This window comes from Homo sapiens, chromosome 18 (genome assembly GCF_000001405.40).
Source record: "Homo sapiens chromosome 18, GRCh38.p14 Primary Assembly".
Taxonomy (NCBI): domain Eukaryota; kingdom Metazoa; phylum Chordata; class Mammalia; order Primates; family Hominidae; genus Homo; species Homo sapiens.
In genome coordinates, this window is record NC_000018.10 from 19,271,124 (window position 1) to 19,343,212 (window position 72,089).

The window sequence follows — 72,089 nt, forward strand, 5'->3', positions numbered from 1 at the left end:
ACTCCTTTTGTAGTATCTGGAAGTGGACATTTGGAGCGCTTTCAGGCCTATGTTGGAAAAGGAAATATCTTCCCATAACAACTAGACAGAAGCATTCTCAGAAACTTGTTTGTGATGTGTGCCCTCTACTGACAGAGTTGAACCTTTCTTTTCATAGAGCAGTTTTGAAACACTCTTTTTGTAGAATCTGCAAGAGGATATTTGCATAGCTTTGAGGATTTCGTGGGAAACGGGATTGTCTTCAGGTAAAATCTAGACAGAAGCATTCTCAGAAACTTCTTTGGGATGTTTGCATTCAAGTCACAGAGTAGAACATTCCCTTTGGTAGAGCAGGTTTGAAACCCTCTTTTTGTAGTATCTGGAAGTGGACATTTGGAGCGCTTTCAGGCCCATGTTGGAAAGGGAAATATCTTCCCGTAACAACTAGGCAGAAGCATTCTCAGAAACTTATTTGAGATGTGTGTACTCAACTAAGAGAATTGAACCACCGTTTTGAAGGAGCAGTTTTGAAACCCTCTTTTTCTGGAATCTGCAAGAGTATATTTGCCTAGCCTTGAGGATTTCGTTGGAAACGGGATTGTCTTCAGATAAAATCTAGATAGAAGCATTCTCAGAAACTTCTTTGGGATGTTTGCATTCAAGTCACAGAGTAGAACATTCCCTTTGGTAGAGCAGGTTTGAAACACTCTTTTTTTAGTATATGGAAGTGGACATTTGGAGCGCTTTCAGGCCTACGTTGGAAAAGGAAATATCTTCCCATAACAACTAGACAGAAGCATTCTCAGAAACTAGTTTCTGATGTGTGTCCTCAACTAACACAGTTGTACATTTCTTTAGACAGAACAGTTTTGAAACACTCTTTTTGTGGAATCTGCAAGTGGATATTGGGCTAGATTTGAGGATTTCGTTGGAAACGGGATTACATATAAAAAGCAGTCAGCAGCATTCTCAGAAAGTTCTTTGTGATGATTGCATTCAAGTCACAGAATTGAACATTCCCTTTCATAGAGCAGGTTTGAAACACTCTTTTTGTAGTGTGTGTAAGTGGACATTTGGAGCGCTTTCCGGCCTAAGGTGAAAAAGGACATATCTTCCCATAATAACTAGACAGAAGCATTCTCAGAAACTTACTCGTGATGTGTGTCCTCAACTAAAGGAGTAGAACCTTTCTATTCATAGAGAAGTTTTGAAACGCTCTTTTTGTGGAATCTCCAAGTGGATATTTGGTTAGTTTTGAGGATTTCGTTGGAAGCGGGAATTCATACAAATTGCAGACTGCAGCGTTCTGAGAAACATCTTTGTGATGTTTGTATTCAGGACACAGAGTTGAACGTTCCCTATCATAGAGCAGGTTTGAATCACTCCTTTTGTAGTATCTGGAAGTGGACATTTGGAGCGCTTTCCGGCCTCAGGTGAAAAAGGAAATATCTTCCCATAAAAACTAGACAGAAGCATTCTCAGAAACTTACTCGTGATGTGTGTCCTCAACTAAAGGGGTAGAACCTTTCTTTTGATAGAGCAGTTTTGAAACACTCTTTTTGTAGAATCTGCAAGTGGATATTTCGATAGCTTTGTGGATTTCGTTGGAAACGGGAATATCTTCATATAAAATCTAGAGAGAAGCGTTCTGAGAAACATCGTTGTGATGTTTGTATTCAGGACACAGAGTTGAACATTCCCTATCATAGAGCAGGTTTGAATCACTCCTTTTGTAGTATCTGGAAGTGGACATTTGGAGCGCTTTCAGGCCTATGTTGGAAAAGGAAATATCTTCCCATAACAACTAGACAGAAGCATTCTCAGAAACTTATTTGAGATGTGTGTACTCAACTAAGAGAATTGAACCACCGTTTTGAAGGAGCAGTTTTGAAACACTCTTTTTCTGGAATCTGCAAGTGGATATTTGGCTAGCTTTGGGTATTTCGCTGGAAGCGGGAATACATATAAAAAGCACACAGCAGCGTTCTGAGAAACTGCTTTCTGATGTTTGCATTCAAGTCAAAAGTTGAACACTCCCTTTCATAGAGCAGTCTTGAAACACCCCTTTTGTAGTATCTGGAACTGGACATTTGGAGCGCTTTCAGGGCTAAGGTGAAAAAGGAAATATCTTCCCATAAAAACTGGACAGAAGCATTCTCAGAAACTTGTTTATGCTGTATCTACTCAACTAACAAAGTTGAACCTTTCTTTTGATAGAGCAGTTTTGAAATGCTCTTTTTGTGGAATCTGCAAGTGGATATTTGGCTAGGTTTGAGGATTTCGTTGGAAGCGGGAATTCATACAAATTGCAGACTGCAGCGTTCTGAGAAACATCTTTGTGATGTTTGTATTCAGGACACAGAGATGAACATTCCCTATCATAGAGCAGGTTGGAATCACTCCTTTTGTAGTATCTGGAAGTGGACATTTGGAGCGCTTTCAGGCCTATGTTGAAAAAGGAAATATCTTCCCATAACAACTAGACACAAGCATTCTCAGAAACTTGTTTGTGATGTGTGCCCTCTACTGACAGAGTTGAACCTTTCTTTTCATAGAGCAGTTTTGAAACACTCTTTTTGTAGAATCTGCAAGAGGATATTTGCATAGCTTTGAGGATTTCGTGGGAAACGGGATTGTCTTCAGGTAAAATCTAGACAGAAGCATTCTCAGAAACTTCTTTGGGATGTTTGCATTCAAGTCACAGAGTAGAACATTCCCTTTGGTAGAGCAGGTTTGAAACACTCTTTTTGTAGTATCTGGAAGTGGACATTTGGAGCGCTTTCAGGCCCATGTTGGAAAGGGAAATATCTTCCCGTAACAACTAGGCAGAAGCATTCTCAGAAACTTATTTGAGATGTGTGTACTCAACTAAGAGAATTGAACCACCGTTTTGAAGGACCAGTTTTGAAACACTCTTTTTCTGGAATCTGCAAGAGTATATTTGCCTAGCCTTGATGATTTCGTTGGAAACGGGATTGTCTTCAGATAAAATCTAGACAGAAGCATTCTCAGAAACTTCTTTGGGATGTTTGCATTCAAGTCACAGAGTAGAACATTCCCTTTGGTAGAGCAGGTTTGAAACACTCTTTTTTTAGTATATGGAAGTGGACATTTGGAGCGCTTTCAGGCCTACGTTGGAAAAGGAAATATCTTCCCATAACAACTAGACAGAAGCATTCTCAGAAACTAGTTTCTGATGTGTGTCCTCAACTAACACAGTTGCACATTTCTTTAGACAGAACAGTTTTGAAACACTCTTTTTGTGGAATCTGCAAGTGGCTATTTGGCTAGATTTGAGGATTTCGTTGGAAACGGGATTACATATAAAAAGCAGACAGCAGCATTCTCAGAAAGTTCTTTGTGATGATTGCATTCAAGTCACAGAATTGAACATTCCCTTTCACAGAGCAGGTTTGAAACACTCTTTTTGTAGTGTGTGTAAGTGGACATTTGGAGCACTTTCCGGCCTAAGGTGAAAAAGGAAATATCTTCCCATAAAAACTAGACAGAAGCACTCTCAGAAACTTACTCGTGATGTGTGTCCTCAACTAAAGGAGTAGAACCTTTCTTTTCATAGAGAAGTTTTGAAACGCTCTTTTTGTGGAATCTGCAAGTGGATATTTGGCTAGTTTTGAGGATTTCGTTGGAAGCGGGAATTCATACAAATTGCAGACTGCAGCGTTCTGAGAAACATCTTTGTGATGTTTGTATTCAGGACACAGAGTTGAACATTCCCTATCATAGAGCAGGTTTGAATCACTCCTTTTGTAGTATCTGGAAGTGGACATTTGGAGCGCTTTCAGGCCTATGTTGGAAAAGGAAATATCTTCCCATAACAACTAGACAGAAGCATTCTCAGAAACTTATTTGAGATGTGTGTACTCAACTAAGAGAATTGAACCACCGTTTTGAAGGAGCAGTTTTGAAACACTCTTTTTCTGGAATCTGCAAGTGGATATTTGGCTAGCTTTGGGGATTTCGCTGGAAGCGGGAATACATATAAAAAGCACACAGCAGCGTTCTGAGAAACTGCTTTCTGATGTTTGCATTCAAGTCAAAAGTTGAACACTCCCTTTCATAGAGCAGTCTTGAAACACCCCTTTTGTAGTATCTGGAAGTGGACATTTGGAGCGCTTTCAGGGCTAAGGTGAAAAAGGAAATATCTTCCCATAAAAACTGGACAGAAGCATTCTCAGAAACTTGTTTATGCTGTATCTACTCTACTAACAAAGTTGAACCTTTCTTTTGATAGAGCAGTTTTGAAATGCTCTTTTTGTGGAATCTGCAAGTGGATATTTGGCTAGTTTTGAGGATTTCGTTGGAAGCTGGAATTCATACAAATTGCAGACTGCAGCGTTCTGAGAAACATCTTTGTGATGTTTGTATTCAGGACACAGAGTTGAACATTCCCTATCATAGAGCAGGTTGGAATCACTCCTTTTGCAGTATCTGGAAGTGGACATTTGGAGCACTTTCAGGCCTATTTTGGAAAGGGAAATATCTTCCCGTAACAACTAGGCAGAAGCATTCTCTGAAACTTATTTGAGATGTGTGTACTCAACTAAGAGAATTGAACCACCGTTTTGAAGGAGCAGTTTTGAAACACTCTTTTTCTGGAATCTGCTAGAGGATATTTGCCTAGCTTTGAGGATTTCGTTGGAAACGGGATTGTCTTCAGATCAAATCTAGACAGAAGCATTCTCAGAAACTTCTTTGGGATGTTTGTATTCAAGTCACAGAGTAGAACATTCCCTTTGGTAGAGCAGGTTTGAAACACTCTTTTTTTAGTATATGGAAGTGGACATTTGGAGCGCTTTCAGGCCTACGTTGGAAAAGGAAATATCTTCCCATAACAACTAGACAGAAGCATTCTCAGAAACTAGTTTCTGATGTGTGTCCTCAACTAACACAGTTGAACTTTTCTTTAGACAGAAGAGTTTTGAAACACTCTTTTTGTGGAATCTGCAAGTGGATATTTGGCTAGATTTGAGGATCTCGTTGGAAACGGGATTACATATAAAAAGCAGTCAGCAGCATTCTCAGAAAGTTCTTTGTGATGATTGCATTCAAGTCACAGAATTGAACATTCCCTTTCACAGAGCAGGTTTGAAACACTCTTTTTGTAGTGTGTGTAAGTGGACATTTGGAGCGCTTTCTGGCCTAAGGTGAACAAGGAAATATCTTCCCATAAAAACTAGACAGAAGCATCCTCAGAAACTTACTCGTGATGTGTGTCCTCAACTAAAGGAGTAGAACCTTTCTATTCATAGAGAAGTTTTGAAATGCTCTTTTTGTGGAATCTCCAAGTGGATATTTGGCTAGTTTTGAGGATTTCGTTGGAAGCAGGAATTCATACAAATTGCAGACTGCAGCGTTCTGAGAAACATCTTTGTGATGTTTGTATTCAAGACACAGAGATGAACATTCCCTATCATAGAGCATGTTGGAATCACTCCTTTTGTAGTATCTGGAAGTGGACATTTGGAGCGCTTTCAGGCCTATGTTGAGAAAGGAAATATCTTCCCATAACAACTAGACACAAGCATTCTCAGAAACTTATTTGAGATGTGTCTACTCAACTAAGAGAATTGAACCACCGTTTTGAAGGAGCAGTTTTGAAACACTCTTTTTCTGGAATCTGCAAGTGGATATTTGGCTAGCTTTGGGGATTTCGCTGGAAGCGGGAATACATATAAAAAGCACAAAGCAGCGTTCTGAGAAACTGCTTTCTGATGTTTGCATTCAAGTCAAAAGTTGAACACTCCCTTTCATAGAGCAGTCTTGAAACACCCCTTTTGTAGTATCTGGAACTGGACTTTTGGAGCGATTTTAGGGCTAAGGTGAAAAAGGAAATATCTTCCCATAAAAACTGGACAGAAGCATTCTCAGAAACTTGTTTATGCTGTATCTACTCAACTAACAAAGTTGAACCTTTCTTTTGATAGAGCAGTTTTGAAATGGTCTTTTTGTGGAATCTGCAAGTGGATATTTGGCTAGTTTTGAGGATTTCGTTGGAAGCGGGAATTCATACAAATTGCAGACTGCAGCGTTCTGAGAAACATCTTTGTGATGTTTGTATTCAGGACACAGAGATGAACATTCCCTATCATGGAGCAGGTTGGAATCACTCCTTTTGTAGTATCTGGAAGTGGACATTTGGAGCGCTTTCAGGCCTATGTTGAAAAAGGAAATATCTTCCCATAACAACTAGACACAAGCATTCTCAGAAACTTGTTTGTGATGTGTGCCCTCTACTGACAGAGTTGAACCTTTCTTTTCATAGAGCAGTTTTGAAACACTCTTTTTGTAGAATCCGCAAGAGGATATTTGCATAGCTTTGAGGATTTCGTGGGAAACGGGATTGTCTTCAGGTAAAATCTAGACAGAAGCATTCTCAGAAACTTCTTTGGGATGTTTGCATTCAAGTCACAGAGTAGAACATTCCCTTTGGTAGAGCAGGTTTGAAACACTCTTTTTGTAGTATCTGGAAGTGGACATTTGGAGCGCTTTCAGGCCCATGTTGGAAAGGGAAATATCTTCCCGTAACAACTAGGCAGAAGCATTCTCAGAAACTTATTTGAGATGTGTGTACTCAACTAAGAGAATTGAACCACCGTTTTGAAGGAGCAGTTTTGAAACACTCTTTTTCTGGAATCTGCAAGAGTATATTTGCCTAGCCTTGAGGATTTCGTTGGAAACGGGATTGTCTTCAGAGAAAATCTAGACAGAAGCATTCTCAGAAACTTCTTTGGGATGCTTGCATTCAAGTCACAGAGTAGAACATTCCCTTTGGTAGAGCAGGTTTGAAACACTCTTTTTGTAGTATCTGGAAGTGGACATTTGGAGCGCTTTCAGGCCTACGTTGGAAAAGGAAATATCTTCCCATAACAACTAGACAGAAGCATTCTCAGAAACTAGTTTCTGATGTGTGTCCTCAACTAACACAGTTGAACATTTCTTTAGACAGAACAGTTTTGAAACACTCTTTTTGTGGAATCTGCAAGTGGCTATTTGGCTAGATTTGAGGATTTCGTTGGAAACGGGATTACATATAAAAAGCAGTCAGCAGCATTCTCAGAAAGTTCTTTGTGATGATTGCATTCAAGTCACAGTAATTGAACATTCCCTTTCACAGAGCAGGTTTGAAACACTCTTTTTGTAGTGTGTGTAAGTGGACATTTGGAGCACTTACCGGCCTAAGGTGAAAAAGGAAATAATCTTCCCATAAAAACTAGACAGAAGCATTCTCAGAAACTTACTCGTGATGTGTGTCCTCAACTAAAGGAGTAGAACCTTTCTTTTCATAGAGAAGTTTTGAAACGCTCTTTTTGTGGAATCTGCAAGTGGATATTTGGCTAGTTTTGAGGATTTCGTTGGAAGCGGGAATTCATACAAATTGCAGACTGCAGCATTCTCAGAAACTTCTTTGTGATGATTGCATTCCAGTCACAGAATTGAACATTCCCTTTCATAGACCAGGTTTGAAACACTCTTTTTGTAGTGTCTGTAAGTGGACATTTGGAGCGCTTTCCGGCCTCAGGTGAAAAAGGAAATATCTTCCCATAAAAACTAGACAGAAGCATTCTCAGAAACTTACTCGTGATGTGTGTCCTCAACTAAAGGGGTAGAACCTTTCTTTTGATAGAGCAGTTTTGAAACACTCTTTTTGTAGAATCTGCAAGTGGATATTTTGATAGCTTTGTGGATTTCGTTGGAAACGGGAATATCTTCATATAAAATCTAGAGAGAAGCGTTCTGAGAAACTGCTTTCTGATGTTTGCATTCAAGTCAAAAGTTGAACACTCCCTTTCATAGAGCAGTCCTGAAACACTCCTTTTGTAGTATCTGGAACTGGACTTTTGGATCGCTTTCAGGGCTAAGGTGAAAAAGGAAATATCTTCCCATAAAAACTGGACAGAAGCATTCTCAGAAACTTGTTTATGCTGTATCTACTCAACTAACAAAGTTGAACCTTTCTTTTGATAGAGCAGTTTTGAAATGCTCTTTTTGTGGAATCTGCAAGTGGATATTTGGCTAGTTTTGAGGATTTCGTTGGAAGCGGGAATTCATACAAATTGCAGACTGCAGCGTTCTGAGAAACATCTTTGTGATGTTTTTATTCAGGACAGAGAGTTGAACATTCCCTATCATAGAGCAGGTTGGAATCACTCCTTTTGTAGTATCTGGAAGTGGACATTTGGAGCGCTTTCAGGCCTATGTTGAAAAAGGAAATATCTTCCCATAACAACTAGACACAAGCATTCTCAGAAACTTGTTTGTGATGTGTGCCCTCTACTGACAGAGTTGAACCTTTCTTTTCATAGAGCAGTTTTGAAACACTCTTTTTGTAGAATCTGCAAGAGGATATTTGCATAGCTTTGAGGATTTCGTGGGAAACGGGATTGTCTTCAGGTAAAATCTAGACAGAAGCATTCTCAGAAACTTCTTTGGGATGTTTGCATTCAAGTCACAGAGCAGAACATTCCCTTTGGTAGAGCAGGTTTGAAACACTCTTTTTGTAGTATCTGGAAGTGGACATTTGGAGCGCTTTCAGGCCTATGTTGGAAAGGGAAATATCTTCCCGTAACAACTAGGCAGAAGCATTCTCATAAACTTATTTGAGATGTGTGTACTCAACTAAGAGAATTGAACCACCGTTTTGAAGGAGCAGTTTTGAAACACTCTTTTTCTGGAATCTGCAAGAGGATATTTGCCTAGCCTTGAGGATTTCGTTGGAAACGGGATTGTCTTCAGATCAAATCTAGACAGAAGCATTCTCAGAAACTTCTTTGGGATGTTTGCATTCAAGTCACAGAGTAGAACATTCCCTTTGGTAGAGCAGGTTTGAAACACTCTTTTTTTAGTATATGGAAGTGGACATTTGGAGCGCTTTCAGGCCTACGTTGGAAAAGGAAATATCTTCCCATAACAACTAGACAGAAGCATTCTCAGAAACTAGTTTCTGATGTGTGTCCTCAACTAACACAGTTGTACATTTCTTTAGACAGAACAGTTTTGAAACACTCTTTTTGTGGAATCTGCAAGTGGATATTGGGCTAGATTTGAGGATTTCGTTGGAAACGGGATTACATATAAAAAGCAGACAGCAGCATTCTCAGAAAGTTCTTTGTGATGATTGCATTCAAGTCACAGAATTGAACATTCCCTTTCACAGAGCAGGTTTGAAACACTCTTTTTGTAGTGTGTGTAAGTGGACATTTGGAGCACTTACCGGCCTAAGGTGAAAAAGGAAATATCTTCCCATAAAAACTAGACAGAAGCATTCTCAGAAACTTACTCGTGATGTGTGTCCTCAACTAAAGGAGTAGAACCTTTCTTTTCATAGAGAAGTTTTGAAACGCTCTTTTTGTGGAATCTGCAAGTGGATATTTGGCTAGTTTTGAGGATTTCGTTGGAAGCGGGAATTCATACAAATTGCAGACTGCAAGCGTTCTGACAAACATCTTTGTGATGTTTGTATTCAGGACACAGAGTTGAACATTCCCTATCATAGAGCAGGTTTGAATCACTCCTTTTGTAGTATCTGGAAGTGGAGATTTGGAGCGCTTTCAGGCCTATGTTGAAAAAGGAAATATCTTCCCATAACAACTAGACAGAAGCATTCTCAGAAACTTATTTGAGATGTGTGTACTCAACTAAGAGAATTGAACCACCGTTTTGAAGGAGCAGTTTTGAAACACTCTTTTTCTGGAATCTGCAAGTGGATATTTGGCTAGCTTTGGGGATTTCGCTGGAAGCGGGAATACATATAAAAAGCACAGAGCAGCGTTCTGAGAAACTGCTTTCTGATGTTTGCATTCAAGTCAAAAGTTGAACACTCCCTTTCATAGAGCAGTCTTGAAACACCCCTTTTGTAGTATCTGGAACTGGACTTTTGGAGCGATTTCAGGGCTAAGGTGAAAAAGGAAATATCTTCCCATAAAAACTGGACAGAAGCATTCTCAGAAACTTGTTTATGCTGTATCTACTCAACTAACAAAGTTGAACCTTTCTTTTGATAGAGCAGTTTTGAAATGGTCTTTTTGTGGAATCTGCAAGTGGATATTTGGCTAGTTTTGAGGATTTCGTTGGAAGCGGGAATTCATACAAATTGCAGACTGCAGCGTTCTGAGAAACATCTTTGTGATGTTTGTATTCAAGACACAGAGATGAACATTCCCTATCATAGAGCAGGTTGGAATCACTCCTTTTGTAGTATCTGGAAGTGGACATTTGGAGCGCTTTCAGGCCTATGTTGAAAAAGGAAATATCTTCCCATAACAACTAGACACAAGCATTCTCAGAAACTTGTTTGTGATGTGTGCCCTCTACTGACAGAGTTGAACCTTTCTTTTCATAGAGCAGTTTTGAAACACTCTTTTTGTAGAATCTGCAAGAGGATATTTGCATAGCTTTGAGGATTTCGTGGGAAACGGGATTGTCTTCAGGTAAAATCTAGACAGAAGCATTCTCAGAAACATCTTTGGGATGTTTGCATTCAAGTCACAGAGTAGAACATTCCCTTTGGTAGAGCAGGTTTGAAACCCTCTTTTTGTGGTATCTGGAAGTGGACTTTTGGAGCGCTATCAGGCCCATGTTGGAAAGGGAAATATCTTCCCGTAACAACTAGGCAGAAGCATTCTCAGAAACTTATTTGAGATGTGTGTACTCAACTAAGAGAATTGAACCACCGTTTTGAAGGAGCAGTTTTGAAACACTCTTTTTCTGGAATCTGCAAGAGTATATTTGCCTAGCCTTGAGGATTTCGTTGGAAACGGGATTGTCTTCAGATCAAATCTAGACAGAAGCATTCTCAGAAACTTCTTTGGGATGTTTGCATTCAAGTCACAGAGTAGAACATTCCCTTTGGTAGAGCAGGTTTGAAACACTCTTTTTTTAGTATATGGAAGTGGACATTTGGAGCGCTTTCAGGCCTACGTTGGAAAAGGAAATATCTTCCCATAACAACTAGACAGAAGCATTCTCAGAAACTAGTTTCTGATGTGTGTCCTCAACTAACACAGTTGAACTTTTCTTTAGACAGAACAGTTTTGAAACACTCTTTTTGTGGAATCTGCAAGTGGATATTGGGCTAGATTTGAGGATTTCGTTGGAAACGGGATTACATATAAAAAACAGTCAGCAGCATTCTCAGAAAGTTCTTTGTGATGATTGCATTCAAGTCACAGAATTGAACATTCCCTTTCACAGAGCAGGTTTGAAACACTCTTTTTGTAGTGTGTGTAATTGGACATTTGGAGCGCTTTCCGGCCTAAGGTGAAAAAGGAAATATCTTCCCATAAAAACTAGACAGAAGCATTCTCAGAAACTTACTCGTGATGTGTGTCCTCAACTAAAGGAGTAGAACCTTTGTTTTCATAGAGAAGTTTTGAAACGCTCTTTTTGTGGAATCTGCAAGTGGATATTTGGCTAGTTTGGAGGATTTCGTTGGAAGCGGGAATTCATACAAATTGCAGACTGCAAGCGTTCTGAGAAACATCTTTGTGATGTTTGTATTCAGGACACAGAGTTGAACATTCCCTATCATAGAGCAGGTTTGAATCACTCCTTTTGTAGTATCTGGAAGTGGACATTTGGAGCGCTTTCAGGCCTATGTTGGAAAAGGAAATATCTTCCCATAACAACTAGACAGAAGCATTCTCAGAAACTTATTTGAGATGTGTGTACTCAACTAAGAGAATTGAACCACCGTTTTGAAGGAGCAGTTTTGAAACACTCTTTTTCTGGAATCTGCAAGTGGATATTTGGCTAGCTTTGGGGATTTCGCTGGAAGCGGGAATACATATAAAAAGCACACAGCAGCGTTCTGAGAAACTGCTTTCTGATGTTTGCATTCAAGTCAAAAGTTGAACACTCCCTTTCATAGAGCAGTCTTGAAACACCCCTTTTGTAGTATCGGGAACTGGACATTTGGAGCGCTTTCAGGGCTAAGGTGAAAAAGGAAATATCTTCCCATAAAAACTGGACAGAAGCATTCTCAGAAACTTGTTTATGCTGTATCTACTCAACTAACAAAGTTGAACCTTTCTTTTGATAGAGCAGTTTTGAAATGCTCTTTTTGTGGAATCTGCAAGTGGATATTTGGCTAGTTTTGAGGATTTTCGTTGGAAGCCGGAATTCATACAAATTGCAGACTGCAGCATTCTCAGAAACTTATTTGAGATGTGTGTACTCAACTAAGAGAATTGAACCACCGTTTTGAAGGAGCAGTTTTGAAACTCTCTTTTTCTGGAATCTGCAAGTGGATATTTGGCTAGCTTTGGGGATTTCGCTGGAAGCGGGAATACATATAAAAAGCACACAGCAGCGTTCTGAGAAACTGCTTTCTGATGTTTGCATTCAAGTCAAAAGTTGAACACTCCCTTTCATAGAGCAGTCTTGAAACACCCCTTTTGTAGTATCTGGAACTGGACTTTTGGAGCGATTTCAGGGCTAAGGTGAAAAAGGAAATATCTTCCCATAAAAACTGGACAGAAGCATTCTCAGAAACTTGTTTATGCTGTATCTACTCAACTAACAAAGTTGAACCTTTCTTTTGATAGAGCAGTTTTGAAATGGTCTTTTTGTGGAATCTGCAAGTGGATATTTGGCTAGTTTTGAGGATTTCGTTGGAAGCGGGAATTCATACAAATTGCAGACTGCAGCGTTCTGAGAAACATCTTTGTGATGTTTGTATTCAAGACACAGAGATGAACATTCCCTATCATAGAGCATGTTGGAATCACTCCTTTTGTAGTATCTGGAAGTGGACATTTGGAGCGCTTTCAGGCCTATGTTGAAAAAGGAAATATCTTCCCATAACAACTAGACACAAGCATTCTCAGAAACTTGTCTGTGATGTGTGCCCTCTACTGACAGAGTTGAACCTTTCTTTTCATAGAGCAGTTTTGAAACACTCTTTTTGTAGGATCTGCAAGAGGATATTTGCATAGCTTTGAGGATTTCGTGGGAAACGGGATTGTCTTCAGGTAAAATCTAGACAGAAGCATTCTCAGAAACTTCTTTGGGATGTTTGCATTCAAGTCACAGAGTAGAACATTCCCTTTGGTAGAGCAGGTTTGAAACACTCTTTTTGTAGTATCTGGAAGTGGACATTTGGAGCGCTTTCAGGTCCATGTTGGAAAGGGAAATATCTTCCCGTAACAACTAGGCAGAAGCATTCTCAGAAACTTATTTGAGATGTGTGTACTCAACTAAGAGAATTGAACCACCGTTTTGAAGGAGCAGTTTCGAAACACTCTTTTTCTGGAATCTGCAAGAGTATATTTGCCTAGCCTTGAGGATTTCGTTGGAAACGGGATTGTCTTCAGAGAAAATCTAGACAGAAGCATTCTCAGAAACTTCTTTGGGATGCTTGCATTCAAGTCACAGAGTAGAACATTCCCTTTGGTAGAGCAGGTTTGAAACACTCTTTTTGTAGTATCTGGAAGTGGACATTTGGAGCGCTTTCAGGCCTACGTTGGAAAAGGAAATATCTTCCCATAACAACTAGACAGAAGCATTCTCAGAAACTAGTTTCTGATGTGTGTCCTCAACTAACACAGTTGAACATTTCTTTAGACAGAACAGTTTTGAAACACTCTTTTTGTGGAATCTGCAAGTGGCTATTTTGCTAGATTTGAGGATTTCGTTGGAAACGGGATTACATATAAAAAGCAGCCAGCAGCATTCTCAGAAAGTTCTTTGTGATGATTGCATTCAAGTCACAGAATTGAACATTCCCTTTCACAGAGCAGGTTTGAAACACTCTTTTTGTAGTGTGTGTAAGTGGACATTTGGAGCACTTACCGGCCTAAGGTGAAAAAGGAAATAATCTTCCCATAAAAACTAGACAGAAGCATTCACAGAAACTTACTCGTGATGTGTGTCCTCAACTAAAGGAGTAGAACCGTTCTTTTCATAGAGAAGTTTTGAAACGCTCTTTTTGTGGAATCTGCAAGTGGATATTTGGCTAGTGTTGAGGATTTCGTTGGAATGGGGAATTCATACAAATTGCAGACTGCAGCCTTCTGAGAAACATCTTTGTGATGTTTGTATTCAGGACACAGAGTTGAACATTCCCTATCATAGAGCAGGTTGGAATCACTGCTTTTGTCGTATCTGGAAGTGGACATTTGTAGCGCTTTCAGGCCTATGTTGGAAAAGGAAATATCTTCCCATAACAGCTAGACAGAAGCATTCTCAGAAACCTATTTGAGATGTGTGTACTCAACTAAGAGAATTGAACCACCGTTTTGAAGGAGCAGTTTTGAAACACTCTTTTTCTGGAATCTACAAGTGGATATTTGGCTAGCTTTGGGGATTTCGCTGGAAACGGGAATACATATAAAAAGCACACAGCAGCATTCTCAGAAACTTATTTGAGATGTGTGTACTCAACTAAGAGAATTGAACCACCGTTTTGAAGGAGCAGTTTTGAAACTCTCTTTTTCTGGAATCTGCAAGTGGATATTTGGCTAGCTTTGGGGATTTCGCTGGAAGCGGGAATACATATAAAAAGCACACAGCAGCGTTCTGAGAAACTGCTTTCTGATGTTTGCATTCAAGTCAAAAGTTGAACACTCCCTTTCATAGAGCAGTCCTGAAACACCCCTTTTGTAGTATCTGGAACTGGACTTTTGGAGCGATTTCAGGGCTAAGGTGAAAAAGGAAATATCTTCCCATAAAAACTGGACAGAAGCATTCTCAGAAACTTGTTTATGCTGTATCTACTCAACTAACAAAGTTGAACCTTTCTTTTGATAGAGCAGTTTTGAAATGGTCTTTTTGTGGAATCTGCAAGTGGATATTTGGCTAGTTTTGAGGATTTCGTTGGAAGCGGGAATTCATACAAATTGCAGACTGCAGCGTTCTGAGAAACATCTTTGTGATGTTTGTATTCAGGACACAGAGTTGAACATTCCCTATCACAGAGCAGGTTGGAATCACTCCTTTTGTACTATCTGGAAGTGGACATTTGGAGCGCTTTCAGGCCTATGTTGAAAAAGGAAATATCTTCCCATAACAACTAGACAGAAGCATTCTCAGAAACTTGTTTGTGATGTGTGCCCTCTACTGACACAGTTGAACCTTTCTTTTCATAGAGCAGTTTCGAAACACTCTTTTTGTAGAATCTGCAAGAGGATATTTGCATAGCTTTGAGGATTTCGTGGGAAACGGGATTGTCTTCAGGTAAAATCTAGACAGAAGCATTCTCAGAAACTTCTTTGGGATGTTTGCATTCAAGTCACAGAGTAGAACATTCCCTTTGGTAGAGCAGGTTTGAAACACTCTTTTAGTAGTGTGTGTAAGTGGACATTTGGAGCGCTTTCAGGCCTACGTTGGAAAAGGAAATATCTTCCCATAACAACTAGACAGAAGCATTCTCAGAAACTAGTTTCTGATGTGTGTCCTCAACTAACACAGTTGAACATTTCTTTAGACAGAACAGTTTTGAAACACTCTTTTTGTGGAATCTGCAAGTGGATATTTGGCTAGATTTGAGGATTTCGTTGGAAACGGGATTACATATAAAAAGCAGACAGCAGCATTCTCAGAAACTTCTTTGTGATGATTGCATTCAAGTCACAGAATTGAACATTCCCTTTCACAGAGCAGGTTTGAAACACTCTTTTTGTAGTGTGTGTAAGTGGACATTTGGAGCACTTTCCGGCCTAAGGTGAAAAAGGAAATATCTTCCCATAAAAACTAGACAGAAGCATTCTCAGAAACTTACTCGTGATGTGTGTCCTCAACTAAAGGAGTAGAACCTTTCTTTTCATAGAGAAGTTTTGAAACGCTCTTTTTGTGGAATCTGCAAGTGGATATTTGGCTAGTTTTGAGGATTTCGTTGGAAGCGGGAATTCATACAAATTGCAGACTGCAGCGTTCTGAGAAACATCTTTGTGATGTTTGTATTCAGGACACAGAGATGAACATTCCCTATCATAGAGCAGGTTGGAATCACTCCTTTTGTAGTATCTGGAAGTGGACATTTGGAGCGCTTTCAGGCCTATGTTGAAAAAGGAAATATCTTCCCATAACAACTAGACACAAGCATTCTCAGAAACTTATTTGAGATGTGTGTACTCAACTAAGAGAATTGAACCACCGTTTTGAAGGAGCAGTTTTGAAACACTCTTTTTCTGGAATCTGCAAGTGGATATTTGGCTAGCTTTGGGGATTTCGCTGGAAGCGGGAATACATATAAAAAGCACACAGCAGCGTTCTGAGAAACTGCTTTCTGATGTTTGCATTCAAGTCAAAAGTTGAACACTCCCTTTCATAGAGCAGTCTTGAAACACCCCTTTTGTAGTATCTGGAACTGGAAATTTGGAGCGCTTTCAGGGCTAAGGTGAAAAAGGAAATATCTTCCCATAAAAACTGGACAGAAGCATTCTCAGAAACTTGTTTATGCTGTATCTACTCAACTAACAAAGTTGAACCTTTCTTTTGATAGAGCAGTTTTGAAATGGTCTTTTTGTGGAATCTGCAAGTGGATATTTGGCTAGTTTTGAGGATTTCGTTGGAAGCGGGAATTCATACAAATTGCAGACTGCAGCGTTCTGAGAAACATCTTTGTGATGTTTGTATTCAGGACACAGAGTTGAACATTCCCTATCATAGAGCAGGTTGGAATCACTCCTTTTGTAGTATCTGGAAGTGGACATTTGGAGCGCTTTCAGGCCTATTTTGGAAAGGGAAATATCTTCCCGTAACAACTATGCAGAAGCATTCTCAGAAACTTGTTTGTGATGTGTGCCCTCTACTGACAGAGTTGAACCTTTCTTTTCATAGAGCAGTTTTGAAACACTCTTTTTGTAGAATCTGCAAGAGGATATTTGCATAGCTTTGAGGATTACGTGGGAAACGGGATAGTCTTCAGGTAAAATCTAGACAGAAGCATTCTCAGAAACTTCTTTGGGATGTTTGCATTCAAGTCACAGAGTAGAACATTCCCTTTGGTAGAGCAGGTTTGAAACACTCTTTTTGTAGTATCTGGAAGTGGACATTTGGAGCGCTTTCAGGCCCATGTTGGAAAGGGAAATATCTTCCCGTAACAACTAGGCAGAAGCATTCTCAGAAACTTATTTGAGATGTGTGTACTCAACTAAGAGAATTGAACCACCGTTTTGAAGGAGAAGTTTTGAAACACTCTTTTTCTGGAATCTGAAAGAGTATATTTGCCTAGCCTTGAGGATTTCGTTGGAAACGGGATTGTCTTCAGATAAAATCTAGACAGAAGCATTCTCAGAAACTTCTTTGGGATGTTTGCATTCAAGTCACAGAGTAGAACATTCCCTTTGGTAGAGCAGGTTTGAAACACTCTTTTTGTAGTGTGTGTAAGTGGACATTTGGAGCGCTTTCCGGCCTAAGGTGAAAAAGGAAATATCTTCCCATAAAAACTAGACAGAAGCATTCTCAGAAACTAGTTTCTGATGTGTGTCCTCAACTAACACAGTTGAACTTTTCTTTAGACAGAACAGTTTTGAAACACTCTTTTTGTGGAATCTGCAAGTGGATATTTGGCTAGATTTGAGGATTTCGTTGGAAACGGGATTACATATAAAAAGCAGACAGCAGCATTCTCAGAAAGTTCTTTGTGATGATTGCATTCAAATCACAGAATTGAACATTCCCTTTCACAGAGCAGGTTTGAAACCCTCTTTTTGTAGTGTGTGTAAGTGGACATTTGGAGCGCTTTCCGGCCTAAGGTGAAAAACGAAATATCTTCCCATAAAAACTAGACAGAAGCATTCTCAGAAACTTACTCGTGATGTGTGTCCTCAACTAAAGGAGTAGAACCTTTCTTTTCATAGAGAAGTTTTGAAACGCTCTTTTTGTGGAATCTGCAAGTGGATATTTGGCTAGTTTGGAGGATTTCGTTGGAAGCGGGAATTCATACAAATTGCAGACTGCAGCGTTCTGAGAAACATCTTTGTGATGTTTGTATTCAGGACACAGAGTTGAACATTCCCTATCATAGAGCAGGTTGGAATCACTCCTTTTGTACTATCTGGAAGTGGACATTTGGAGCGCTTTCAGGCCTATGTTGAAAAAGGAAATATCTTCCCATAACAACTAGACAGAAGCATTCTCAGAAACTTGTTTGTGATGTGTGCCCTCTACTGACACAGTTGAACCTTTCTTTTCATAGAGCAGTTTCGAAACACTCTTTTTGTAGAATCTGCAAGAGGATATTTGCATAGCTTTGAGGATTTCGTGGGAAACGGGATTGTCTTCAGGTAAAATCTAGACAGAAGCATTCTCAGAAAATTCTTCGGGATGTTTGCATTCAAGTCACAGAGTAGAACATTCCCTTTGGTAGAGCAGGTTTGAAACACTCTTTTTGTAGTATCTGGAAGTGGACATTTGGAGCGCTTTCAGGCCTATGTTGGAAAGGGAAATATCTTCCCGTAACAACTAGGCAGAAGCATTCTCAGAAACTTATTTGAGATGTGTGTACTGAACTAAGAGAATTGAACCACCGTTTTGAAGGAGCAGGTTTGAAACACTCTTTTTGTAGTATCTGGAAGTGGACATTTGGAGCGCTTTCAGGCCTATGTTGGAAAGGGAAATATCTTCCCGTAACAACTAGGCAGAAGCATTCTCAGAAACTTATTTGAGATGTGTGTACTCAACTAAGAGAATTGAACCACCGTTTTGAAGGAGCAGTTTTGAAACACTCTTTTTCTGGAATCTGCAAGAGTATATTTGCCTAGCCTTGAGGATTTCGTTGGAAACGGGATTGTCTTCAGAGAAAATCTAGACAGAAGCATTCTCAGAAACTTCTTTGGGATGCTTGCATTCAAGTCACAGAGTAGAACATTCCCTTTGGTAGAGCAGGTTTGAAACACTCTTTTTGTAGTATCTGGAAGTGGACATTTGGAGCGCTTTCAGGCCTACGTTGGAAAAGGAAATATCTTCCCATAACAACTAGACAGAAGCATTCTCAGAAACTAGTTTCTGATGTGTGTCCTCAACTAACACAGTTGAACATTTCTTTAGACAGAACAGTTTTGAAACACTCTTTTTGTGGAATCTGCAAGTGGCTATTTGGCTAGATTTGAGGATTTCGTTGGAAACGGGATTACATATAAAAAGCAGTCAGCAGCATTCTCAGAAAGTTCTTTGTGATGATTGCATTCAAGTCACAGAATTGAACATTCCCTTTCACAGAGCAGGTTTGAAACACTCTTTTTGTAGTGTGTGTAAGTGGACATTTGGAGCACTTACCGGCCTAAGGTGAAAAAGGAAATATCTTCCCATAAAAACTAGACAGAAGCATTCTCAGAAACTTACTCGTGATGTGTGTCCTCAACTAAAGGAGTAGAACCTTTCTTTTCATAGAGAAGTTTTGAAACGCTCTTTTTGTGGAATCTGCAAGTGGATATTTGGCTAGTTTGGAGGATTTCGTTGGAAGCGGGAATTCATACAAATTGCAGACTGCAGCGTTCTGAGAAACATCTTTGTGATGTTTGTATTCAAGACACAGAGTTGAACATTCCCTATCATAGAGCAGGTTGGAATCACTCCTTTTGTAGTATCTGGAAGTGGACATTTGGAGTGCTTTCAGGCCTATGTTGGAAAAGGAAATATCTTCCCATAACAACTAGACAGAAGCATTCTCAGAAACTTATTTGAGATGTGTGTACTCAACTAAGAGAATTGAACCACCGTTTTGAAGGAGCAGTTTTGAAACACTCTTTTTCTGGAATCTGCAAGTGGATATTTGGCTAGCTTTGGGGATTTCGCTGGAGGCGGGAATACAAATAAAAAGCACACAGCAGCGTTCTGAGAAACTGCTTTCTGATGTTTGCATTCAAGTCAAAAGTTGAACACTCCCTTTCATAGAGCAGTCCTGAAACACTCCTTTTGTAGTATCTGGAACTGGACTTTTGGAGCGCTTTCAGGGCTAAGGTGAAAAAGGAAATATCTTCCCATAAAAACTGGACAGAAGCATTCTCAGAAACTTGTTTATGCTGTATCTACTCAACTAACAAAGTTGAACCTTTCTTTTGATAGAGCAGTTTTGAAATGCTCTTTTTGTGGAATCTGCAAGTGGATATTTGGCTAGTTTTGAGGATTTCGTTGGAAGCGGGAATTCATACAAATTGCAGACTGCAGCGTTCTGAGAAACATCTTTGTGATGTTTGTATTCAGGACAGAGAGTTGAACATTCCCTATCATAGAGCAGGTTGGAATCACTCCTTTTGTAGTATCTGGAAGTGGACATTTGGAGCGCTTTCTGGCCTATGTTGAAAAAGGAAATATCTTCCCATAACAACTAGACACAAGCATTCTCAGAAACTTGTTTGTGATGTGTGCCCTCTACTGACAGAGTTGAACCTTTCTTTTCATAGAGCAGTTTTGAAACACTCTTTTTGTAGAATCTGCAAGAGGATATTTGCATAGCTTTGAGGATTTCGTGGGAAACGGGATTGTCTTCAGGTAAAATCTAGACAGAAGCATTCTCAGAAACTTCTTTGGGATGTTTGCATTCAAGTCACAGAGTAGAACATTCCCTTTGGTAGAGTAGGTTTGAAACACTCTTTTTGTAGTATTTGGAAGTGGACATTTGGAGCGCTTTCAGGCCCATGTTGGAAAGGGAAATATCTTCCCGTAACAACTAGGCAGAAAGCATTCTCAGAAACTTATTTGAGATGTGTGTACTCAACTAAGAGAATTGAACCACCGTTTTGAAGGAGCAGTTTTGAAACACTCTTTTTCTGGAATCTGCAAGAGGATATTTGCCTAGCCTTGAGGATTTCGTTGGAAACGGGATTGTCTTCAGATCAAATCTAGACAGAAGCATTCTCAGAAACTTCTTTGGGATGTTTGCATTCAAGTCACAGAGTAGAACATTCCCTTTGGTAGAGCAGGTTTGAAACACTCTTTTTTTAGTATATGGAAGTGGACATTTGGAGCGCTTTCAGGCCTACGTTGGAAAAGGAAATATCTTCCCATAACAACTAGACAGAAAGCATTCTCAGAAACTAGTTTCTGATGTGTGTCCTCAACTAACACAGTTGAACTTTTCTTTAGACAGAACAGTTTTGAAACACTCTTTTTGTGGAATCTGCAAGTGCATATTGGGCTAGATTTGAGGATTTCGTTGGAAACGGGATTACATATAAAAAGCAGACAGCAGCATTCTCAGAAAGTTCTTTGTGATGATTGCATTCAAGTCACAGAATTGAACATTCCCTTTCACAGAGCAGGTTTGAAACACTCTTTTTGTAGTGTGTGTAAGTGGACATTTGGAGCGCTTTCCGGCCTAAGGTGAAAAAGGACATATCTTCCCATAAAAACTAGACAGAAGCATTCTCAGAAACTTACTCGTGATGTGTGTCCTCAACTAAAGGAGTAGAACCTTTCTATTCATAGAGAAGTTTTGAAACGCTCTTTTTGTGGAATCTCCAAGTGGATATTTGGTTAATTTTGAGGATTTCGTTGGAAGCGGGAATTCATACAAATTGCAGACTGCAGCGTTCTGAGAAACATCTTTGTGATGTTTGTATTCAAGACACAGAGATGAACATTCCCTATCATAGAGCATGTTGGAATCACTCCTTTTGTAGTATCTGGAAGTGGACATTTGGAGCGCTTTCAGGCCTATGTTGAAAAAGGAAATATCTTCCCATATCAACTAGACACAAGCGTTCTCAGAAACTTGTTTGTGATGTGTGCCCTCTACTGACAGAGTTGAACCTTTCTTTTCATAGAGCAGTTTTGAAACACTCTTTTTGTAGAATCTGCAAGAGGATATTTGCATAGCTTTGAGGATTTCGTGGGAAACGGGATTGTCTTCAGGTAAAATCTAGAGAGAAGCATTCTCAGAAACTTCTTTGGGATGTTTGCCTTCAAGTCACAGAGTAGAACATTCCCTTTGGTAGAGCAGGTTTGAAACACTCTTTTTGTAGTATCTGGAAGTGGACATTTGGAGCGCTTTCAGGCCCATGTTGGAAAGGGTAATATCTTCCCGTAACAACTAGGCAGAAGCATTCTCAGAAACTTATTTGAGATGTGTGTACTCAACTAAGAGAATTGAACCACCGTTTTGAAGGAGCAGTTTTGAAACACTCTTTTTCTGGAATCTGCAAGAGGATATTTGCCTAGCCTTGAGGATTTCTTTGGAAACGGGATTGTCTTCAGATCAAATCTAGACAGAAGCATTCTCAGAAACTTCTTTGGGATGTTTGCATTCAAGTCACAGAGTAGAACATTCCCTTTGGTAGAGCAGGTTTGAAACACTCTTTTTTTAGTATATGGAAGTGGACATTTGGAGCGCTTTCAGGCCTACGTTGGAAAAGGAAATATCTTCCCATAACAACTAGACAGAAGCATTCTCAGAAACTAGTTTCTGATGTGTGTCCTCAACTAACACAGTTGAACATTTCTTTAGACAGAACAGTTTTGAAACACTCTTTTTGTGGAATCTACAAGTGGATATTTGGCTAGATTTGAGGATTTCGTTGGAAACGGGATTACATATAAAAAGCAGACAGCAGCATTCTCAGAAAGTTCTTTGTGATGATTGCATTCAAATCACAGAATTGAACATTCCCTTTCACAGAGGAGGTTTGAAACACTCTTTTTGTAGTGTGTGTAAGTGGACATTTGGAGCACTTTCCGGCCTAAGGTGAAAAAGGAAATATCTTCCCATAAAAACTAGACAGAAGCATTCTCAGAAACTTACTCGTGATGTGTGTCCTCAACTAAAGGAGTAGAACCTTTGTTTTCATAGATAAGTTTTGAAACGCTCTTTTTGTGGAATCTGCAAGTGGATATTTGGCTAGTTTGGAGGATTTCGTTGGAAGCGGGAATTCATACAAATTGCAGACTGCAGCGTTCTGAGAAACATCTTTGTGATGTTTGTATTCAGGACACAGAGATGAACATTCCCTATCATAGAGCAGGTTGGAATCACTCCTTTTGTAGTATCTGGGACATTTGGAGCGCTTTCAGGCCTATGTTGAAAAAGGAAATATCTTCCCATAACAACTAGACACAAGCATTCTCAGAAACTTGTTTGTGATGTGTGCCCTCTACTGACAGAGTTGAACCTTTCTTTTCATAGAGCAGTTTTGAAACACTCTTTTTGTAGAATCTGCAAGAGGATATTTGCATAGCTTTGAGGATTTCGTGGGAAACGGGATTGTCTTCAGGTAAAATCTAGACAGAAGCATTCTCAGAAACTTCTTTGGGATGTTTGCATTCAAGTCACAGAGTAGAACATTCCCTTTGGTAGAGCAGGTTTGAAACACTCTTTTTGTAGTATCTGGAAGTGGACATTTGGAGCGCTTTCAGGCCTATGTTGGAAAGGGAAATATCTTCCCGTAACAACTAGGCAGAAGCATTCTCAGAAACTTATTTGAGATGTGTGTACTCAACTAAGAGAATTGAACCACCGTTTTGAAGGAGCAGTTTTGAAACACTCTTTTTCTGGAATCTGCAAGAGGATATTTGCCTAGCCTTGAGGATTTCGTTGGAAACGGGATTGTCTTCAGATCAAATCTGGACAGAAGCATTCTCAGAAACTTCTTTGGGATGTTTGCATTCAAGTCACAGAGTAGAACATTCCCTTTGGTAGAGCAGGTTTGAAACACTCTTTTTTTAGTATATGGAAGTGGACATTTGGAGCGCTTTCAGGCCTACGTTGGAAAAGGAAATATCTTCCCATAACAACTAGACAGAAGGATTCTCAGAAACTAGTTTCTGATGTGTGTCCTCAACTAACACAGTTGTACATTTCTTTATACAGAACAGTTTTGAAACACTCTTTTTGTGGAATCTGCAAGTGGATATTGGGCTAGATTTGAGGATTTCGTTGGAAACGGGATTACATATAAAAAGCAGACAGCAGCATTCTCAGAAAGTTCTTTGTGATGATTGCATTCAAGTCACAGAATTGAACATTCCCTTTCACAGAGCAGGTTTGAAACACTCTTTTTGTAGTGTGTGTAATTGGACATTTGGAGCGCTTTCCGGCCTAAGGTGAAAAAGGAAATATCTTCCCATAAAAACTAGACAGAAGCATTCTCAGAAACTTACTCGTGATGTGTGTCCTCAACTAAAGGAGTAGAACCTTTCTTTTCATAGAGAAGTTTTGAAACGCTCTTTTTGTGGAATCTGCAAGTGGATATTTGGCTAGTTTTGAGGATTTCGTTGGAAGCGGGAATTCATACAAATTGCAGACTGCAGCGTTCTGAGAAACATCTTTGTGATGTTTGTATTCACGACACAGAGTTGAACATTCCCTATCATAGAGCAGGTTGGAATCACTCCTTTTGTAGTATCTGGAAGTGGACATTTGGAGCGCTTTCAGGCCTATGTTGGAAAAGGAAATATCTTCCCATAACAACTAGACAGAAGCATTCTCAGAAACTTATTTGAGATGTGTGTACTCAACTAAGAGAATTGAACCACCGTTTTGAAGGAGCAGTTTTGAAACACTCTTTTTCTGGAATCTGCAAGTGGATATTTGGCTAGCTTTGGGGATTTCGCTGGAAGCGGGAATACATATAAAAAGCACACAGCAGCGTTCTGAGAAACTGCTTTCTGATGTTTGCATTCAAGTCAAAAGTTGAACACTCCATTTCATAGAGCAGTCCTGAAACACTCCTTTTGTAGTATCTGGAACTGGGCTTTTGGAGCGCTTTCAGGGCTAAGGTGAAAAAGGAAATATCTTCCCATAAAAACTGGACAGAAGCATTCTCAGAAACTTGTTTATGCTGTATCTACTCAACTAACAAAGTTGAACCTTTCTTTTGATAGAGCAGTTTTGAAATGCTCTTTTTGTGGAATCTGCAAGTGGATATTTGGCTAGTTTTGAGGATTTCGTTGGAAGCGGGAATTCATACAAATTGCAGACTGCAGCGTTCTGAGAAACATCTTTGTGATGTTTGTATTCAGGACAGAGAATTGAACATTCCCTATCATAGAGCAGGTTGGAATCACTCCTTTTGTAGTATCTGGAAGTGGACATTTGGAGCGCTTTCAGGCCTATGTTGAAAAAGGAAATATCTTCCCATAACAACTAGACACAAGCATTCTCAGAAACTTGTTTGTGATGTGTGCCCTCTACTGACAGAGTTGAACCTTTCTTTTCATAGAGCAGTTTTGAAACACTCTTTTTGTAGAATCTGCAAGAGGATATTTGCATAGCTTTGAGGATTTCGTGGGAAACGGGATTGTCTTCAGGTAAAATCTAGACAGAAGCATTCTCAGAAACTTTTTTGGGATGTTTGCATTCAAGTCACAGAGTAGAACATTCCCTTTGGTAGAGCAGGTTTGAAACACTCTTTTTGTAGTATCTGGAAGTGGACATTTGGAGCACTTTCAGGCCCATGTTGGAAAGGGAAATATCTTCCCGTAACAACTAGGCAGAAGCATTCTCAGAAACTTATTTGAGATGTGTGTACTCAACTAAGAGAATTGAACCACCGTTTTGAAGGAGCAGTTTTGAAACACTCTTTTTCTGGAATCTGCAAGAGTATATTTGCCTAGCCTTGAGGATTTCGTTGGAAACGGGATTGTCTTCAGAGAAAATCTAGACAGAAGCATTCTCAGAAACTTCTTTGGGATGTTTGCATTCAAGTCACAGAGTAGAACATTCCCTTTGGTAGAGCAGGTTTGAAACACTCTTTTTTTAGTATATGGAAGTGGACATTTGGAGCGCTTTCAGGCCTACGTTGGAAAAGGAAATATCTTCCCATAACAACTAGACAGAAAGCATTCTCAGAAACTAGTTTCTGATGTGTGTCCTCAACTAACACAGTTGAACATTTCTTTAGACAGAACAGTTTTGAAACACTCTTTTTGTGGAATCTGCAAGTGGCTATTTGGCTAGATTTGAGGATTTCGTTGGAAACGGGATTACATATAAAAAGCAGACAGCAGCATTCTCAGAAAGTTCTTTGTGATGATTGCATTCAAGTCACAGAATTGAACATTCCCTTTCACAGAGCAGGTTTGAAACACTCTTTTTGTAGGGTGTGTAAGTGGACATTTGGAGCACTTTCCGGCCTAAGGTGAAAAAGGAAATATCTTCCCATAAAAACTAGACAGAAGCATTCTCAGAAACTTACTCGTGATGTGTGTCCTCAACTAAAGGAGTAGAACCTTTCTTTTCATAGAGAAGTTTTGAAACGCTCTTTTTGTGGAATCTGCAAGTGGATATTTGGCTAGTTTTGAGGATTTCGTTGGAAGCGGGAATTCATACAAATTGCAGACTGCAGCTTTCTGAGAAACATCTTTGTGATGTTTGTATTCAGGACACAGAGTTGAACATTCCCTATCATAGAGCAGGTTTGAATCACTCCTTTTGTAGTATCTGGAAGTGGACATTTGGAGCGCTTTCAAGCCTATGTTGGAAAAGGAAATATCTTCCCATAACAACTAGACAGAAGCATTCTCAGAAACTTATTTGAGATGTGTGTACTCAACTAAGAGAATTGAACCACCGTTTTGAAGGAGCAGTTTTGAAACACTCTTTTTCTGGAATCTGCAAGTGGATATTTGGCTAGCTTTGGGGATTTCGCTGGAAGCGGGAATACATATAAAAAGCCCACAGCAGCGTTCTGAGAAACTGCTTTCTGATGTTTGCATTCAAGTCAAAAGTTGAACACTCCCTTTCATAGTGCAGTCCTGAAACACTCCTTTTGTAGTATCTGGAACTGGACTTTTGGAGCGCTTTCAGGGCTAAGGTGAAAAAGGAAATATCTTCCCATAAAAACTGGACAGAAGCATTCTCAGAAACTTGTTTATGCTGTATCTACTCAACTAACAAAGTTGAACCTTTCTTTTGATAGAGCAGTTTTGAAATGCTCTTTTTGTGGAATCTGCAAGTGGATATTTGGCTAGTTTTGAGGATTTCGTTGGAAGCGGGAATTCATACAAATTGCAGACTGCAGCGTTCTGAGAAACATCTTTGTGATGTTTGTATTCAGGACAGAGAGTTGAACATTCCCTATCATAGAGCAGGTTGGAATCACTCCTTTTGTAGTATCTGGAAGTGGACATTTGGAGCGCTTTCAGGCCTATGTTGAAAAAGGAAATATCTTCCCATAACAACTAGACACAAGCATTCTCAGAAACTTGTTTGTGATGTGTGCCCTCTACTGACAGAGTTGAACCTTTCTTTTCATAGAGCAGTTTTGAAACACTCTTTTTGTAGAATCTGCAAGAGGATATTTGCATAGCTTTGAGGATTTCGTGGGAAACGGGATTGTCTTCAGGTAAAATCTAGACAGAAGCATTCTCAGAAACTTCTTTGGGATGTTTGCATTCAAGTCACAGAGTAGAACATTCCCTTTGGTAGAGCTGGTTTCAAACACTCTTTTTGTAGTATCTGGAAGTGGACATTTGGAGCGCTTTCAGGCCCATGTTGGAAAGGGAAATATCTTCCCTTAACAACTAGGCAGAAGCATTCTCAGAAACTTATTTGAGATGTGTGTACTCAACTAAGAGAATTGAACCACCGTTTTGAAGGAGCAGTTTTGAAACACTCTTTTTCTGGAATCTGCAAGAGTATATTTGCCTAGCCTTGAGGATTTCGTTGGAAACGGGATTGTCTTCAGAGAAAATCTAGACAGAAGCATTCTCAGAAACTTCTTTGGGATGTTTGCACTCAAGTCACAGAGTAGAACATTCCCTTTGGTAGAGCAGGTTTGAAACACTCTTTTTTTAGTATATGGAAGTGGACAATTGGAGCGCTTTCAGGCCTAGGTTTGAAAAGGAAATATCTTCCCATAACAACTTGACAGAAGCATTCTCAGAAACTAGTTTCTGATGTGTGTCCTCAACTAACACAGTTGTACATTTCTTTAGACAGAACAGTTTTGAAACACTCTTTTTGTGGAATCTGCAAGTGGATATTGGGCTAGATTTGAGGATTTCGTTGGAAACGGGATTACATATAAAAAGCAGTCAGCAGCATTCTCAGAAAGTTCTTTGTGATGATTACATTCAAGTCACAGAATTGAACATTCCCTTTCACAGAGCAGGTTTGAAACACTCTTTTTGTAGTGTGTGTAAGTGGACATTTGGAGCGCTTTCCGGCCTAAGGTGAAAAAGGACATATCTTCCCATAAAAACTAGACAGAAGCATTCTCAGAAACTTACTCGTGATGTGTGTCCTCAACTAAAGGAGTAGAACCTTTCTATTCATAGAGAAGTTTTCAAACGCTCTTTTTGTGGAATCTCCAAGTGGATATTTGGCTAGTTTTGAGGATTTCGTTGGAAGCGGGAATTCATACAAATTGCAGACTGCAGCGTTATGAGAAACATCTTTGTGATGTTTGTATTCAGGACACAGAGATGAACATTCCCTATCAGAGCAGGTTGGAATCACTCCTTTTGTAGTATCTGGAAGTGGACATTTGGAGCGCTTTCAGGCCTATGTTGAAAAAGGAAATATCTTCCCATAACAACTAGACACAAGCATTCTCAGAAACTTGTTTGTGATGTGTACCCTGTACTGACAGAGTTGAACCTTTCTTTTCATAGAGCAGTTTTGAAACACTCTTTTTGTAGAATCTGCAAGAGGATATTTGCATAGCTTTGAGGATTTCGTGGGAAACGGGATTGTCTTCAGGTAAAATCTAGACAGAAGCATTCTCAGAAACTTCTTTGGGATGTTTGCATTCAAGTCACAGAGTAGAACATTCCCTTTGGTAGAGCAGGTTTGAAACACTCTTTTTGTAGTATCTGGAAGTGGACATTTGGAGCGCTTTCAGGCCCATGTTGGAAAGGGAAATATCTTCCCGTAACAACTAGGCAGAAGCATTCTCAGAAACTTATTTGAGATGTGTGTACTCAACTAAGAGAATTGAACCACCGTTTTGAAGGAGCAGTTTTGAAACCCTCTTTTTCTGGAATCTGCTAGAGTATATTTGCCTAGCCTTGAGGATTTCGTTGGAAACGGGATTGTCTTCAGATAAAATCTAGACAGAAGCATTCTCAGAAACTTCTTTGGGATGTTTGCATTCAAGTCACAGAGTAGAACATTCCCTTTGGTAGAGCAGGTTTGAAACACTCTTTTTTTAGTATATGGAAGGACATTTGGAGCGCTTTCAGGCCTACGTTGGAAAAGGAAATATCTTCCCATAGCAACTAGACAGAAGCATTCTCAGAAACTAGTTTCTGATGTGTGTCCTCAACTAACACAGTTGAACTTTTCTTTAGACAGAACAGTTTTGAAACACTCTTTTTGTGGAATCTGCAAGTGGATATTGGGCTAGATTTGTGGATTTCGTTGGAAACGGGATTACATATAAAAAGCAGTCAGCAGCATTCTCAGAAAGTTCTTTGTGATGATTGCATTCAAGTCACAGAATTGAACATTCCCTTTCACAGAGCAGGTTTGAAACACCCTTTTTGTAGTGTGTGTAAGTGGACATTTGGAGCGCTTTCCGGCCTAAGGTGAAAAAGGACATATCTTCCCATAAAAACTAGACAGAAGCATTCTCAGAAACTTACTAGTGATGTGTGTCCTCAACTAAAGGAGTAGAACCTTTCTATTCATAGAGAAGTTTTGAAACGCTCTTTTTGTGGAATCTCCAAGTGGATATTTGGCTAGTTTTGAGGATTTCGTTGGAAGCGGGAATTCATACAAATTGCAGACTGCAGCGTTCTGAGAAACATCTTTGTGATGTTTGTATTCAGGACACAGAGTTGAACATTCCCTATCATAGAGCAGGTTTGAATCACTCCTTTTGTAGTATCTGGAAGTGGACATTTGGAGCGCTTTCAGGCCTATGTTGGAAAAGGAAATATCTTCCCATAACAAGTAGACAGAAGCATTCTCAGAAACTTATTTGAGATGTGTGTACTCAACTAAGAGAATTGAACCACCGTTTTAAAGGAGCAGTTTTGAAACACTCTTTTTCTGGAATCTGCAAGTGGCTATTTGGCTAGCTTTGGGGATTTCGCTGGAAGCGGGAATACATATAAAAAGCACACAGCAGCGTTCTGAGAAACTGCTTTCTGATGTTTGCATTCAAGTCAAAAGTTGAACACTCCCTTTCATAGAGCAGTCTTGAAACACCCCTTTTGTAGTATCTGGAACTGGACTTTTGGAGCGATTTCAGGGCTAAGGTGAAAAAGGAAATATCTTCCCATAAAAACTGGACAGAAGCATTCTCAGAAACTTGTTTATGCTGTATCTACTCAACTAACAAAGTTGAACCTTTCTTTTGATAGAGCAGTTTTGAAATGGTCTTTTTGTGGAATCTGCAAGTGGATATTTGGCTAGTTTTGAGGATTTCGTTGGAAGCGGGAATTCATACAAATTGCAGACTGCAGCGTTCTGAGAAACATCTTTGTGATGTTTGTATTCAGGACACAGAGATGAACATTCCCTATCATAGAGCAGGTTGGAATCACTCCTTTTGTAGTATCTGGAAGTGGACATTTGGAGCGCTTTCAGGCCTATGTTGAAAAAGGAAATATCTTCCCATAACAACTAGACACAAGCATTCTCAGAAACTTGTTTGTGATGTGTGCCCTCTACTGACAGAGTTGAACCTTTCTTTTCATAGAGCAGTTTTGAAACACTCTTTTTGTAGAATCTGCAAGAGGATATTTGCATAGCTTTGAGGATTTCGTGGGAAACGGGATTGTCTTCAGGTAAAATCTAGACAGAAGCATTCTCAGAAACTTCTTTGGGATGTTTGCATTCAAGTCACAGAGTAGAATATTCCCTTTGGTAGAGCAGGTTTGAAACACTCTTTTTATAGTATCTGGAAGTGGACATTTGGAGCGCTTTCAGGCCTATGTTGGAAAGGGAAATATCTTCCCGTAACAACTAGGCAGAAGCATTCTCAGAAACTTATTTGAGATGTGTGTACTCAACTAAGAGAATTGAACCACCGTTTTGAAGGAGCAGTTTTGAAACACTCTTTTTCTGGAATCTGCAAGAGGATATTTGCCTAGCTTTGAGGATTTCGTTGGAAACGGGATTGTCTTCAGATCAAATCTAGACAGAAGCATTCTCAGAAACTTCTTTGGGATGTTTGCATTCAAATCACAGAGTAGAACATTCCCTTTGGTAGAGCAGGTTTGAAACACTCTTTTTTTAGTATATGGAAGTGGACATTTGGAGCGCTTTCAGGCCTACGTTGGAAAAGGAAATATCTTCCCATAACAATTAGACAGAAGCATTCTCAGAAACTAGTTTCTGATGTGTGTCCTCAACTAACACAGTTGAACATTTCTTTAGACAGAACAGTTTTGAAACACTCTTTTTGTGGAATCTGCAAGTGGCTATTTGGCTAGATTTGAGGATTTCGTTGGAAACGGGATTACATATAAAAAGCAGACAGCAGCATTCTCAGAAAGTTCTTTGTGATGATTGCATTCAAGTCACAGAATTGAACATTCCCTTTCACAGAGCAGGTTTGAAACACTCTTTTTGTAGTGTGTGTAAGTGGACATTTGGAGCGCTTTCCGGCCTAAGGTGAAAAAGGACATATCTTCCCATAAAAACTAGACAGAAGCATTCTCAGAAACTTACTCGTGATGTGTGTCCTCAACTAAAGGAGTAGAACCTTTCTTTTCATAGAGAAGTTTTGAAACGCTCTTTTTGTGGAATCTGCAAGTGGATATTTGGCTAGTTTGGAGGATTTCGTTGGAAGCGGGAATTCATACAAATTGCAGACTGCAGCGTTCTGAGAAACATCTTTGTGATGTTTGTATTCAGGACACAGAGTTGAACATTCCCTATCATAGAGCAGGTTGGAATCACTCCTTTTGTAGTATCTGGAATTGGACATTTGGAGCGCTTTCAGGCCTATGTTGGAAAAGGAAATATCTTCCCATAACAACTAGACAGAAGCATTCTCAGAAACTTATTTGAGATGTGTGTACTCAACTAAGAGAATTGAACCACCGTTTTGAAGGAGCAGTTTTGAAACACTCTTTTTCTGGAATCTGCAAGTGGATATTTGGCTAGCTTTGGGGATTTCGCTGGAGGCGGGAATACATATAAAAAGCACACAGCAGCGTTCTGAGAAACTGCTTTCTGATGTTTGCATTCAAGTCAAAAGTTGAACACTCCCTTTCATAGAGCAGTCCTGAAACACTCCTTTTGTAGTATCTGGAACTGGACTTTTGGAGCGCTTTCAGGGCTAAGGTGAAAAAGGAAATATCTTCCCATAAAAACTGGACAGAAGCATTCTCAGAAACTTGTTTATGCTGTATCTACTCAACTAACAAAGTTGAACCTTTCTTTTGATAGAGCAGTTTTGAAATGCTCTTTTTGTGGAATCTGCAAGTGGATATTTGGCTAGTTTTGAGGATTTCGTTGGAAGCGGGAATTCATACAAATTGCAGACTGCAGGATTCTGAGAAACATCTTTGTGATGTTTGTATTCAGGACAGAGAGTTGAACATTCCCTATCATAGAGCAGGTTGGAATCACTCCTTTTGTAGTATCTGGAAGTGGACATTTGGAGCGCTTTCAGGCCTATGTTGAAAAAGGAAATATCTTCCCATAACAACTAGACACAAGCATTCTCAGAAACTTGTTTGTGATGTGTGCCCTCTACTGACAGAGTTGAACCTTTCTTTTCATAGAGCAGTTTTGAAACACTCTTTTTGTAGAATCTGCAAGAGGATATTTGCATAGCTTTGAGGATTTCGTGGGAAACGGGATTGTCTTCAGGTAAAATCTAGACAGAAGCGTTCTGAGAAACATCTTTGTGATGTTTGTATTCAGGACACAGAGTTGAACATTCCCTATCATAGAGCAGGTGGGAATCACTCCTTTTGTAGTATCTGGAAGTGGACATTTGGAGCGCTTTCAGGCCTATGTTGGAAAAGGAAATATCTTCCCATAACAAATAGACAGAAGCATTCTCAGAAACTTATTTGAGATGTGTGTACTCAACTAAGAGAATTGAACCACCGTTTTGAAGGAGCAGTTTTGAAACACTCTTTTTCTGGAATCTGCAATTGGATATTTGGCTAGCATTGGGGATTTCGCTGGAAGCGGGAATACATATAAAAAGCACACAGCAGCATTCTCAGAAAGTTACTCGTGATGTGTGTCCTCAACTAAAGGAGTAGAAACTTTCTTTTCATAGAGAAGTTTTGAAACGCTCTTTTTGTGGAATCTGCAAGTGGATATTTGGCTAGTTTTGAGGATTTCGTTGGAAGCGGGAATTCATACAAATTGCAGACTGCTAAGCATTCTCAGAAACTTGTTTATGCTGTATCTACTCAACTAACAAAGTTGAACCTTTCTTTTGATAGAGCAGTTTTGAAATGCTCTTTTTGTGGAATCTGCAAGTGGATATTTGGCTAGTTTTGAGGATTTCATTGGAAGCGGGAATTCATACAAATTGCAGACTGCAGCGTTCTGAGAAACATCTTTGTGATGTTTGTATTCAGGACACAGAGTTGAACATTCCCTATCATAGAGCAGGTTGGAATCACTCCTTTTGTAGTATCTGGAAGTGGACATTTGGAGCGCTTTCAGGCCTATGTTGAAAAAGGAAATATCTTCCCATAACAAGTAGACACAAGCATTCTCAGAAACTTGTTTGTGATGTGTGCCCTCTACTGACAGAGTTGAACCTTTCTTTTCATAGAGCAGTTTCGAAACACTCTTTTTGTAGAATCTGCAAGAGGATATTTGCATAGCTTTGAGGATTTCGTGGGAAACGGGATTGTCTTCAGGTAAAATCTAGACAGAAGCATTCTCAGAAAATTCTTCGGGATGTTTGCATTCAAGTCACAGAGTAGAACATTCCCTTTGGTAGAGCAGGTTTGAAACACTCTTTTTGTAGTATCTGGAAGTGGACATTTGGAGCGCTTTCAGGCCTATGTTGGAAAGGGAAATATCTTCCCGTAACAACTAGGCAAAAGCATTCTCAGAAACTTATTTGAGATGTGTGTACTGAACTAAGAGAATTGAACCACCGTTTTGAAGGAGCAGGTTTGAAACACTCTTTTTGTAGTATCTGGAAGTGGACATTTGGAGCGCTTTCAGGCCTATGTTGGAAAGGGAAATATCTTCCCGTAACAACTAGGCAGAAGCATTCTCAGAAACTTATTTGAGATGTGTGTACTCAACTAAGAGAATTGAACCACCGTTTTGAAGGAGCAGTTTTGAAACACTCTTTTTCTGGAATCTGCAAGAGGATATTTGCATAGATTTGAGGATTTCGTTGGAAACGGGATTGTCTTCAGATCCAATCTAGACAGAAGCATTCTCAGAAACTTCTTTGGGATGTTTGCATTCAAGTCACAGAGTAGAACATTCCCTTTGGTAGAGCAGGTTTGAAACACTCTTTTTTTAGTATATGGAAGTGGACATTTGGAGCGCTTTCAGGCCTACGTTGGAAAAGGAAATATCTTCCCATAACAACTAGACAGAAGCATTCTCAGAAACTAGTTTCTGATGTGTGTCCTCAATTAACACAGTTGAACTTTTCTTTAGACAGAACAGTTTTGAAACACTCTTTTTGTGGAATCTGCAAGTGGATATTGGGCTAGATTTGAGGATTTCGTTGGAAACGGGATTACATATAAAAAGCAGACAGCAGCATTCTCAGAAAGTTCTTTGTGATGATTGCATTCAAGTCACAGAATTGAACATTCCCTTTCACAGAGCAGGGTTGAAACACGCTTTTTGTAGTGTGTGTAAGTGGACATTTGGAGTGCTTTCCGGCCTAAGGTGAAAAAGGAAATATCTTCCCATAAAAACTAGACAGAAGCATTCTCAGAAACTTACTCGTGATGTGTGTCCTCAACTAAAGGAGTAGAACCTTTCTATTCATAGAGAAGTTTTGAAACGCTCTTTTTGTGGAATCTCCAAGTGGATATTTGGCTAGTGTTGAGGATTTCGTTGGAAGCGGGAATTCATACAAATTGCAGACTGCAGCGTTCTGAGAAACATCTTTGTGATGTTTGTATTCAGGACACAGAGATGAACATTCCCTATCATAGAGCACGTTGGAATCACTCCTTTTGTAGTATCTGGAAGTGGACATTTGGAGCGCTTTCAGGCCTATGTTGAAAAAGGAAATATCTTCCCATAACAACTAGACACAAGCATTCTCAGAAACTTATTTGAGATGTGTGTACTCAACTAAGAGAATTGAACCACCGTTTTGAAGGAGCAGTTTTGAAACTCTCTTTTTCTGGAATCTGCAAGTGGATATTTGGCTAGCTTTGGGGATTTCGCTGGAAGCGGGAATACATATAAAAAGCACACAGCAGCGTTCTGAGAAACTGCTTTCTGATGTTTGCATTCAAGTCAAAAGTTGAACACTCCCTTTCATAGAGCAGTCTTGAAACACCCCTTTTGTAGTATCTGGAACTGGACTTTTGGAGCGATTTCAGGGCTAAGGTGAAAAAGGAAATATCTTCCCATAAAAACTGGACAGAAGCATTCTCAGAAACTTGTTTATGCTGTATCTACTCAACTAACAAAGTTGAACCTTTCTTTTGATAGAGCAGTTTTGAAATGGTCTTTTTGTGGAATCTGCAAGTGGATATTTGGCTAGTTTTGAGGATTTCGTTGGAAGCGGGAATTCATACAAATTGCAGACTGCAGCGTTCTGAGAAACATCTTTGTGATGTTTGTATTCAGGACACAGAGTTGAACATTCCCTATCATAGAGCAGGTTGGAATCACTCCTTTTGTAGTATCTGGAAGTGGACATTTGGAGCGCTTTCAGGCCTATGTTGAAAAAGGAAATATCTTCCCATAACAAGTAGACACAAGTATTCTCAGAAACTTGTTTGTGATGTGTGCCCTCTACTGACAGAGTTGAACCTTTCTTTTCATAGAGCAGTTTTGAAACACTCTTTTTGTAGAATCTGCAAGAGGATATTTGCATAGCTTTGAGGATTTCGTGGGAAACGGGATTGTCTTCAGGTAAAATCTAGACAGAAGCATTCTCAGAAACTTCTTTGGGATGTTTGCATTCAAGTCACAGAGTAGAACATTCCCTTTGGTAGAGCAGGTTTGAAACACTCTTTTTGTAGTATCTGAAAGTGGACATTTGGAGCGCTTTCAGGCCCATGTTGGAAAGGGAAATATCTTCCCGTAACAACTAGGCAGAAGCATTCTCAGAAACTTATTTGAGATGTGTGTACTCAACTAAGAGAATTGAACCACCGTTTTGAAGGAGCAGTTTTGAAACACTCTTTTTCTGGAATCTGCAAGAGTATATTTGCCTAGCCTTGAGGATTTCGTTGGAAACGGGATTGTCTTCAGATAAAATCTAGACAGAAGCACTCTCAGAAACTTCTTTGGGATGTTTGCATTCAAGTCACAGAGTAGAACATTCCCTTTGGTAGAGCAGGTTTGAAACACTCTTTTTTTAGTATATGGAAGGACATTTGGAGCGCTTTCAGGCCTACGTTGGAAAAGGAAATATCTTCCCATAACAACTAGACAGAAGCATTCTCAGAAACTAGTTTCTGATGTGTGTCCTCAACTAACACAGTTGAACTTTTCTTTAGACAGAACAGTTTTGAAACACTCTTTTTGTGGAATCTGCAAGTGGATATTTGGCTAGATTTGAGGATTTCGTTGGAAACGGGATTACATATAAAAAGCAGACAGCAGCATTCTCAGAAAGTTCTTTGTGATGATTGCATTCAAGTCACAGAATTGAACATTCCCTTTCACAGAGCAGGTTTGAAACACTCTTTTTGTAGTGTGTGTAAGTGGACATTTGGAGCGCTTTCCGGCCTAAGGTGAAAAAGGACATATCTTCCCATAAAAACTAGACAGAAGCATTCTCAGAAACTTACTCGTGATGTGTGTCCTCAACTAAAGGAGTGGAACCTTTCTATTCATGGAGAAGTTTTGAAACGCTCTTTTTGTGGAATCTCCAAGTGGATATTTGGCTAGTTTTGAGGATTTCGTTGGAAGCGGGAATTCATACAAATTGCAGACTGCAGCGTTCTGAGAAACATCTTTGTGATGTTTGTATTCAAGACACAGAGATGAACATTCCCTATCATAGAGCATGTTGGAATCACTCCTTTTGTAGTATCTGGAAGTGGACATTTGGAGCGCTTTCAGGCCTATGTTGAAAAAGGAAATATCTTCCCATAACAACTAGACACAAGCATTCTCAGAAACTTATTTGAGATGTGTGTACTCAACTAAGAGAATTGAACCACCGTTTTGAAGGAGCAGTTTTGAAACTCTCTTTTTCTGGAATCTGCAAGTGGATATTTGGCTAGCTTTGGGGATTTCGCTGGAAGCGGGAATACATATAAAAAGCACACAGCAGCGTTCTGAGAAACTGCTTTCTGATGTTTGCATTCAAGTCAAAAGTTGAACACTCCCTTTCATAGGGCAGTCCTGAAACACCCCTTTTGTAGTATCTGGAACTGGACTTTTGGAGCGATTTCAGGGCTAAGGTGAAAAAGGAAATATCTTCCCATAAAAACTGGACAGAAGCATTCTCAGAAACTTGTTTATGCTGTATCTACTCAACTAACAAAGTTGAACCTTTCTTTTGATAGAGCAGTTTTGAAATGGTCTTTTTGTGGAATCTGCAAGTGGATATTTGGCTAGTTTTGAGGATTTCGTTGGAAGCGGGAATTCATACAAATTGCAGACTGCAGCGTTCTGAGAAACATCTTTGTGATGTTTGTATTCAGGACACAGAGATGAACATTCCCTATCATAGAGCAGGTTGGAATCACTCCTTTTGTAGTATCTGGAAGTGGACATTTGGAGCGCTTTCAGGGCTATGTTGAAAAAGGAAATATCTTCCCATAACAACTAGACACAAGCATTCTCAGAAACTTGTTTGTGATGTGTGCCCTCTACTGACAGAGTTGAACCTTTCTTTTCATAGAGCAGTTTTGAAACACTCTTTTTGTAGAATCCACAAGAGGATATTTGCATCGCTTTGGGGATTTCGTGGGAAACGAGATTGTCTTCAGGTAAAATCTAGACAGAAGCATTCTCAGAAACTTCTTTGGGATGTTTGCATTCAAGTCACAGAGTAGAACATTCCCTTTGGTAGAGCAGGTTTGAAACACTCTTTTTGTAGTATCTGGAAGTGGACATTTGGAGCGCTTTCAGGCCTATGTTGGAAAGGGAAATATCTTCCCGTAACAACTAGGCAGAAGCATTCTCAGAAACTTATTTGAGATGTGTGTACTCAACTAAGAGAATTGAACCACCGTTTTGAAGGAGCAGTTTTGAAACACTCCTTTTCTGGAATCTGCAAGAGGATATTTGCCTAGCCTTGAGGATTTCGTTGGAAACGGGATTGTCTTCAGATCAAATCTAGACAGAAGCATTCTCAGAAACTTCTTTGGGATGTTTGCATTCAAGTCACAGAGTAGAACATTCCCTTTGGTAGAGCAGGTTTGAAACACTCTTTTTTTAGTATATGGAAGTGGACATTTGGAGCGCTTTCAGGCCTACGTTGGAAAAGGAAATATCTTCCCATAACAACTAGACAGAAGCATTCTCAGAAACTAGTTTCTGATGTGTGTCCTCAACTAACAGAGTTGAACTTTTCTTTAGACAGAACAGTTTTGAAACACTCTTTTTGTGGAATCTGCAAGTGGATATTGGGCTAGATTTGAGGATTTCGTTGGAAACGGGATTACATATAAAAAGCAGACAGCAGCATTCTCAGAAAGTTCTTTGTGATGATTGCATTCAAGTCACAGAATTGAACATTCCCTTTCACAGAGCACGTTTGAAACACTCTTTTTGTAGTGTGTGTAAGTGGACATTTGGAGCGCTTTCCGGCCTAAGGTGAAAAAGGACATATCTTCCCATAAGAACTAGACAGAAGCATTCTCAGAAACTTACTCGTGATGTGTGTCCTCAACTAAAGGAGTAGAACCTTTCTTTTCATAGAGAAGTTTTGAAACGCTCTTTTTGTGGAATCTGCAAGTGGATATTTGGCTAGTTTTGAGGATTTCGTTGGAAGCGGGAATTCATACAAATTGCAGACTGCAGCGTTCTGAGAAACATCTTTGTGATGTTTGTATTCAGGACACAGAGTTGAACATTCCCTATCATAGAGCAGGTTTGAATCACTCCTTTTGTAGTATCTGGAAGTGGACATTTGGAGCGCTTTCAGGCCTATGTTGGAAAAGGAAATATCTTCCCATAACAACCAGACAGAAGCATTCTCAGAAACTTATTTGAGATGTGTGTACTCAACTAAGAGAATTGAACCACCGTTTTGAAGGAGCAGTTTTGAAACTCTCTTTTTCTGGAATCTGCAAGTGGATATTTGGCTAGCTTTGGGGATTTCGCTGGAAGCGGGAATACATATAAAAAGCACACAGCAGCGTTCTGAGAAACTGCTTTCTGATGTTTGCATTCAAGTCAAAAGTTGAACACTCCCTTTCATAGAGCAGTCCTGAAACACCCCTTTTGTAGTATCTGGAACTGGACTTTTGGAGCGATTTCAGGGCTAAGGTGAAAAAGGAAATATCTTCCCATAAAAACTGGACAGAAGCATTCTCAGAAACTTGTTTATGCTGTATCTACTCAACTAACAAAGTTGAACCTTTCTTTTGATAGAGCAGTTTTGAAATGCTCTTTTTGTGGAATCTGCAAGTGGATATTTGGCTAGTTTTGAGGATTTCGTTGGAAGCGGGAATTCATACAAATTTCAGACTGCAGCGTTCTGAGAAACATCTTTGTGATGTTTGTATTCAGGCACACAGAGTTGAACATTCCCTATCATAGAGCAGGTTTGAATCACTCCTTTTGTAGTATCTGGAAGTGGACATTTGGAGCGCTTTCAGGCCTATGTTGGAAAAGGAAATATCTTCCCATAACAACTAGACAGAAGCATTCTCAGAAACTTGTTTGTGATGTGTGCCCTCTACTGACAGAGTTGAACCTTTCTTTTCATAGAGCAGTTTTGAAACACTCTTTTTGTAGAATCTGCAAGAGGATATTTGCATAGCTTTGAGGATTTCGTGGGAAACGGGATTGTCTTCAAGTAAAATCTAGACAGAAGCATTCTCAGAAACTTCTTTGGGATGTTTGCATTCAAGTCACAGAGTAGAACATTCCCTTTGGTAGAGCAGGTTTGAAACCCTCTTTTTGTAGTATCTGGAAGTGGACATTTGGAGCGCTTTCAGGCCCATGTTGGAAAGGGAAATATCTTCCCGTAACAACTAGGCAGAAGCATTCTCAGAAACTTATTTGAGATGTGTGTACTCAACTAAGAGAATTGAACCACCGTTTTGAAGGAGCAGTTTTGAAACACTCTTTTTCTGGAATCTGCAAGAGTATATTTGCCTAGCCTTGAGGATTTCGTTGGAAACGGGATTGTCTTCAGATAAAATCTAGACAGAAGCATTCTCAGAAACTTCTTTGGGATGTTTGCATTCAAGTCACAGAGTAGAACATTCCCTTTGGTAGAGCAGGTTTGAAACACTCTTTTTTTAGTATATGGAAGTGGACATTTGGAGCGCTTTCAGGCCTACGTTGGAAAAGGAAATATCTTCCCATAACAACTAGACAGAAGCATTCTCAGAAACTAGTTTCTGATGTGTGTCCTCAACTAACACAGTTGAACTTTTCTTTAGACAGAACAGTTTTGAAGCACTCTTTTTGTGGAATCTGCAAGTGGATATTTGGCTAGATTTGAGGATTTCGTTGGAAACGGGATTACATATAAAAAGCAGACAGCAGCATTCTCAGAAAGTTCTTTGTGATGATTGCATTCAAGTCACAGAATTGAACATTCCCTTTCACAGAGCAGGTTTGAAACACTCTTTTTGTAGTGTGTGTAAGTGGACATTTGGAGCGCTTTCCGGCCTAAGGTGAAAAAGGACATATCTTCCCATAAAAACTAGACAGAAGCATTCTCAGAAACTTACTCGTGATGTGTTTCCTCAACTAAAGGAGTAGAACCTTTCTATTCATGGAGAAGTTTTGAAACGCTCTTTTTGTGGAATCTCCAAGTGGATATTTGGCTAGTTTTGAGGATTTCGTTGGAAGCGGGAATTCATACAAATTGCAGACTGCAGCGTTCTGAGAAACATCTTTGTGATGTTTGTATTCAGGACACAGAGATGAACATTCCCTATCATAGAGCAGGTTGGAATCACTCCTTTTGTAGTATGTGGAAGTGGACATTTGGAGCGCTTTCAGGCCTATGTTGAAAAAGGAAATATCTTCCCATAACAACTAGACACAAGCATTCTCAGAAACTTGTTTGTGATGTGTGCCCTCTACTGACAGAGTTGAACCTTTCTTTTCATAGAGCAGTTTTGAAACACTCTTTTTGTAGAATCCGCAAGAGGATATTTGCATAGCTTTGAGGATTTCGTGGGAAACGGGATTGTCTTCAGGTAAAATCTAGACAGAAGCATTCTCAGAAACTTCTTTGGGATGTTTGCATTCAAGTCACAGAGTAGAACATTCCCTTTGGTAGAGCAGGTTTGAAACACTCTTTTTGTAGTATCTGGAAGTGGACATTTGGAGCGCTTTCAGGCCTATGTTGGAAAGGGAAATATCTTCCCGTAACAACTAGGCAGAAGCATTCTCAGAAACTTATTTGAGATGTGTGTACTCAACTAAGAGAATTGAACCACCGTTTTGAAGGAGCAGTTTTGAAACACTCTTTTTCTGGAATCTGCAAGAGGATATTTGCCTAGCCTTGAGGATTTCGTTGGAAACGGGATTGTCTTCAGATCAAATCTAGACAGAAGCATTCTCAGAAACTTCTTTGGGATGTTTGCATTCAAGTCACAGAGTAGAACATTCCCTTTGGTAGAGCAGGTTTGAAACACTCTTTTTTTAGTATATGGAAGTGGACATTTGGAGCGCTTTCAGGCCTACGTTGGAAAAGGAAATATCTTCCCATAACAACTAGACAGAAGCATTCTCAGAAACTAGTTTCTGATGTGTGTCCTCAACTAACACAGTTGAACATTTCTTTAGACAGAACAGTTTTGAAACTCTCTTTTTGTGGAATCTGCAAGTGGCTATTTGGCTAGATTTGAGGGATTTCGTTGGAAACGGGATTACATATAAAAAGCAGACAGCAGCATTCTCAGAAAGTTCTTTGTGATGATTGCATTCAAGTCACAGAATTGAACATTCCCTTTCACAGAGCAGGTTTGAAAGACTCTTTTTGTAGTGTGTGTAAGTGGACATTTGGAGCACTTACCGGCCTAAGGTGAAAAAGGAAATATCTTCCCATAAAAACTAGACAGAAGCATTCTCAGAAACTTACTCGTGATGTGTGTCCTCAACTAAAGGAGTAGAACCTTTCTTTTCATAGAGAAGTTTTGAAACGCTCTTTTTGTGGAATCTGCAAGTGGATATTTGGCTAGTTTTGAGGATTTCGTTGGAAGCGGGAATTCATACAAATTGCAGACTGCAGCGTTCTGAGAAACATCTTTGTGATGTTTGTATTCAGGACACAGAGTTGAACATTCCCTATCATAGAGCAGGTTTGAATCACTCCTTTTGTAGTATCTGGAAGTGGACATTTGGAGCGCTTTCAGGCCTATGTTGGAAAAGGAAATATCTTCCCATAACAACTAGACAGAAGCATTCTCAGAAACTTATTTGAGATGTGTGTACTCAACTAAGAGAATTGAACCACCGTTTTGAAGGAGCAGTTTTGAAACACTCTTTTTCTGGAATCTGCAAGTGGATATTTGGCTAGCTTTGGGGATTTCGCTGGAAGCGGGAATACATATAAAAAGCACACAGCAGCGTTCTGAGAAACTGCTTTCTGATGTTTGCATTCAAGTCAAAAGTTGAACACTCCCTTTCATAGAGCAGTCCTGAAACACCCCTTTTGTAGTATCTGGAACTGGACTTTTGGAGCGCTTTCAGGGCTAAGGTGAAAAAGGAAATATTTTCCCATAAAAACTGGACAGAAGCATTCTCAGAAACTTGTTTATGCTGTATCTACTCAACTAACAAAGTTGAACCTTTCTTTTGATAGAGCAGTTTTGAAATGCTCTTTTTGTGGAATCTGCAAGTGGATATTTGGCTAGTTTTGAGGATTTCGCTGGAAGCGGGAATTCATACAAATTGCAGACTGCAGCGTTCTGAGAAACATCTTTGTGATGTTTGTATTCAGGACACAGAGTTGAACATTCCCTATCATAGAGCAGGTTGGAATCACTCCTTTTGTAGTATCTGGAAGTGGACATTTGGAGCGCTTTCAGGCCTATTTTGGAAAGGGAAATATCTTCCCGTAACAACTATGCAGAAGCATTCTCAGAAACTTACTCGTGATGTGTGTCCTCCACTAAATGAGTAGAACCTTTCTTTTCATAGAGAAGTTTTGAAACGCTCTTTTTGTAGAATCTGCAAGAGGATATTTGCATAGCTTTGAAGATTTCGTGGGAAACGGGATTGTCTTCAGGTAAAATCTAGACAGAAGCATTCTCAGAAACTTCTTTGGGATGTTTGCATTCAAGTCACAGAGTAGAACATTCCCTTTGGTAGAGCAGGTTTGAAACACTCTTTTTGTATTATCTGGAAGTGGACATTTGGAGCGCTTTCAGGCCTATGTTGGAAAGGGAAATATCTTCCCGTAACAACTAGGCAGAAGCATTCTCAGAAACTTATTTGAGATGTGTGTACTCAACTAAGAGAATTGAATCACCGTTTTGAAGGAGCAGTTTTGAAACACTCTTTTTCTGGAATCTGCAAGAGGATATTTGCCTAGCCTTGAGGATTTCGTTGGAAACGGGATTGTCTTCAGATCAAATCAAGACAGAAGCATTCTCAGAAACTTCTTTGGGATGTTTGCATTCAAGTCACAGAGTAGAACATTCCCTTTGGTAGAGCAGGTTTGAAACACTCTTTTTTTAGTATATGGAAGTGGACATTTGGAGCGCTTTCAGGCCTACGTTGGAAAAGGAAATATCTTCCCATAACAACTAGACAGAAGCATTCTCAGAAACTAGTTTCTGATGTGTGTCCTCAACTAACACAGTTGTACATTTCTTTAGACAGAACAGTTTTGAAACACTCTTTTTGTGGAATCTGCAAGTGGATATTGGGCTAGATTTGAGGATTTCGTGGGAAACGGGATTACATATAAAAAGCAGTCAGCAGCATTCTCAGAAAGTTCTTTGTGATGATTGCATTCAAGTCACAGAATTGAACATTCCCTTTCACAGAGCAGGTTTGAAACACTCTTTTTGTAGTGTGTGTAAGTGGACATTTGGAGTGCTTTCCGGCCTAAGGTGAAAAAGGACATATCTTCCCATAAAAACTAGACAGAAGCATTCTCAGAAACTTACTCGTGATGTGTGTCCTCAACTAAAGGAGTAGAACCTTTCTATTCATAGAGAAGTTTTGAAACGCTCTTTTTGTGGAATCTCCAAGTGGATATTTGGTTAGTTTTGAGGATTTCGTTGGAAGCGGGAATTCATACAAATTGCAGACTGCAGCGTTCTGAGAAACATCTTTGTGATGTTTGTATTCAGGACACAGAGATGAACATTCCCTATCATAGAGCAGGTTGGAATCACTCCTTTTGTAGTATCTGGAAGTGGACATTTGGAGCGCTTTCAGGCCTATGTTGAAAAAGGAAATATCTTCCCATAACAACTAGACACAAGCATTCTCAGAAACTTATTTGAGATGTGTGTACTCAACTAAGAGAATTGAACCACCGTTTTGAAGGAGCAGTTTTGAAACACTCTTTTTCTGGAATCTGCAAGTGGATATTTGGCTAGCTTTGGGGATTTCGCTGGAAGCGGGAATACATATAAAAAGCACACAGCAGCGTTCTGAGAAACTGCTTTCTGATGTTTGCATTCAAGTCAAAAGTTGAACACTCCCTTTCATAGAGCAGTCTTGAAACACCCCTTTTGTAGTATCTGGAACTGGACTTTTGGAGCGATTTCAGGGCTAAGGTGAAAAAGGAAATATCTTCCCATAAAAACTGGACAGAAGCATTCTCAGAAACTTGGTTATGCTGTATCTACTCAACTAACAAAGTTGAACCTTTCTTTTGATAGAGCAGTTTTGAAATGGTCTTTTTGTGGAATCTGCAAGTGGATATTTGGCTAGTTTTGAGGATTTCGTTGGAAGCGGGAATTCATACAAATTGCAGACTGCAGCGTTCTGAGAAACATCTTTGTGATGTTTGTATTCAGGACAGAGAGTTGAACATTCCCTATCATAGAGCAGGTTGGAATCACTCCTTTTGTAGTATCTGGAAGTGGACATTTGGAGCGCTTTCAGGCCTATTTTGGAAAGGGAAATATCTTCCCGTAACAACTATGCAGAAGCATTCTCAGAAACTTGTTTGTGATGTGTGCCCTCTACTGACAGAGTTGAACCTTTCTTTTCATAGAGCAGTTTTGAAACACTCTTTTTGTAGAATCTGCAAGAGGATATTTGCATAGCTTTGAGGATTTCGTGGGAAACGGGATTGTCTTCAGGTAAAATCTAGACAGAAGCATTCTCAGAAACTTCCTTGGAATGTTTGCATTCAAGTCACAGAGTAGAACATTCCCTTTGGTAGAGCAGGTTTGAAACACTCTTTTTTTAGTATATGGAAGTGGACATTTGGAGCGCTTTCAGGCCTACGTTGGAAAAGGAAATATCTTCCCATAACAACTAGACAGAAGCATTCTCAGAAACTAGTTTCTGATGTGTGTCCTCAACTAACACAGTTGAACATTTCTTTAGACAGAACAGTTTTGAAACACTCTTTTTGTGGTATCTGCAAGTGGCTATTTGGCTAGATTTGAGGATTTCGTTGGAAACGGGATTACATATAAAAAGCAGACAGCAGCATTCTCAGAAACTTCTTTGTGATGATTGCATTCAAGTCACAGTATTGAACATTCCCTTTCACAGAGCAGGTTTGAAACACTCTTTGTATAGTGTGTGTAAGTGGACATTTGGAGCACTTTCCGGCCTAAGGTGAAAAAGGAAATATCTTCCCATAAAAACTGGACAGAAGCATTCTCAGAAACTTGTTCATGCTGTATCTACTCTACTAAAAAAGTTGAACCTTTCTTTTGATAGAGCAGTTTTGAAATGCTCTTTTTGTGGAATCTGCAAGTGGATATTTGGCTAGATTTGAGGATTTCGTTGGAAGCTGGAATACATACAAATTGCAGACTGCAGCATTCTCAGAAACTTATTTGAGATGTGTGTACTCAACTAAGAGAATTGAACCACCGTTTTGAAGGAGCAGTTTTGAAACTCTCTTTTTCTGGAATCTGCAAGTGGATATTTGGCTAGCTTTGGGGATTTCGCTGGAAGCGGGAATACATATAAAAAGCACACAGCAGCGTTCTGAGAAACTGCTTTCTGATGTTTGCATTCAAGTCAAAAGTTGAACACTACCTTTCATAGAGCAGTCCTGAAACACCCCTTTTGTAGTATCTGGAACTGGACTTTTGGAGCGATTTCAGGGCTAAGGTGAAAAAGGAAATATCTTCCCATAAAAACTGGACAGAAGCATTCTCAGAAACTTGTTTATGCTGTATCTACTCAACTAACAAAGTTGAACCTTTCTTTTGATAGAGCAGTTTTGAAATGGTCTTTTTGTGGAATCTGCAAGTGGATATTTGGCTAGTTTTGAGGATTTCGTTGGAAGCGGGAATTCATACAAATTGCAGACTGCAGCGTTCTGAGAAACATCTTTGTGATGTTTGTATTCAGGACACAGAGTTGAACATTCCCTATCATAGAGCAGGTTGGAATCACTCCTTTTGTAGTATCTGGAAGTGGACATTTGGAGCGCTTTCAGGCCTATGTTGAAAAAGGAAATATCTTCCCATAACAACTAGACACAAGCATTCTCAGAAACTTGTTTGTGATGTGTGCCCTCTACTGACAGAGTTGAACCTTTCTTTTCATAGAGCAGTTTTGAAACACTCTTTTTGTAGAATCTGCAAGAGGATATTTGCATAGCTTTGAGGATTTCGTGGGAAACGGGATTGTCTTCAGGTAAAATCTAGACAGAAGCATTCTCAGAAACTTCTTTGGGATGTTTGCATTCAAGTCACAGAGTAGAACATTCCCTTTGGTAGAGCAGGTTTGAAACCCTCTTTTTGTAGTATCTGGAAGTGGAGATTTGGAGCGCTTTCAGGCCCATGTTGGAAAGGGAAATATCTTCCCGTAACAACTAGGCAGAAGCATTCTCAGAAACTTATTTGAGATGTGTGTACTCAACTAAGAGAATTGAACCACCGTTTTCAAGGAGCAGTTTTGAAACACTCTTTTTATGGAATCTGCAAGAGTATATTTGCCTAGCCTTGAGGATTTCGTTGGAAACGGGATTGTCTTCAGATAAAATCTAGACAGAAGCATTCTCAGAAACTTCTTTGGGATGTTTGCACTCAAGTCACAGAGTAGAATATTCCCTTTGGTAGAGCAGGTTTGAAACACTCTTTTTTTAGTATATGGAAGTGGACATTTGGAGCGCTTTCAGGCCTACGTTGGAAAAGGAAATATCTTCCCATAACAACTAGACAGAAGCATTCTCAGAAACTAGTTTCTGATGTGTGTCCTCAACTAACACAGTTGTACATTTCTTTAGACAGAACAGTTTTGAAACACTCTTTTTGTGGAATCTGCAAGTGGATATTGGGCTAGATTTGAGGATTTCGTTGGAAACGGGATTACATATAAAAAGCAGACAGCAGCATTCTCAGAAACTTCTTTGTGATGATTGCATTCAAGTCACAGAATTGAACATTCCCTTTCACAGAGCAGGTTTGAAACACTCTTTTTGTAGTGTGTGTAAGTGGACATTTGGAGCGCTTTCCGGCCTAAGGTGAACAAGGAAATATCTTCCCATAAAAACTAGACAGAAGCATTCTCAGAAACTTACTCGTGATGTGTGTCCTCAACTAAAGGAGTAGAACCTTTCTTTTCATAGAGAAGTTTTGAAACGCTCTTTTTGTGGAATCTGCAAGTGGATATTTGGCTAGTTTGGAGGATTTCGTTGGAAGCGGGAATTCATACAAGATGCAGACTGCAGCGTTCTGAGAAACATCTTTGTGATGTTTGTATTCAGGACACAGAGTTGAACATTCCCTATCATAGAGCAGGTTTGAATCACTCCTTTTGTAGTATCTGGAAGTGGACATTTGGAGCGCTTTCAGGCCTATGTTGGAAAAGGAAATATCTTCCCATAACAACTAGACAGAAGCATTCCCAGAAACTTATTTGAGATGTGTGTACTCAACTAAGAGAATTGAACCACCGTTTTGAAGGAGCAGTTTGAAAACACTCTTTTTCTGGAATCTGCAAGTGGATATTTGGCTAGCTTTGGGGATTTCGCTGTAAGCGGGAATACATATAAAAAGCACACAGAAGCGTTCTGAGAAACTGCTTTCTGATGTTTGCATTCAAGTCAAAACTTGAACACTCCCTTTCATAGAGCAGTCTTGAAACACCCCTTTTGTAGTATCTGGAACTGGAAATTTGGAGCGCTTTCAGGGCTAAGGTGAAAAAGGAAATATCTTCCCATAAAAACTGGACAGAAGCATTCTCAGAAACTTGGTTATGCTGTATCTACTCAACTAACAAAGTTGAACCTTTCTTTTGATAGAGCAGTTTTGAAATGGTCTTTTTGTGGAATCTGCAAGTGGATATTTGGCTAGTTTTGAGGATTTCGTTGGAAGCGGGAATTCATACAAATTGCAGACTGCAGCGTTCTGAGAAACATCTTTGTGATGTTTGTATTCAGGACAGAGAGTTGAACATTCCCTATCATAGAGCAGGTTGGAATCACTCCTTTTGTAGTATCTGGAAGTGGACATTTGGAGCGCTTTCAGGCCTATGTTGAAAAAGGAAATATCTTCCCATAACAACTAGACACAAGCATTCTCAGAAACTTGTTTGTGATGTGTGCCCTCTACTGACAGAGTTGAACCTTTCTTTTCATAGAGCAGTTTTGAAACACTCTTTTTGTAGAATCTGCAAGAGGATATTTGCATAGCTTTGAGGATTTCGTGGGAAACGGGATTGTCTTCAGGTAAAATCTAGACAGAAGCATTCTCAGAAACTTCTTTGGGATGTTTGCATTCAAGTCACAGAGTAGAACATTCCCTTTGGTAGAGCAGGTTTGAAACACTCTTTTTGTAGTATCTGGAAGTGGACATTTGGAGCGCTTTCAGGCCTATGTTGGAAAGGGAAATATCTTCCCGTAACAACTAGGCAGAAGCATTCTCAGAAACTTATTTGAGATGTGTGTATTCAACTAAGAGAATTGAACCACCGTTTTGAAGGAGCAGTTTTGAAACACTCTTTTTCTGGAATCTGCAAGTGGATATTTGGCTAGATTTGAGGATTTCGTTGGAAACGGGATTACATATAAAAAGCAGACAGCAGCAGTCTCAGAAAGTTCTTTTTGATGATTGCATTTAAGTCACAGAATTGAACATTCCCTTTCACAGAGCAGGTATGAAACACTCTTTTTGTAGTGTGTGTAAGTGGACATTTGGAGCGCTTTCCGGCCTAAGGTGAAAAAGGAAATATCTTCCCATAAAAACTAGACAGAAAGCATTCTCAGAAACTTACTCGTGATGTGTGTACTCAACTAAAGGAGTAGAAACTTTCTTTTCATAGAGAAGTTTTGAAACGCTCTTTTTGTGGAATCTGCAGGTGGATATTTGGCTAGTTTTGAGGATTACGTTGGAAACGGGAATTCATACAAATTGCAGACTGCAGCGTTCTGAGAAACATCTTTGTGATGTTTGTATTCAGGACACAGAGTTGAACATTCCCTATCATAGAGCAGGTTGGAATCACTCCTTTTGTAGTATCTGGAAGTGGACATTTGGAGCGCTTTCAGGCCTATGTTGGAAAAGGAAATATCTTCCCATAACAACTAGACAGAAGCATTCTCAGAAACTTATTTGAGATGTGTGTACTCAACTAAGAGAATTGAACCACCGTTTTGAAGGAGCAGTTTTGAAACACTCTTTTTCTGGAATCTGCAAGTGGATATTTGGCTAGCTTTGGGGATTTCGCTGGAAGCGGGAATACATATAAAAAGCACACAGCAGCGTTCTGAGAAACTGCTTTCTGATGTTTGCATTCAAGTCAAAAGTTGAACACTCCCTTTCATAGAGCAGTCTTGAAACACCCCTTTTGTAGTATCTGGAACTGGACATTTGGAGCGCTTTCAGGGCTAAGGTGAAAAAGGAAATTCCTTCCCATAAAAACTGGACAGAAGCATTCTCAGAAACTTGTTTATGCTGTATCTACTCAACTAACAAAGTTGAACCTTTCTTTTGATAGAGCAGTTTTGAAATGCTCTTTTTGTGGAATCTGCAAGTGGATATTTGGCTAGGTTTGAGGATTTCGTTGGAAGCGGGAATTCATACAAATTGCAGACTGCAGCGTTCTGAGAAACATCTTTGTGATGTTTGTATTCAGGACACAGAGTTGAACATTCCCTATCATAGAGCAGGTTGGAATCACTCCTTTTGTAGTATCTGGAAGTGGACATTTGGAGCGCTTTCAGGCCTATTTTGGAAAGGGAAATATCTTCCCGTAACAACTATGCAGAAGCATTCTCAGAAACTTGTTTGTGATGTGTGCCCTCTACTGACAGAGTTGAACCTTTCTTTTCATAGAGCAGTTTTGAAACACTCTTTTTGTAGAATCTGCAAGAGGATATTTGCATAGCTTTGAGGATTTCGTGGGAAACGGGATTGTCTTCAGGTAAAATCTAGACAGAAGCATTCTCAGAAACTTCTTTGGGATGTTTGCATTCAAGTCACAGAGCAGAACATTCCCTTTGGTAGAGCAGGTTTGAAACACACTTTTTGTAGTATCTGGAAGTGGACATTTGGAGCGCTTTCAGGCCTATGTTGGAAAGGGAAATATCTTCCCGTAACAACTAGGCAGAAGCACTCTCAGAAACTTATTTGAGATGTGTGTACTCAACTAAGAGAATTGAACCACCGTTTTGAAGGAGCAGTTTTGAAACACTCTTTTTCTGGAATCTGCAAGAGGATATTTGCCTAGCCTTGAGGATTTCGTTGGAAACGGGATTGTCTTCAGATCAAATCTAGACAGAAGCATTCTCAGAAACTTCTTTGGGATGTTTGCATTCATGTCACAGAGTAGAACATTCCCTTTGGTAGAGCAGGTTTGAAACACTCTTTTTTAAGTATATGGAAGTGGACATTTGGAGCGCTTTCAGGCCTACGTTGTAAAAGGAAATATCTTCCCATAACAACTAGACAGAAGCATTCTCAGAAACTAGTTTCTGATGTGTGTCCTCAACTAACACAGTTGAACATTTCTTTAGACAGAACAGTTTTGAAACACTCTTTTTGTGGAATCTGCAAGTGGCTATTTGGCTAGATTTGAGGATTTCGTTGGAAACGGGATTACATATAAAAAGCAGACAGCAGCATTCTCAGAAAGTTCTTTGTGATGATTGCATTCAAGTCACAGAATTGAACATTCCCTTTCACAGAGCAGGTTTGAAACACTCTTTTTGTAGTGTGTGTAAGTGGACATTTGGAGCACTTTCCGGCCTAAGGTGAAAAAGGAAATATCTTCCCTTAAAAACTAGACAGAAGCATTCTCAGAAACTTACTCGTGATGTGTGTCCTCAACTAAAGGAGTAGAACCTTTCTTTTCATAGAGAAGTTTTGAAACGCTCTTTTTGTGGAATCTGCAAGTGGATATTTGGCTAGTTTTGAGGATTTCGTTGGAAGCGGGAATTCATACAAATTGCAGACTGCAGCGTTCTGAGAAACATCTTTGTGATGTTTGTATTCAGGACACAGAGTTGAACATTCCCTATCATAGAGCAGGTTGGAATCACTCCTTTTGTAGTATCTGGAAGTGGACATTTGGAGCGCTTTCAGGCCTATGTTGGAAAAGGAAATATCTTCCCATAACAACTAGACAGAAGCATTCTCAGAAACTTATTTGAGATGTGTGTACTCAACTAAGAGAATTGAACCACCGTTTTGAAGGAGCAGTTTTGAAACTCTCTTTTTCTGGAATCTGCAAGTGGATATTTGGCTAGCTTTGGGGATTTCGCTGGAAGCGGGAATACATATAAAAAGCACACAGCAGCGTTCTGAGAAACTGCTTTCTGATGTTTGCATTCAAGTCAAAAGTTGAACACTCCCTTTCATAGAGCAGTCCTGAAACACCCCTTTTGTAGTATCTGGAACTGGACTTTTGGAGCGATTTCAGGGCTAAGGTGAAAAAGGAAATATCTTCCCATAAAAACTGGACAGAAGCATTCTCAGAAACTTGTTTATGCTGTATCTACTCTACTAAAAAAGTTGAACCTTTCTTTTGATAGAGCAGTTTTGAAATGCTCTTTTTGTGGAATCTGCAAGTGGATATTTGGCTAGATTTGAGGATTTCGTTGGAAGCTGGAATACATACAAATTGCAGACTGCAGCGTTCTGAGAAACATCTTTGTGATGTTTGTATTCAGGACACAGAGTTGAACATTCCCTATCATAGAGCAGGTTGGAATCACTCCTTTTGTAGTATCTGGAAGTGGACATTTGGAGCGCTTTCAGGCCTATGTTGAAAAAGGAAATATCTTCCCATAACAACTAGACACAAGCATTCTCAGAAACTTGTTTGTGATGTGTGCCCTCTACTGACAGAGTTGAACCTTTCTTTTCATAGAGCAGTTTTGAAACACTCTTTTTGTAGAATCTGCAAGAGGATATTTGCATAGCTTTGAGGATTTCGTGGGAAACGGGATTGTCTTCAGGTAAAATCTAGACAGAAGCATTCTCAGAAACTTCTTTGGGATGTTTGCATTCAAGTCACAGAGTAGAACATTCCCTTTGGTGGAGCAGGTTTCAAACACTCTTTTTGTAGTATCTGGAAGTGGACATTTGAAGCGCTTTCAGGCCTATGTTGGAAAGGGAAATATCTTCCCGTAACAACTAGGCAGAAGCATTCTCAGAAACTTATTTGAGATGTGTGTACTCAACTAAGAGAATTGAACCACCGTTTTGAAGGCGCAGTTTTGAAACACTCTTTTTCTGGAATCTGCAAGAGTATATTTGCCTAGCCTTGACGATTTCGTTGGAAACGTGGTTGTCTTCAGATAAAATCTAGACAGAAGCATTCTCAGAAACTTCTTTGGGATGTTTGCATTCAAGTCACAGAGTAGAACATTCCCTTTGGTAGAGCAGGTTTGAAACACTCTTTTTTTAGTATCTGGAAGTGGACATTTGGAGCGCTTTCAGGCCTACGTTGGAAAAGGAAATATCTTCCCATAACGACTAGACAGAAGCATTCTCAGAAACTAGTTTCTGATGTGTGTCCTCAACTAACACAGTTGAACATTTCCTTAGACAGAACAGTTTTGAAACACTCTTTTTGTGGAATCTGCAAGTGGCTATTTGGCTAGATTTGAGGATTTCTTTGGAAACGGGATTACATATAAAAAGCAGTCAGCAGCATTCTCAGAAAGTTCTTTGTGATGATTGCATTCAAGTCACAGAATTGAACATTCCCTTTCACAGAGCAGGTTTGAAACCCTCTTTTTGTAGTGTGTGTAAGTGGACATTTGGAGCGCTTTCCGGCCTAAGGTGAAAAAGGAAATATCTTCCCATAAAAACTAGACAGAAGCATTCTCAGAAACTTACTCGTGATGTGTGTCCTCAACTAAAGGAGTAGAACATTTCTATTCATAGAGAAGTTTTGAAACGCTCTTTTTGTGGAATCTCCAAGTGGATATTTGGTTAGTTTTGAGGATTTCGTTGGAAGCGGGAATTCATACAAATTGCAGACTGCAGCGTTCTGAGAATCATCTTTGTGATGTTTGTATTCAGGACACAGAGATGAACATTCCCTATCATAGAGTAGGTTGGAATCAGTCCTTTTGTAGTATCTGGAAGTGGACATTTGGAGCGCTTTCAGTCCTATGTTGAAAAAAGAAATATCTTCCCATAACAACTAGACACAAGCATTCTCAGAAACTTGTTTGTGATGTGTGCCCTCTACTGACAGAGTTGAACCTTTCTTTTCATAGAGCAGTTTTGAAACACTCTTTTTGTAGAATCTGCAAGAGGATATTTGCATAGCTTTGAGGATTCCGTGGGAAACGGGATTGTCTTCAGGTAAAATCTAGACAGAAGCATTCTCAGAAACTTCTTCGGGATGTTTGCATTCAAGTCACAGAGTAGAACATTCCCTTTGGTAGAGCAGGTTTGAAACACTCTTTTTGTCGTATCTGGAAGTGGACATTTGTTGCGCTTTCAGGCCTATGTTGGAAAGGGAAATATCTTCCCGTAACAACTAGGCAGAAGCATTCTCAGAAACTTATTTGAGATGTGTGTACTCAACTAAGAGAATTGAACCACCGTTTTGAAGGAGCAGTTTGGAAACACTCTTTTTCTGGAATCTGCAAGAGGATATTTGCCTAGCTTTGAGGATTTCGTTGGAAAAGGGATTGTCTTCAGATCAAATCTAGACAGAAGCATTCTCAGAAACTTCTTTGGGATGTTTGCATTCAAGTCACAGAGTAGAACATTCCTTTGGTAGAGCAGGTTTGAAACACTCTTTTTTTAGTATATGGAAGTGGACATTTGGAGCGCTTTCAGGCCTACGTTGGAAAAGGAAATATCTTCCCATAACAACTAGACAGAAGCATTCTCAGAAACTAGTTTCTGATGTGTGTCCTCAACTAACACAGTTGAACATTTCTTTAGACAGAACAGTTTTGAAACACTCTTTTTGTGGAATCTGCAAGTGGCTATTTGGCTAGATTTGAGGATTTCGTTGGAAACGGGATTACATATAAAAAGCAGACAGCAGCATTCTCAGAAACTTCTTTGTGATGATTGCATTCAAGTCACAGAATTGAACATTCCCTTTCACAGAGCAGGTTTGAAACACTCTTTTTGTAGTGTGTGTAAGTGGACATTTGGAGCGCTTTCCGGCCTAAGGTGAACAAGGAAATATCTTCCCATAAAAACTAGACAGAAGCATTCTCAGAAACTTACTCGTGATGTGTGTCCTCAACTAAAGGAGTAGAACCTTTCTTTTCATAGAGAAGTTTTGAAACGCTCTTTTTGTGGAATCTGCAAGTGGATATTTGGCTAGTTTGGAGGATTTCGTTGGAAGCGGGAATTCATACAAATTGCAGACTGCAGCGTTCTGAGAAACATCTTTGTGATGTTTGTATTCAGGACACAGAGTTGAACATTCCCTATCATAGAGCAGGTTGGAATCACTCCTTTTGTAGTATCTGGAAGTGGACATTTGGAGCGCTTTCAGGCCTATGTTGGAAAAGGAAATATCTTCCCATAACAACTAGACAGAAGCATTCTCAGAAACTTATTTGAGATGTGTGTACTCAACTAAGAGAATTGAACCACCGTTTTGAAGGAGCAGTTTTGAAACACTCTTTTTCTGGAATCTGCAAGTGGATATTTGGCTAGCTTTGGGGATTTCGCTGGAAGCGGGAATACATATAAAAAGCACACAGCAGCGTTCTGAGAAACTGCTTTCTGATGTTTGCATTCAAGTCAAAAGTTGAACACTCCCTTTCATAGAGCAGTCTTGAAACACCCCTTTTGTAGTATCTGGAACTGGACTTTTGGAGCGATTTCAGGGCTAAGGTGAAAAAGGAAATATCTTCCCATAAAAACTGGACAGAAGCATTCTCAGAAACTTGTTTATGCTGTATCTACTCAACTAACAAAGTTGAACCTTTCTTTTGATAGAGCAGTTTTGAAATGGTCTTTTTGTGGAATCTGCAAGTGGATATTTGGCTAGTTTTGAGGATTTCGTTGGAAGCGGGAATTCATACAAATTGCAGACTGCAGCGTTCTGAGAAACATCTTTGTGATGTTTGTATTCAGGACACAGAGTTGAACATTCCCTATCATAGAGCAGGTTGGAATCACTCCTTTTGTAGTATCTGGAAGTGGACATTTGGAGCGCTTTCAGGCCTATGTTGAAAAAGGAAATATCTTCCCATAACAAGTAGACACAAGCATTCTCAGAAACTTGTTTGTGATGTGTGCCCTCTACTGACAGAGTTGAACCTTTCTTTTCATAGAGCAGTTTTGAAACACTCTTTTTGTAGAATCCGCAAGAGGATATTTGCATAGCTTTGAGGATTTCGTGGGAAACGGGATTGTCTTCAGGTAAAATCTAGACAGAAGCATTCTCAGAAACTTCTTTGGGATGTTTGCATTCAAGTCACAGAGTAGAACATTCCCTTTGGTAGAGCAGGTTTGAAACACTCTTTTTGTAGTATCTGGAAGTGGACATTTGGAGCGCTTTCAGGCCCATGTTGGAAAGGGAAATATCTTCCCGTAACAACTAGGCAGAAGCATTCTCAGAAACTTATTTGAGATGTGTGTACTCAACTAAGAGAATTGAACCACCGTTTTGAAGGAGCAGTTTTGAAACACTCTTTTTCTGGAATCTGCAAGAGTATATTTGCCTAGCCTTGAGGATTTCGTTGGAAACGGGATTGTCTTCAGATAAAATCTAGACAGAAGCATTCTCAGAAACTTCTTTGGGATGTTTGCATTCAAGTCACAGAGTAGAACATTCCCTTTGGTAGAGCAGGTTTGAAACACCCTTTTTTTAGTATATGGAAGTGGACATTTGGAGCGCTTTCAGGCCTACGTTGGAAAAGGAAATATCTTCCCATAACAACTAGACAGAAGCATTCTCAGAAACTAGTTTCTGATGTGTGTCCTCAACTAACACAGTTGTACATTTCTTTAGACAGAACAGTTTTGAAACACTCTTTTTGTGGAATCTGCAAGTGGATATTGGGCTAGATTTGAGGATTTCGTTGGAAACGGGATTACATATAAAAAGCAGTCAGCAGCATTCTCAGAAAGTTCTTTGTGATGATTGCATTCAAGTCACAGAATTGAACATTCCCTTTCACAGAGCAGGTTTGAAACACTCTTTTTGTAGTGTGTGTAAGTGGACATTTGGAGCGCTTTCCGGCCTAAGGTGAAAAAGGACATATCTTCCCATAAAAACTAGACAGAAGCATTCTCAGAAACTTACTCGTGATGTGTGTCCTCAACTAAAGGAGTAGAACCTTTCTATTCATAGAGAAGTTTTGAAACCCTCTTTTTGTGGAATCTCCAAGTGGATATTTGGCTAGTTTTGAGGATTTCGTTGGAAGCGGGAATTCATACAAATTGCAGACTGCAGCGTTCAGAGAAACATCTTTGTGATGTTTGTATTCAAGACACAGAGATGAACATTCCCTATCATAGAGCATGTTGGAATCACTCCTTTTGTAGTATCTGGAAGTGGACATTTGGAGCGCTTTCAGGCCTATGTTGAAAAAGGAAATATCTTCCCATAACAACTAGACACAAGCATTCTCAGAAACTTGTTTGTGATGTGTGCCCTCTACTGACAGAGTTGAACCTTTCTTTTCATAGAGCAGTTTTGAAACACTCTTTTTGTAGAATCCGCAAGAGGATATTTGCATAGCTTTGAGGATTTCGTGGGAAACGGGATTGTCTTCAGGTAAAATCTAGACAGAAGCATTCTCAGAAACTTCTTTGGGATGTTTGCATTCAAGTCACAGAGTAGAACATTCCCTTTGGTAGAGCAGGTTTGAAACACTCTTTTTGTAGTATCTGGAAGTGGACATTTGGAGCGCTTTCAGGCCCATGTTGGAAAGGGAAATATCTTCCCGTAACAACTAGGCAGAAGCATTCTCAGAAACTTATTTGAGATGTGTGTACTCAACTAAGAGAATTGAACCACCGTTTTGAAGGAGCAGTTTTGAAACACTCTTTTTCTGGAATCTGCAAGAGTATATCTTCCTAGCTTTGTGGATTTCGTTGGAAACGGGATTGTCTTCAGATAAAATCTAGACAGAAGCATTCTCAGAAACTTCTTTGGGATGTTTGCATTCAAGTCACAGAGTAGAACATTCCCTTTGGTAGAGCAGGTTTGAAACACTCTTTTTTTAGTATATGGAAGTGGACATTTGGAGCGCTTTCAGGCCTACGTTGGAAAAGGAAATATCTTCCCATAACAACTAGACAGAAGCATTCTCAGAAACTAGTTTCTGATGTGTGTCCTCAACTACCACAGTTGAACATTTCTTTAGACAGAACAGTTTTGAAACACTCTTTTTGTGGAATCTGCAAGTGGCTATTTGGCTAGATTTGAGGATTTCGTTGGAAACGGGATTACATATAAAAAGCAGACAGCAGCATTCTCAGAAAGTTCTTTGTGATGATTGCATTCAAGTCACAGAATTGAACATTCCCTTTCACAGAGCAGGTTTGAAACACTCTTTTTATAGTGTGTGTAAGTGGACATTTGGAGCACTTTCCGGCCTAAGGTGAAAAAGGAAATATCTTCCCATAAAAACTAGACAGAAGCATTCTCAGAAACTTACTCGTGATGTGTGTCCTCAACTAAAGGAGTAGAACCTTTCTTTTCATAGAGAAGTTTTGAAACGCTCTTTTTGTGGAATCTGCAAGTGGATATTTGGCTAGTTTGGAGGATTTCGTTGGAAGCGGGAATTCATACAAATTGCAGACTGCAGCGTTCTGAGAAACATCTTTGTGATGTTTGTATTCAGGACACAGAGTTGAACATTCCCTATCATAGAGCAGGTTGGAATCACTCCTTTTGTAGTATCTGGAAGTGGACATTTGGAGCGCTTTCAGGCCTATGTTGGAAAAGGAAATATCTTCCCATAACAACTAGACAGAAGCATTCTCAGAAACTTATTTGAGATGTGTGTACTCAACTAAGAGAATTGAACCACCGTTTTGAAGGAGCAGTTTTGAAACTCTCTTTTTCTGGAATCTGCAAGTGGATATTTGGCTAGCTTTGGGGATTTCGCTGGAAGCGGGAATACATATAAAAAGCACACAGCAGCGTTCTGAGAAACTGCTTTCTGATGTTTGCATTCAAGTCAAAAGTTGAACACTCCCTTTCATAGAGCAGTCTTGAAACACCCCTTTTGTAGTATCTGGAACTGGACTTTTGGAGCGATTTCAGGGCTAAGGTGAAAAAGGAAATATCTTCCCATAAAAACTGGACAGAAGCATTCTCAGAAACTTGTTTATGCTGTATCTACTCAACTAACAAAGTTGAACCTTTCTTTTGATAGAGCAGTTTTGAAATGGTCTTTTTGTGGAATCTGCAAGTGGATATTTGGCTAGTTTTGAGGATTTCGTTGGAAGCGGGAATTCATACAAATTGCAGACTGCAGCGTTCTGAGAAACATCTTTGTGATGTTTGTATTCAGGACACAGAGTTGAACATTCCCTATCATAGAGCAGGTTGGAATCACTCCTTTTGTAGTATCTGGAAGTGGACATTTGGAGCGCTTTCAGGCCTATTTTGGAAAGGGAAATATCTTCCCGTAACAACTATGCAGAAGCATTCTCAGAAACTTGTTTGTGATGTGTGCCCTCTACTGACAGAGTTGAACCTTTCTTTTCATAGAGTAGTTTTGAAACACTCTTTTTGTAGAATCCGCAAGAGGATATTTGCATAGCTTTGAGGATTTCGTGGGAAACGGGATTGTCTTCAGGTAAAATCTAGACAGAAGCATTCTCAGAAACTTCTGTGGGATGTTTGCATTCAAGTCACAGAGTAGAACATTCCCTTTGGTAGAGCAGGTTTGAAACACTCTTTTTGTAGTATCTGGAAGTGGACATTTGGAGCGCTTTCAGGACCATGTTGGAAAGGGAAATATCTTCCCGTAACAACTAGGCAGAAGCATTCTCAGAAACTTATTTGAGATGTGTGTACTCAACTAAGAGAATTGAACCACCGTTTTGAAGGAGCAGTTTTGAAACACTCTTTTTCTGGAATCTGCAAGAGAATATTTGCCTAGACTTGAGGATTTCGTTGGAAACGGGATTGTCTTCAGATAAAATCTAGACAGAAGCATTCTCAGAAACTTCTTTGGGATGTTTGCATTCAAGTCACAGAGTAGAACATTCCCTTTGGTAGAGCAGGTTTGAAACACTCTTTTTTTAGTATATGGAATTGGACATTTGGAGCGCTTTCAGGCCTACGTTGGAAAAGGAAATATCTTCCCATAACAACTAGACAGAAGCATTCTCAGCAAACTAGTTTCTGATGTGTGTCCTCAACTAACACAGTTGAACATTTCTTTAGACAGAACAGTTTTGAAACACTCTTTTTGTGGAATCTGCAAGTGGCTATTTGGCTAGATTTGAGGATTTCGTTGGAAACGGGATTACATATAAAAAGCAGTCAGCAGCATTCTCAGAAAGTTCTTTGTGATGATTGCATTCAAGTCACAGAATTGAACATTCCCTTTCACAGAGCAGGTTTGAAACAATCTTTTTGTAGTGTGTGTAAGTGGACATTTGGAGCACTTACCGGCCTAAGGTGAAAAAGGAAATATCTTCCCATAAAAACTAGACAGAAGCATTCTCAGAAACTTACTCGTGATGTGTGTCCTCAACTAAAGGAGTAGAACCTTTCTTTTCATAGAGAAGTTTTGAAACGCTCTTTTTGTGGAATCTGCAAGTGGATATTTGGCTAGTTTTGAGGATTTCGTTGGAAGCGGGAATTCATACAAATTGCAGACTGCAGCGTTCTGAGAAACATCTTTGTGATGTTTGTATTCAGGACACAGAGTTGAACATTCCCTATCATAGAGCAGGTTGGAATCACTCCTTTTGTAGTATCTGGAAGTGGACATTTGGAGCGCTTTCAGGCCTATGTTGAAAAAGGAAATATCTTCCCATAACAACTAGACACAAGCATTCCCAGAAACTTATTTGAGATGTGTGTACTCAACTAAGAGAATTGAACCACCGTTTTGAAGGAGCAGTTTGGAAACACTCTTTTTCTGGAATCTGCAAGTGGATATTTGGCTAGCTTTGGGGATTTCGCTGGAAGCGGGAATACATATAAAAAGCACACAGCAGCGTTCTGAGAAACTGCTTTCTGATGTTTGCATTCAAGTCAAAAGTTGAACACTCCCTTTCATAGAGCAGTCTTGAAACACCCCTTTTGTAGTATCTGGAACTGGACATTTGGAGCGCCTTCAGGGCTAAGGTGAAAAAGGAAATATCTTCCCATAAAAACTGGACAGAAGCATTCTCAGAAACTTGTTTATGCTGTATCTACTCAACTAACAAAGTTGAACCTTTCTTTTGATAGAGCAGTTTTGAAATGGTCTTTTTGTGGAATCTGCAAGTGGATATTTGGCTAGTTTTGAGGATTTCGTTGGAAGCGGGAATTCATACAAATTGCAGACTGCAGCGTTCTGAGAAACATCTTTGTGATGTTTGTATTCAGGACACAGAGTTGAACATTCCCTATCATAGAGCAGGTTGGAATCACTCCTTTTGTAGTATCTGGAAGTGGACATTTGGAGCGCTTTCAGGCCTATGTTGGAAAAGGAAATATCTTCCCATAACAACTAGACAGAAGCATTCTCAGAAACTTATTTGAGATGTGTGTACTCAACTAAGAGAATTGAACCACCGTTTTGAAGGAGCAGTTTTGAAACACTCTTTTTCTGGAATCTGCAAGTGGATATTTGGCTAGCTTTGGGGATTTCGCTGGAAGCGGGAATACATATAAAAAGCACACAGCAGCGTTCTGAGAAACTGCTTTCTGATGTTTGCATTCAAGTCAAAAGTTGAACACTCCCTTTCATAGAGCAGTCCTGAAACACCCCTTTTGTAGTATCTGGAACTGGACTTTTGGAGCGATTTCAGGGCTAAGGTGAAAAAGGAAATATCTTCCCATAAAAACTGGACAGAAGCATTCTCAGAAACTTGGTTATGCTGTATCTACTCAACTAACAAAGTTGAACCTTTCTTTTGATAGAGCAGTTTTGAAATGGTCTTTTTGTGGAATCTGCAAGTGGATATTTGGCTAGTTTTGAGGATTTCGTTGGAAGCGGGAATTCATACAAATTGCAGACTGCAGCGTTCTGAGAAACATCTTTGTGATGTTTGTATTCAGGACACAGAGTTGAACATTCCCTATCATAGAGCAGGTTGGAATCACTCCTTTTGTAGTATCTGGAAGTGGACATTTGGAGCGCTTTCAGGCCTATGTTGGAAAAGGAAATATCTTCCCATAACAACTAGACAGAAGCATTCTCAGAAACTTATTTGAGATGTGTGTACTCAACTAAGAGAATTGAACCACCGTTTTGAAGGAGCAGTTTTGAAACACTCTTTTTCTGGAATCTGCAAGTGGATATTTGGCTAGCTTTGGGGATTTCGCTGGAAGCGGGAATACATATAAAAAGCACACAGCAGCGTTCTGAGAAACTGCTTTCTGATGTTTGCATTCAAGTCAAAAGTTGAACACTCCCTTTCATAGAGCAGTCTTGAAACACCCCTTTTGTAGTATCGGGAACTGGACATTTGGAGCGCTTTCAGGGCTAAGGTGAAAAAGGAAATATCTTCCCATAAAAACTGGACAGAAGCATTCTCAGAAACTTGTTTATGCTGTATCTACTCAACTAACAAAGTTGAACCTTTCTTTTGATAGAGCAGTTTTGAAATGCTCTTTTTGTGCAATCTGCAAGTGGATATTTGGCTAGTTTTGAGGATTTCGTTGGAAGCGGGAATTCATACAAATTGCAGACTGCAGCGTTCTGAGAAACATCTTTGTGATGTTTGTATTCAGGACACAGAGTTGAACATTCCCTATCATAGAGCAGGTTGGAATCACTCCTTTTGTAGTATCTGGAAGTGGACATTTCTAGCGCTTTCAGGCCTATGTTGAAAAAGGAAATATCTTCCCATAACAACTAGGCAGAAGCATTCTCAGAAACTTGTTTGTGATGTGTGCCCTCTACTGACACAGTTGAACCTTTCTTTTCATAGAGCAGTTTCGAAACACTCTTTTTGTAGAATCTGCAAGAGGATATTTGCATAGCTTTGAGGATTTCGTGGGAAACGGGATTGTCTTCAGGTAAAATCTAGACAGAAGCATTCTCAGAAACTTCTTTGGGATGTTTGCATTCAAGTCACAGAGTAGAACATTCCCTTTGGTAGAGCAGGTTTGAAACACTCTTTTTGTAGTGTGTGTAAGTGGACATTTGGAGCGCTTTCTGGCCTACGTTGGAAAAGGAAATATCTTCCCATAACAACTAGACAGAAGCATTCTCAGAAACTAGTTTCTGATGTGTGTCCTCAACTAACACAGTTGAACATTTCTTTAGACAGAACAGTTTTGAAACACTCTTTTTGTGGAATCTGCAAGTGGATATTTGGCTACATTTGAGGATTTCGTTGGAAACGGGATTACATATAAAAAGCAGACAGCGGCATTCTCAGAAAGTTCTTTGTGATGATTGCATTCAAGTCACAGAATTGAACATTCCCTTTCACAGAGCAGGTTTGAAACACTCTTTTTGTAGTGTGTGTAAGCGGACATTTGCAGCGCTTTCCGGCCTAAGGTGAAAAAGGAAATATCTTCCCATAAAAACTAGACAGAAGCATTCTCAGAAACTTACTCGTGATGTGTGTACTCAACTAAAGGAGTAGAAACTTTCTTTTCATAGAGAAGTTTTGAAACGCTCTTTTTGTGGAATCTGCAGGTGGACATTTGGCTAGTTTTGAGGATTACGTTGGAAGCGGGAATTCATACAAATTGCAGACTGCAGCGTTCTGAGAAACATCTTTGTGATGTTTGTATTCAGGACACAGAGTTGAACGTTCCCTATCATAGAGCAGGTTTGAATCACTCCTTTTGTAGTATCTGGAAGTGGACATTTGGAGCGCTTTCCGGCCTCAGGTGAAAAAGGAAATATCTTCCCATAAAAACTAGACAGAAGCATTCTCAGAAACTTATTTGAGATGTGTGTACTCAACTAAGAGAATTGAACCACCGTTTTGAAGGAGCAGTTTTGAAACACTCTTTTTCTGGAATCTGCAAGTGGATATTTGGCTAGCTTTGGGGATTTCGCTGGAAGCGGGAATACATATAAAAAGCACACAGCAGCGTTCTGAGAAACTGCTTTCTGATGTTTGCATTCAAGTCAAAAGTTGAACACTCCCTTTCATAGAGCAGTCTTGAAACACCCCTTTTGTAGTATCTGGAACTGGACTTTTGGAGCGATTTCAGGGCTAAGGTGAAAAAGGAAATATCTTCCCATAAAAACTGGACAGAAGCATTCTCAGAAACTTGTTTATGCTGTATCTACTCAACTAACAAAGTTGAACCTTTCTTTTGATAGAGCAGTTTTGAAATGGTCTTTTTGTGGAATCTGCAAGTGGATATTTGGCTAGTTTTGAGGATTTCGTTGGAAGCGGGAATTCATACAAATTGCAGACTGCAGCGTTCTGAGAAACACCTTTGTGATGTTTGTATTCAAGACACAGAGATGAACATTCCCTATCATAGAGCAGGTTGGAATCACTCCTTTTGTAGTATCTGGAAGTGGACATTTGGAGGGCTTTCAGGCCTATGTTGAAAAAGGAAATATCTTCCCATAACAACTAGACACAAGCATTCTCAGAAACTTGTTTGTGATGTGTGCCCTCTACTGACAGAGTTGAACCTTTCTTTTCATAGAGCAGTTTTGAAACACTCTTTTTGTAGAATCTGCAAGAGGATATTTGCATAGCTTTGAGGATTTCGTGGGAAACGGGATTGTCTTCAGGTAAAATCTAGACAGAAGCATTCTCAGAAACTTCTTTGGGATGTTTGCATTCAAGTCACAGAGTAGAACATTCCCTTTGGTAGAGCAGGTTTGAAACACTCTTTTTTTAGTATCTGGAAGTGGACATTTGGAGCGCTTTCAGGCCTATGTTGGAAAGGGAAATATCTTCCCGTAACAACTAGGCAGAAGCATTCTCAGAAACTTATTGGAGATGTGTGTACTCAACTAAGAGAATTGAACCACCGTTTTGAAGGAGCAGTTTTGAAACACTCTTTTTCTGGAATCTGCAAGAGGATATTTGCCTAGCTTTGAGGATTTCGTTGGAAACGGGATTGTCTTCAGATCAAATCTAGACAGAAGCATTCTCAGAAACTTCTTTGGGATGTTTGCATTCAAGTCACAGAGTAGAACATTCCCTTTGGTAGAGCAGGTTTGAAACACTCTTTTTTTAGTATATGGAAGTGGACATTTGGAGCGCTTTCAGGCCTACGTTGGAAAAGGAAATATCTTCCCATAACAACTAGACAGAAGCATTCTCAGAAACTAGTTTCTGATGTGTGTCCTCAACTAACACAGTTGAACATTTCTTTAGACAGAACAGTTTTGAAACACTCTCTTTGTGGAATCTGCAAGTGGATATTTGGCTAGATTTGAGGATTTCGTTGGAAACGGGATTACATATAAAAAGCAGACAGCAGCATTCTCAGAAAGTTCTTTGTGATGATTGCATTCAAGTCACAGAATTGAACATTCCCTTTCACAGAGCAGGTTTGAAACACTCTTTTTGTAGTGTGTGTAAGTGGACATTTGGAGCACTTACCGGCCTAAGGTGAAAAAGGAAATATCTTCCCATAAAAACTAGACAGAAGCATTCTCAGAAACTTACTCGTGATGTGTGTCCTCAACTAAAGGAGTAGAACCTTTGTTTACATAGAGAAGTTTTGAAACGCTCTTTTTGTGGAATCTGCAAGTGGATATTTGTCTAGTTTTGAGGATTTCGTTGGAAGCGGGAATTCATACAAATTGCAGACTGCAGCGTTCTGAGAAACATCTTTGTGATGTTTGTATTCAGGACACAGAGTTGAACATTCCCTATCATAGAGCAGGTTGGAATCACTCCTTTTGTAGTATCTGGAAGTGGACATTTGGAGCGCTTTCAGGCCTATGTTGGAAAAGGAAATATCTTCCCATAACAACTAGACAGAAGCATTCTCAGAAACTTATTTGAGATGTGTGTACTCAACTAAGAGAATTGAACCACCGTTTTGAAGGAGCAGTTTTGAAACTCTCTTTTTCTGGAATCTGCAAGTGGATATTTGGCTAGCTTTGGGGATTTCGCTGGAAGCGGGAATACATATAAAAAGCACACAGCCAGCGTTCTGAGCAAACTGCTTTCTGATGTTTGCATTCAAGTCAAAAGTTGAACACTCCCTTTCATAGAGCAGTCTTGAAACACCCCTTTTGTAGTATCTGGAACTGGACTTTTGGAGCGATTTCAGGGCTAAGGTGAAAAAGGAAATATCTTCCCATAAAAACTGGACAGAAGCATTCTCAGAAACTTGTTTATGCTGTATCTACTCAACTAACAAAGTTGAACCTTTCTTTTGATAGAGCAGTTTTGAAATGGTCTTTTTGTGGAATCTGCAAGTGGATATTTGGCTAGTTTTGAGGATTTCGTTGGAAGCGGGAATTCATACAAATTGCAGACTGCAGCGTTCTGAGAAACATCTTTGTGATGTTTGTATTCAGGACACAGAGTATGAACATTCCCTATCATAGAGCAGGTTGGAATCACTCCTTTTGTAGTATCTGGAAGTGGACATTTGGAGCGCTTTCAGGCCTATGTTGAAAAAGGAAATATCTTCCCATAACAACTAGACACAAGCATTCTCAGAAACTTGTTTGTGATGTGTGCCCTCTACTGACAGAGTTGAACCTTTCTTTTCATAGAGCAGTTTTGAAACACTCTTTTTGTAGAATCTGCAAGAGGATATTTGCATAGCTTTGAGGATTTCGTGGGAAACGGGATTGTCTTCAGGTAAAATCTAGACAGAAGCATTCTCAGAAACTTCTTTGGGATGTTTGCATTCAAGTCACATAGTAGAACATTCCCTTTGGTAGAGCAGGTTTGAAACCCTCTTTTTGTAGTATCTGGAAGTGGACATTTGGAGCGCATTCAGGCCCATGTTGGAAAGGGAAATATCTTCCCGTAACAACTATGCAGAAGCATTCTCAGAAACTTATTTGAGATGTGTGTACTCAACTAAGAGAATTGAACCACCGTTTTGAAGGAGCAGTTTTGAAACACTCTTTTTCTGGAATCTGCAAGAGTATATTTGCCTAGCCTTGAGGATTTCGTTGGAAACCGGATTGTCTTCAGATAAAATCTAGACAAATGCATTCTCAGAAACTTCTTTGGGATGTTTGCATTCAAGTCACAGAGTAGAACATTCTCTTTGGTAGAGCAGGTTTGAAACACTCTTTTTTTAGTATCTGGAAGTGGACATTTGGAGCGCTTTCAGGCCTACGTTGGAAAAGGAAATATCTTCCCATAACAACTAGACAGAAGCATTCTCAGAAACTAGTTTCTGATGTGTGTCCTCAACTAACACAGTTGTACATTTCTTTAGACAGAACAGTTTTGAAACACTCTTTTTGTGGAATCTGCAAGTGGATATTGGGCTAGATTTGAGGATTTCGTTGGAAACGGGATTACATATAAAAAGCAGTCAGCAGCATTCTCAGAAAGTTCTTTGTGATGATTGCATTCAAGTCACAGAATTGAACATTCCCTTTCACAGAGCAGGTTTGAAACACTCTTTTTGTAGTGTGTGTAAGTGGACATTTGGAGCGCTTTCCGGCCTAAGGTGAAAAAGGACATATCTTACCATAAAAACCAGACAGAAGCATTGTCAGAAACTTACTCGTGATGTGTGTCCTCAACTAAAGGAGTAGAACCTTTCTATTCATAGAGAAGTTTTGAAACGCTCTTTTTGTGGAATCTCCAAGTGGATATTTGGCTAGTTTTGAGGATTTCGTTGGAAGCGGGAATTCATACAAATTGCAGACTGCAGCGTTCTGAGAAACATCGTTGTGATGTTTGTATTCAGGACACAGAGTTGAACATTCCCTATCATAGAGCAGGTTTGAATCACTCCTTTTGTAGTATCTGGAAGTGGACATTTGGAGCGCTTTCAGGCCTATGTTGGAAAAGGAAATATCTTCCCATAACAACTAGACAGAAGCATTCTCAGAAACTTATTTGAGATGTGTGTACTCAACTAAGAGAATTGAACCACCGTTTTGAAGGAGCAGTTTTGAAACTCTCTTTTTCTGGAATCTGCAAGTGGATATTTGGCTAGCTTTGGGGATTTCGCTGGAAGCGGGAATACATATAAAAAGCACACAGCAGCGTTCTGAGAAACTGCTTTCTGATGTTTGCATTCAAGTCAAAAGTTGAACACTCCCTTTCATAGAGCAGTCTTGAAACACCCGTTTTGTAGTATCTGGAACTGGACTTTTGGAGCGATTTCAGGGCTAAGGTGAAAAAGGAAATATCTTCCCATAAAAACTGGACAGAAGCATTCTCAGAAACTTGTTTATGCTGTATCTACTCAACTAACAAAGTTGAACCTTTCTTTTGATAGAGCAGTTTTGAAATGGTCTTTTTGTGGAATCTGCAAGTGGATATTTGGCTAGTTTTGAGGATTTCGTTGGAAGCGGGAATTCATACAAATTGCAGACTGCAGCGTTCTGAGAAACATCTTTGTGATGTTTGTATTAAAGACACAGAGATGAACATTCCCTATCATAGAGCAGGTTGGAATCACTCCTTTTGTAGTATCTGGAAGTGGACATTTGGAGCGCTTTCAGGCCTATGTTGAAAAAGGAAATATCTTCCCATAACAACTAGACACAAGCATTCTCAGAAACTTGTTTGTGATGTGTGCCCTCTACTGACAGAGTTGAACCTTTCTTTTCATAGAGCAGTTTTGAAACACTCTTTTTGTAGAATCCGCAAGAGGATATTTGCATAGCTTTGAGGATTTCGTGGGAAACGGGATTGTCTTCAGGTAAAATCTAGACCGAAGCATTCTCAGAAACTTCTTTGGGATGTTTGCATTCAAGTCACAGAGTAGAACATTCCCTTTGGTAGAGCAGGTTTGAAACACTCTTTTTGTAGTATCTGGAAGTGGACATTTGGAGCGCTTTCAGGCCCATGTTGGAAAGGGAAATATCTTCCCGTAACAACTAGGCAGAAGCATTCTCAGAAACTTATTTGAGATGTGTGTACTCAACTAAGAGAATTGAACCACCGTTTTGAAGGAGCAGTTTTGAAACACTCTTTTTCTGGATTCTGCAAGAATATATTTGCCTAGCCTTGAGGATTTGGTTGGAAACGGGATTGTCTTCAGATAAAATCTAGACAGAAGCATTCTCAGAAACTTCTTTGGGATGTTTGCATTCAAGTCACAGAGTAGAACATTCCCTTTGGTAGAGCAGGTTTGAAACACTCTTTTTTTAGTATATGGAAGTGGACATTTGGAGCGCTTTCAGGCCTACGTTGGAAAAGGAAATATCTTCCCATAACAACTAGACAGAAGCATTCTCAGAAACTAGTTTGTGATGTGTGTCCTCAACTAACACAGTTGTACATTTCTTTAGACAGAACAGTTTTGAAACACTCTTTTTGTGGAATCTGCAAGTGGATATTGGGCTAGATTTGAGGATTTCGTTGGAAACGGGATTACATATAAAAAGCAGTCAGCAGCATTCTCAGAAAGTTCTTTGTGATGATTGCATTCAAGTCACAGAATTGAACATTCCCTTTCACAGAGCAGGTTTGAAACACTCTTTTTGTAGTGTGTGTAAGTGGACATTTGGAGCGCTTTCCGGCCTAAGGTGAAAAAGGACATATCTTCCCATAAAAACTAGACAGAAGCATTCTCAGAAACTTACTCGTGATGTGTGTCCTCAACTAAAGGAGTAGAACCTTTCTATTCATAGAGAAGTTTTGAAACGCTCTTTTTGTGGAATCTCCAAGTGGATATTTGGCTAGTGTTGAGGATTTCGTTGGAAGCGGGAATTCATACAAATTGCAGACTGCAGCGTTCTGAGAAACTGCTTTCTGATGTTTGCATTCAAGTCAAAAGTTGAACACTCCCTTTCATAGAGCAGTCCTGAAACACTCCTTTTGTAGTATCTGGAACTGGACTTTTGGAGCGCTTTCAGGGCTAAGGTGAAAAAGGAAATATCTTCCCATAAAAACTGGACAGAAGCATTCTCAGAAACTTGTTTATGCTGTATCTACTCAACTAACAAAGTTGAACCTTTCTTTTGATAGAGCAGTTTTGAAATGCTCTTTTTGTGGAATCTGCAAGTGGATATTTGGCTAGTTTTGAGGATTTCGTTGGAAGCTGGAATTCATACAAATTGCAGACTGCAGCGTTCTGAGAAACATCTTTGTGATGTTTGTATTCAGGACAGAGTTGAACATTCCCTATCATAGAGCAGGTTGGAATCACTCCTTTTGTAGTATCTGGAAGTGGACATTTGGAGCGCTTTCAGGCCTATGTTGAAAAAGGAAATATCTTCCCATAACAACTAGACACAAGCATTCTCAGAAACTTGTTTGAGATGTGTGCCCTCTACTGACAGAGTTGAACCTTTCTTTTCATAGAGCAGTTTTGAAACACTCTTTTTGTAGAATCTGCAAGAGGATATTTGCATAGCTTTGAGGATTTCGTGGGAAACGGGATTGTCTTCAGGTAAAATCTAGACAGAAGCATTCTCAGAAACTTCTTTGGGATGTTTGCATTCAAGTCACAGAGTAGAACATTCCCTTTGGTAGAGCAGGTTTGAAACACTCTTTTTGTAGTATCTGGAAGTGGACATTTGGAGCGCTTGCAGGCCCATGATGGAAAGGGAAATATCTTCCCGTAACAACTAGGCAGAAGCATTCTCAGAAACTTATTTGAGATGTGTGTACTCAACTAAGAGAATTGAACCACCGTTTTGAAGGAGCAGTTTTGAAACACTCTTTTTCTGGAATCTGCAAGAGGATATTTGCCTAGCCTTGAGGATTTCGTTGGAAACGGGATTGTCTTCAGATCAAATCTAGACAGAAGCATTCTCAGAAACTTCTTTGGGATGTTTGCATTCAAGTCACGGAGTAGAACATTCCCTTTGGTAGAGCAGGTTTGAAACACTCTTTCTTTAGTATATGGAAGTGGACATTTGGAGCGCTTTCAGGCCTACGTTGGAAAAGGAAATATCTTCCCATAACAACTAGACAGAAGCATTCTCAGAAACTAGTTTCTGATGTGTGTCCTCAACTAACACAGTTGAACATTTCTTTAGACAGAACAGTTTTGAAACACTCTTTTTGTGGAATCTGCAAGTGGCTATTTGGCTAGATTTGAGGATTTCGTTGGAAACGGGATTACATATAAAAAGCAGACAGCAGCATTCTCAGAAAGTTCTTTGTGATGATTGCATTCAAGTCACAGAATTGAACATTCCCTTTCACAGAGCAGGTTTGAAACACTCTTTTTGTAGTGTGTGTAAGTGGACATTTGGAGCACTTTCCGGCCTAAGGTGAAAAAGGAAATATCTTCCCATAAAAACTAGACAGAAGCATTCTCAGAAACTTACTCGTGATGTGTGTCCTCAACTAAAGGAGTAGAACCTTTGTTTTCATAGAGAAGTTTTGAAACGCTCTTTTTGTGGAATCTGCAAGTGGATATTTGGCTAGTTTGGAGGATTTCGTTGGAAGCGGGAATTCATACAAATTGCAGACTGCAGCGTTCTGAGAAACATCTTTGTGATGTTTGTATTCAGGACACAGAGTTGAACGTTCCCTATCATAGAGCAGGTTTGAATCACTCCTTTTGTAGTATCTGGAAGTGGACATTTGGAGCGCTTTCCGGCCTCAGGTGAAAAAGGAAATATCTTCCCATAAAAACTAGACAGAAGCATTCTCAGAAACTTACTCGTGATGTGTGTCCTCAACTAAAGGGGTAGAACCTTTCTTTTGATAGAGCAGTTTTGAAACACTCTTTTTGTAGAATCTGCAAGTGGATATTTCGATAGCTTTGTGGATTTCGTTGGAAACGGGAATATCTTCATATAAAATCTAGAGAGAAGCATTCTCAGAAACTTATTTGAGATGTGTGTACTCAACTAAGGAGAATTGAACCACCGTTTTGAAGGAGCAGTTTTGAAACACTCTTTTTCTGGAATCTGCAAGTGGATATTTGGCTAGCTTTGGGGATTTCGCTGGAAGCGGGAATACATATAAAAAGCACACAGCAGCGTTCTGAGAAACTGCTTTCTGATGTTTGCATTCAAGTCAAAAGTTGAACACTCCCTTTCATAGAGCAGTCTTGAAACACCCCTTTTGTAGTATCTGGAACTGGACATTTGGAGCGCTTTCAGGGCTAAGGTGAAAAAGGAAATATCTTCCCATAAAAACTGGACAGAAGCATTCTCAGAAACTTGTTTATGCTGTATCTGCTCAACTAACAAAGTTGAACCTTTCTTTTGATAGAGCGGTTTTGAAATGCTCTT

General features: G+C 39.6%; 1 annotated feature.

The window, feature by feature from the left end:
* Positions 1–72,089: part of a centromere (Linear centromere model derived predominantly from reads generated in PMID: 17803354. This region does not represent an actual centromere sequence, as long-range ordering of repeats and unmapped WGS contigs is not provided by the model. For details of model production, see http://arxiv.org/abs/1307.0035.) that runs on past both edges of the window.